This window comes from Cordyceps militaris (genome assembly GCF_000225605.1).
Source record: "Cordyceps militaris CM01 unplaced genomic scaffold CCM_S00002, whole genome shotgun sequence".
NCBI lineage: Eukaryota > Fungi > Ascomycota > Sordariomycetes > Hypocreales > Cordycipitaceae > Cordyceps > Cordyceps militaris.
In genome coordinates, this window is record NW_006271970.1 from 4,456,698 (window position 1) to 4,526,284 (window position 69,587).

At 47.4% G+C, this 69,587-nt stretch overlaps 14 protein-coding genes across 14 annotated transcripts; 7 read left to right on the forward strand and 7 right to left on the reverse strand.

The window, feature by feature from the left end:
• Positions 1-3,752: 3,752 nt before the first annotated feature.
• CCM_03328 (phospholipase C) lies at positions 3,753-6,869 on the reverse strand (the record flags this gene model as incomplete). The annotated part of the gene is made up of 6 exons (XM_006668479.1): positions 3,753-3,930; positions 3,991-5,441; positions 5,515-6,030; positions 6,091-6,138; positions 6,400-6,428; positions 6,569-6,869. 6 exons carry the CDS (start codon positions 6,867-6,869, stop codon positions 3,753-3,755), a joined length of 2,523 nt encoding a protein of 840 aa, XP_006668542.1.
• Positions 6,870-9,687: 2,818 nt separating this feature from the next.
• CCM_03329 (uncharacterized protein) lies at positions 9,688-12,405 on the forward strand (the record flags this gene model as incomplete). Its single annotated transcript, XM_006668480.1, has 1 exon — positions 9,688-12,405. One exon carries the CDS (start codon positions 9,688-9,690, stop codon positions 12,403-12,405), a length of 2,718 nt encoding a protein of 905 aa, XP_006668543.1.
• A 210-nt stretch (positions 12,406-12,615) lies between these two features.
• On the reverse strand, positions 12,616-16,247 carry CCM_03330 (beta-galactosidase, putative; the record flags this gene model as incomplete). Its single annotated transcript, XM_006668481.1, has 9 exons — positions 12,616-13,976; positions 14,032-14,623; positions 14,680-14,748; positions 14,795-14,929; positions 14,988-15,083; positions 15,132-15,164; positions 15,220-15,466; positions 15,525-16,049; positions 16,174-16,247. 9 exons carry the CDS (start codon positions 16,245-16,247, stop codon positions 12,616-12,618), a joined length of 3,132 nt encoding a protein of 1,043 aa, XP_006668544.1.
• Positions 16,248-17,019: 772 nt separating this feature from the next.
• CCM_03331 (amidohydrolase domain protein) lies at positions 17,020-18,349 on the reverse strand (the record flags this gene model as incomplete). Its single annotated transcript, XM_006668482.1, has 3 exons — positions 17,020-17,496; positions 17,749-18,056; positions 18,160-18,349. 3 exons carry the CDS (start codon positions 18,347-18,349, stop codon positions 17,020-17,022), a joined length of 975 nt encoding a protein of 324 aa, XP_006668545.1.
• A 1,730-nt stretch (positions 18,350-20,079) lies between these two features.
• On the forward strand, positions 20,080-20,871 carry CCM_03332 (uncharacterized protein; the record flags this gene model as incomplete). The annotated part of the gene is made up of 1 exon (XM_006668483.1): positions 20,080-20,871. One exon carries the CDS (start codon positions 20,080-20,082, stop codon positions 20,869-20,871), a length of 792 nt encoding a protein of 263 aa, XP_006668546.1.
• A 1,617-nt stretch (positions 20,872-22,488) lies between these two features.
• Positions 22,489-30,093, forward strand: CCM_03333 (myosin class II heavy chain (MHC), putative; the record flags this gene model as incomplete). The annotated part of the gene is made up of 4 exons (XM_006668484.1): positions 22,489-22,581; positions 23,059-23,117; positions 23,211-27,300; positions 27,361-30,093. 4 exons carry the CDS (start codon positions 22,489-22,491, stop codon positions 30,091-30,093), a joined length of 6,975 nt encoding a protein of 2,324 aa, XP_006668547.1.
• A 303-nt stretch (positions 30,094-30,396) lies between these two features.
• CCM_03334 (signal sequence receptor alpha subunit) lies at positions 30,397-32,451 on the reverse strand (the record flags this gene model as incomplete). Its single annotated transcript, XM_006668485.1, has 3 exons — positions 30,397-31,156; positions 31,221-32,161; positions 32,218-32,451. 3 exons carry the CDS (start codon positions 32,449-32,451, stop codon positions 30,397-30,399), a joined length of 1,935 nt encoding a protein of 644 aa, XP_006668548.1.
• Positions 32,452-33,302: 851 nt separating this feature from the next.
• On the forward strand, positions 33,303-34,424 carry CCM_03335 (ER to Golgi transport protein Yif1; the record flags this gene model as incomplete). Its single annotated transcript, XM_006668486.1, has 4 exons — positions 33,303-33,575; positions 33,636-33,837; positions 33,888-34,213; positions 34,263-34,424. 4 exons carry the CDS (start codon positions 33,303-33,305, stop codon positions 34,422-34,424), a joined length of 963 nt encoding a protein of 320 aa, XP_006668549.1.
• Positions 34,425-34,886: 462 nt separating this feature from the next.
• CCM_03336 (integral membrane protein, Mpv17/PMP22 family) lies at positions 34,887-35,681 on the forward strand (the record flags this gene model as incomplete). Its single annotated transcript, XM_006668487.1, has 3 exons — positions 34,887-34,982; positions 35,056-35,135; positions 35,216-35,681. 3 exons carry the CDS (start codon positions 34,887-34,889, stop codon positions 35,679-35,681), a joined length of 642 nt encoding a protein of 213 aa, XP_006668550.1.
• A 2,111-nt stretch (positions 35,682-37,792) lies between these two features.
• On the forward strand, positions 37,793-38,221 carry CCM_03337 (stress responsive A/B barrel domain protein; the record flags this gene model as incomplete). Its single annotated transcript, XM_006668488.1, has 2 exons — positions 37,793-37,897; positions 37,973-38,221. The coding sequence occupies 2 exons, from the start codon at positions 37,793-37,795 to the stop codon at positions 38,219-38,221; spliced, it is 354 nt and encodes a 117-aa protein (XP_006668551.1).
• A 184-nt stretch (positions 38,222-38,405) lies between these two features.
• On the reverse strand, positions 38,406-40,443 carry CCM_03338 (MFS multidrug transporter, putative; the record flags this gene model as incomplete). Its single annotated transcript, XM_006668489.1, has 6 exons — positions 38,406-39,171; positions 39,236-39,577; positions 39,626-39,832; positions 39,947-40,010; positions 40,072-40,178; positions 40,277-40,443. 6 exons carry the CDS (start codon positions 40,441-40,443, stop codon positions 38,406-38,408), a joined length of 1,653 nt encoding a protein of 550 aa, XP_006668552.1.
• Positions 40,444-45,535: 5,092 nt separating this feature from the next.
• CCM_03339 (Beta-ketoacyl synthase) lies at positions 45,536-50,672 on the forward strand (the record flags this gene model as incomplete). Its single annotated transcript, XM_006668490.1, has 2 exons — positions 45,536-49,115; positions 49,162-50,672. The coding sequence occupies 2 exons, from the start codon at positions 45,536-45,538 to the stop codon at positions 50,670-50,672; spliced, it is 5,091 nt and encodes a 1,696-aa protein (XP_006668553.1).
• Positions 50,673-51,131: 459 nt separating this feature from the next.
• On the reverse strand, positions 51,132-53,087 carry CCM_03340 (O-methyltransferase, putative; the record flags this gene model as incomplete). Its single annotated transcript, XM_006668491.1, has 6 exons — positions 51,132-51,233; positions 51,286-51,551; positions 51,617-52,288; positions 52,343-52,364; positions 52,444-52,929; positions 53,025-53,087. 6 exons carry the CDS (start codon positions 53,085-53,087, stop codon positions 51,132-51,134), a joined length of 1,611 nt encoding a protein of 536 aa, XP_006668554.1.
• A 2,406-nt stretch (positions 53,088-55,493) lies between these two features.
• CCM_03341 (Methyltransferase type 12) lies at positions 55,494-57,170 on the reverse strand (the record flags this gene model as incomplete). Its single annotated transcript, XM_006668492.1, has 3 exons — positions 55,494-55,965; positions 56,022-56,226; positions 56,288-57,170. The coding sequence occupies 3 exons, from the start codon at positions 57,168-57,170 to the stop codon at positions 55,494-55,496; spliced, it is 1,560 nt and encodes a 519-aa protein (XP_006668555.1).
• Between the last annotated feature and the right edge of the window lie 12,417 nt (positions 57,171-69,587).

The following is a 69,587-nucleotide window of genomic DNA, read 5'->3' on the forward strand; positions in this document are numbered from 1 at the left end:
CTTTGAAAAAGCAATTGCGAGAGCTGGACACTTGGAAAGTATTTTCTAATCAATCTGGGCGAATTGATGCTGGTGAAGATGGGAGTCTCAGGATTCTGAACAACTTCATCCGTCCAGGCATGCTCATCCGACGTTAGTCGTATTGTCACATCCCGAACACACCCCGTTACCCCTGCGCGCCGAAACTATTCGGCTCGGTGATCAAAGTGGCTTGCATGTCTGTGTGCGGCAACAGCTCCGAGCAATCCTTCCTGCGTTGCCCATACCCGCCAAGCTTCAATAGCTTTTGCTTGGATCAGCCACCTCATCGGTCGATGCCACAATTGTATGTACACACGGGCTTCTCAGGATTGCTGATCGGATCCCCGTGGGTGTTGTAGTCTGCGTGTTTCTGCTTTTGAGACAGCATCCCGACTGCCAAATCACACTCGAAAATGGTGAAGAGTCCTCTCCGAGAGGCCAAATCAACTTTGAAGATTCAATCCGTTTTGTGGCAATAACGCGAGTATTATTAGCGCACCAATCGCTTCGACTGCGAGCATCTTTGCTCGACAACAGCCAGCTTGGCACATGTTAACTAGCCAATTGGCGACATGGCTCTGTTGCTTGATATTTTTAGCGTTTTCCATGTTTCGCCTAGTGGCGGCCCAGGTCCGTGTCGTCGGTTCTTGTCAGATCGGCGAGCCTCCAAGAGCCGCCTCCACCACAACGGCGGTCAAATTACCATGGTATGGTCCAAATTGGTGGAACTCACTCAGACGTTTTTGGCAATCGAGAAGGGCGGTGAGGCCATACCCACCCGAGCCTCTTCGGTGTCGCATTACCCTATTCTGCACTTCCTCCGTCAGTCCAATGAAGGGCATGGAAAACTGTCTTGAGCTGCTTTCACGATGATAGGCTCGGTGTGATGCCGTGTGAGACGGCCGCGGTTTCTGCGAGAGTAGCAAGTGATCTGAACGAGCGGAGACCACATACTACGGGCTTGTCAGCTGAGTTGCAACAGCGCCCCCACGGAGCCCGCGGGTCAGGAAAGAGGTTACTGCCAACTCAAATCTAGACCAATACTTAGGTACTACAGCTAATCGGCGTAAGAATTCGTACACAGATCTACTAGTTATTCTCAGTTGGGCAGGCAGTATGTTGTTCCTGTACAAATTAGTGCGCCACCATACAATCACGCATTGGTCCGAAGCTTGTTCACGAGCCATGCATGTCATGTAAGAGCCTGAATTGTTGGTGACGTTTTTGCAGACCCGTCAAGTGAAACGCCCATGGTGCTCGAGATGAACTACGCAAGGGAATCCACGCGCCAGTCGGCATCCAACCATTCAGAAGGCTCGTCTACAGCATCCGTATGGAGAACCGGTACTGCCGCGGAGAAGAGCACTTATTAGTTTTGTCTTGTCAACCAGTTGTATGCGTTTCACTTAGTTACTCCGTCCGTAATTAACCTAGCACTACGGCTGTGATTTTCGTCTGAACCAATAGACAGCCCTCGGCCCTGGTGCTTCGAACCGCTAGCAAGACACGGCAGGAAAAGAAACAGCCGTAGTGGCCACAAGGCTGGGGCTGCACACTAAAACTGTCTCAGTTTTCTTTCCAAGAGCAGAAAGTGCGAAGAGAAGAAAAGAAGCAAGTTCTCTCTCGGAGTACTCGCACCAAAATAGCAAGCCAATGTTTCAGGGCCTTGTCACTGGCACATTCGACCTAATCTCGCGGATGACTTTCCGTCTTGCGCGGCGGACTTGGCCTTTGCCATGTATGGAGTATATGGTTCATGTTTTGCTCTACAGTCCACCAGATTATCCACAGCGTGATTTGATGCGCAAAGAGGCAACAGACAATAGAGAGAGCAAGGGCCCGGCGATTCGGAAGCAGATGCACAGGGGGGGTGCGAAACAAAGAAGCAGGCTGGACCCCTGCGGCTTGAGAGGGGACCCCCTTATTAATTCGCGGAAAACGAACGTTTGTTGAAAAATGGGCGCAACACTTTACTTTGAAAGCGGAGATATTGTGAAATGAACTGGGGGATGGGAAAAAAGCAAGGGTACACGATACTTGATCCCGAGGGGCGTGTAGCCAGCTAGCCAGGGGAGGGGCAGAAGGGGAAGAGAGAAGGGATGGGAAAGTTGAGAATCAACATGATCTTTTTCCATCGTCATTACTGGTTGTATGCCGGCAGACCCCTGCTCGGGGAAACGAAGCGACTCCTCCCCGAGCTGAAGGCCGTTTCGCGGAACATCTTGTCCATCATCAGCTGTCCATCAGCATCGGAGCATATTAACTTTGCTTTTTGGTCTTCCCCATTCTTTTTTTTTTCAGCGTCCCAGAGTTATTAGGGTGGTGGACCAGAACCAATGGATGAGATTACCACGGCTCGGCCCTCTGGCGTCCCGGGCGATTGGCATTGACCTACCCTGTGGACTACATTGGACTAAAACAATGACTTTTGCTTTTTTCTTTCTTTTTCTTCTTCTTCTCTTTCTGCTGTTTGAACTCGCACTAGGCTATCGAAGGGCCCCCGGCTATCAAACATGCTTCTTTGTGGGTAGATATAGCACATGCTCCATGTTCAAAACCGAGCTGCATCCAACTTGCAGTTTCATGCTTGCGCCACGAAGATGCTGAGGAGGAGATGGAAAAAGAGACAAGAAACGGGCTGGCAATGAACTTTTTTTTTCTGCCGTGGTGAGTGACGGAACCGGGCCGGTTCCTTCCAGCCGGCGGATAACTCGGAACCCAGGGTTTCCGAACGAGGCTTCATTGGGCAGGTAAAAGATTTCTCTTTGCCCGTCCTAGAAAAGAAGAGACAAAGAGGGTACGACATGGGAATCCTTGATCCGCGGATTCTTTTTCTCTTGTTCATTTTCGTGGCAAAAACGCCGAGGATGAACTAGTAGAAAATGACAAGACACAAATTGCCCCGATGTTGTGTATGCGCCTCTGAACTCTCAACGCCATCGGGAATTCAAGACATCGAGACTAGAGTGCGCCATCACACATTGCAGACACACACTTTAGAGTTTTTGAAAGGATTTCCCATCGGGCGAGTTGTCCTCTTTTGGAATGCTATTCAATATTCGTCGAATCTCGGCTCGTCATACTTTTTTTTCCCTCATTCTCTTCCTCCGGCCCCCATCTTCGCTCAAATCATGCCGTTGACGGAGACGAAGTCAACATCGGGAGTCCGGGTATGAAGAAGCCGGGCTGCTCACCTCCCCCCTGGTCACGATGGGTGAGCCGTCGTGACGTGCGGCACGGATCGGCCGGGGGGGGGGGGGGGCGGGATGTGGGCAGACGACAGCTGAAGGCAGAAAATTGGAGAACAAGGGCCTCTTGGTCAATGGCTGTAAACAAAGTCTATTTAATGGATAGCTTCGGCTGTCGAGACGGGAGATAGCTTGGATGCTTCGGCATTTGGTTCATTGGCAAGATGCATTCGCGCAAGGGGAATTAAGCTTTGATGATAATGTGCCCATGGCTTGCAATGGTCCAACTATAGATGACAGCCAAGTAGATGGCAGAAACGTTGCATCTGGCCCCAATAAACGGGTTGCCGAAAAAATACAAAACAAGACAAATGCTTGTGGGTTCATACTTGAGGACCCCTGCGCTCCCGGATATCTGCCCGGTACAAAATGATATGATAATGGTACAATATAATGTGGCGATGTTGAGTCTGTCCGCTCGCCCAGCCAACGGAATGAAATCCTCCAAATGAACAGTTCGCCACCAAGCGACAAGCCTACGTCTCATCGAAGCTTCTTGGTGACCTTGACAAACAGCCGGCCTTCTGGCACAGCATGACCAGTCATGTCCATCAATTGTATGAAACGATAGCCTGGCTGAAGACGATCGAGCCGTATGCACGCCCACGCCCGGGTTGGCCAGTTGATCACACCCGTGACCCCTACCTCGTCGATTTTGATGCTGTATCCACCGTGTTAGTCTTCTCATACGTGGAGACTATAATGATTTCGATTGACTTACAGCAGGAAGCTGAGCTCCTCGACGACATTGGGGATATCTTTGAATGTCAGCGTTTCGCCGGCTCGACCATAGTATGGGTGATCCGATTTATAGACATGAGTCTTCTTGGCATGGGTGTCATCGGCGAGAGTGCTGTCCTTTTTGAAATCAATAAACCGTCCCGTACGAATCTCGGCCCTGGTAAAGGTGTGCAGGGTAGACCCGTGGTGTTCAGCTTCCTCTCCATGGCCCTTCACAGGTATGTGCTGCGCCTTGAAAATGGTCAAGGTCATATCCATCGTGTGCACCGTGGCCGCTTCGTGCTGTGTCTGGCTCGACGTATCAGAGTTTCGGTAGCCAGGCGGCTTGAGAGCCCAACCCATCTCGTCAGCAAACATGCCATAGTTGAGCATCATGCCATCATCAGGGTATTGCCAATTCATCGTGACCATTTGCACTCCCTTGCGCCAAAAGTAGGCGGGGTTGTAGTTTGAACTATTGACCCTCTTGATGCCATCCGGATAGCTCCGCATGAAGAAGCTTTTGTTGTGCAAGAACAAAGCGCGGTGCTGTTTTTGGTCGAGTGCGAAAATGTCGTCCTCACTGATGGAGAAGATGTGATTGGGCTGCTTTGCTTGCTTGGTATCGAGGCCTTCAAATTTCACGCCTCGAGTGTAGATGGCAAGATTTTTGAGCTTTTCATGGATGAGTACTTTTGAATTGGAGTCATGGAGCGGAGTGCATGCCGCAGAGGCAGACACTGACTTGCCCAACTTGGCGACTTGCTGTGACAGCTCGGTGTCATGGCCGAGTTCCGTCTGTGTTGTAGGCGCAGAGAGGGATATAACGGGCTGTGAAGATATTTCGTGTGCTCTCTTTGCTTTGACGAGGATCTTGCCGCGCAGTTGCTCGAGTCGCGGTACTTGGGAGCGGGGATCACACTCGTCGTGGGGGACGACGAGGAGCATGTCTTGCCATACTTCTTCCATGATCTTGACCATGACTTCCTGTTGGTCCAGATCGGCATGCATCTCGTAACTAATGATTACGGGCAGGTCACTGGCGACAAAGGCAGTGTCTCTGATGGCCTCGGCAACCTCGCGAAAGCCACAGTAGTAGGTCAACAGGGGCCCATGGCGAACCCATGGCTCTCCCTTGGCAATAGGGCTGCGACCTCTGGTGGCAGATGGATGTGGCAGATGTAAAAGTTCGTTTTTATCTGTGGTAGCTGGAAATGCGTGGATGCTCGATTTAGGTGAATCTTCAACTAGAGTCGCACTGTTGCAGCTGACGCTTCTCGAGTGTGAAGTGCTGCCAAGGTATTTTCTCGTAGTTTCGCGAAATTCGTCATAGGCATGCGTCAATGAAGCAGATGATGTGTGGCGGTCATGGTGGATGGCGGGAGACTTTGAACTTGACCTTGGTGTTGCTGAGTCCCCGTTCCAAACATCGATTTCTATACAACGACCTCCCTTTAACAGCACCTTTTTCATACGTGGTTAGTACAATGCTCCGTTCCAGCCGTCCGAGGAGCGGTTCACTCACATTTTTGTAGGCTTGGGGTGAGCTCTTGGAGAGGACTTGATGTCCTTCGAGATACGTATTGTGGCTGCTACTTATGAAGTAGTCTGTTATTGGCCGTGTGAGGTCCTTTTTAGGCAACGGCGCAGCAGCATCCCATGAGTAGTTGAAATACCATGTCGCTTGGAAGTCGCCGACCGTGTAGGATTTGTCCGGCAAGGCCACTCTTTTCTCGCCCTGGGTATGGCGCAAGAAGTGTTCAAACTTACTCCTAGACAGGAATTTGTCGTCGCCTCGCAGCTGGTCGTAAACGTCGTTGAGAACACTGGTAATATCGGCGGGCAGATGTACGGTGCCGGTGCGGCTGTCTGCCGGGAACTGGCCTTCCAGCGGAGGGGCTTTGGGGGAGGCAAAGGCTGTAAATTTGACCATTTTATGCAACGCGCCGGTTGCCTGGCCATGAGTGTTGCCAAAAATCGACATGGTTCGCATGCGGCCGCGCTTGTCTTTGGAGCTAGACTGACGGGACTTGGAGCGTGGCTAAGGAGAGTTGGTCAATGGCTGGTGAGGAGAGGAACAGGTGTGAGGACATATTCGTACCCAAAGGCCACAAGAGAGCGACATGGTGGCCTGTGCCGCCTGTGCCGCCTGTGGTAGGGAGGAAGAGCCGTCGGCAATTGACGGTTGAAGGGACAGTGACGCAGGTCAACGATCGCCGTAGCGCAGCCTGGTCGAGAGAGGTCTTGGGAAGCAAGACATGCAGCGTTTTTCAGAGATGTGCGGGACAGAAGAGCAGCGGCAGGCGGGTTTTGTGTAAAGAGGATAATAAATGAGAGGAAGCATCACTCACGAAGCTGACGGGGCTTCATGGCGATTGCAAGGCGGGTGTCCCTGAATGGATATGGATACGGGAAGCCAGGACGCTTGGCTTGGCGAGGCTGAAGAGGCTGTACCTTTTAGAGGACGGGACGGCACTTGCCAGGCCTAGTGGGCAGCGCCAGTGGCATCGGGGGGGCGGTGCTGACCACCAAAAAACGTTCAGCTGAGTCGCGTGCTAACGTTATTCGTTATGCCCTACTAGGGTTGACGTCCCATATTGTGGATAAAAAGGTGCTGACGAGGCGTGAGTCGTGTGGTGGACGATGCAATTGATGATTGGAGGAGGGAGAGTGAGGCGGTCGGTGGTCGTTGCTCTGTCTGGGAGCTGGGGCAAAGTGAGGAAGCAAGGAGCGAGGAGCGAGGGAGGGAGGATCGTGAAGCAGCCAGCCGCCAGAGCGTTGCACGGATGGACAGTGATGGAGGTTAGCAATATGCACGATGGCCGATGTTGCTGCAGTGCACAGGTACGGACAACTTGAAAGCAGCGAGATAAATGCCATGAAGGGTAATTTCTGGCAGAGGCATGGAATATAGTGCGTGTGGATCCTCCATCATGTTACCACGAGTACCTACCTTGGTGGGTGGCGACGAATAACTACTCAACTGCATCTTCGTAAGTGGCGGGTTGGTAAATATTAATGTCCGAATATAAACAGCAATTTCAAAAGAAATTCATCAAGTTCAATGTAGCATTTAGTCAACTGCCCATTCGTACAGCAGTCCAGGGAATACCTCGTATCTACCTAGGTACCTAGTACCGCTCCCTGCCCTTGCCACGCAATAGCTGCAATAGCGACTTCGCCCTGTTTTGCTTGTAATAGTCTGCACCGTGGCGGGGCACAGCAGTTATCAAACTACCCGAAATGGTAATCAGCCTCGTTGGTGATTTTTTCATTGTCATTGTATTGTAAACGCTTTGAATGCTGCTTTTTGACTCATTACAGCCACCGTTGTCTGTCAAAAGTTCCAGCGCATCGCGGGCCTACCCGGCGGCGAGGCGAGACACCACTGAAACCACTGTCCATGACAAGAGCTTTTGATACGTCTGCTCTAATTACCTCGTACCCAGGTACTTAGGTACCTACTACCTCTTGGGGTCAATCGCCTCACTGACAAGCCCTCACACAGCTGTGCCGTCATCCACCTAACCTACCTGTAGTTACCAATACCCTCACCGACGCTGAAGTAGCATCCTGAAACACAATCTGCTCTTTCATCATCTCACCATTTCACCATGTCTAACCTGCGAAGCTGAGGCCAAGGTAAAATCATGGGGCCTTCGCCACGTCTTTACATGGACTGATGGGCCGTGAGTACACACGCACCGTCCTGCACAACCACTAACCTGAAGTCGCGTGCCAGAAACGCCGACTTCCCGCCACACTCGCATCCCGGCCTTACCACGCACCTTATCACTCAAGAAGACATGACCTTGTGATACCCCAAAGATGAATCTCCGGACAAACGCATCTTTACCGTAGGCGCGCGAGTAGACATCGACGCTGGCCGCATCCACAACGTACAAGTTGGCACCCACGGTTGTACCTATGTCATCGGAGAATAGTCTCACGTACCGGTCAAGAGAAGGAGCACAACACAGAACCAGGCGTCAATGTCGGCCAAGGAAACCATAACCACAATGGCCTGCTCTCATGCGCGGGAGATGGCCAATCCATCAGTTTCCTGTATTATATGCATGCACGTGGAATGGCCAATGGCTGACCAATACTTGCTCAGGCCAAGACAATAGCATGGCGAGATATATCTCCCAGGTCCCAATTGTTTATCCTGCGACGATACCATTACCAAAGTAGGGCGCGGGGATCGTCGGCCATTATAGCAGTACGTTTTATATGGTTGGGCCAATCGTGGGGGTTGGATCGAAGCACTCTAGCTGGCCACGGAAGACAATGTTGACCATTGAACTGATCACAATGATAGTTATGCTTTAAACTTTTCCCATCATACCCCGCCTCACGTAATAACTGATGAGCTATAATTTGCGGGAATAAAATACATCCGCAGCCCAAAGGTACCTTTCAATTTGTCTGACTGGAGGGCAAGGCCTCAGTGATGCGCCCAACTAACATTCGGAAACGCAAGGGCTATTATTCCGCGGCCCTGAGGACCTACAAGAGAGGTTTCTCCAAGCTGCAATACTATTTTATAGAGTAAGAATAATATCACGGGCAGTGTTGTCGGCGAGTGTTGGAGGCATGGTCAGTTATGACGGCCACCTTGGCTGCTATGATAGTTAGGTTCGAGCCTGGACATTTCCATCTTGAAAGACATAACTATAAGTTTTGACTTTGACGTCATGTTGGTCCCATCAGTACATATATGCTACCCTTGACTGGCCAAGAAGACGGTGGGATTAGGCAAGTTGCAATGCCTCAACGAGTATGCCAAGAATGATAATGTGTGCGGCTGGATCCAGCTCCCAGCCGATTCGCTGGAATATCGCCAGGCGACTGAAATCAAGATCCGTTACAAACTCTCAGCTACCGAGTCAGCAAGGTATCCGCCGCGCGTGAACTGCATAATGACCTCGCACGCGTTGAGCGCAATAACGCGGCGATTGTGAGTTGGCGATGGTCTGGTACTAATTGGTTCATGGACAAAGTTCGGTATAGAATTGGAAAGAACCGCCATCCCGAAAGCTTATTTTTTTCCTTTTTCCATCCCCCCCCCCTAAAGTGCACAATCGGTCGTGATGGCTCGCGTCGAAGCACAGGATGAAACACTGGCGAGCTTGGATGGTCCCTTTGGATCCCTTTGGGTTGAAAGGCTTACCAGCAGTAAGAGGAGCGTCGAGAGGTGGGCTTGTCTTGTCACGTCGAGTTTGATGAAGCTACAGTCTTGGCTCCGGCCAGGGTTTTAAACGCAATTCAAACCGGAAGTTCAAAATAGCCAAGTCGATTGCTCGGACGATTACGCTCCGCGGTGCTCTCACATGGGCGATTCTGCAACACTGGGTCCAACACGGGGGCCGAGCATTAGAACCTTGAAAAGGGCATCCATCGCATAGGATGCATCCATGTTTCCCCTCAAATTGCCGTTTCGCGGTTTAGCTTGTTTCATACGTTCGTCAACGTTCACCATGTCTTTTCCTGCTCGTTTGTGTAAATGGCTGTATGCTGCCACTTTTTTCTTGTTGATTCATTTCTTTTTTGCTTGGCTGGCTGTTTGGCAGTGAATTGTTTGGACTCGTGTTTTTTTTTTCCATTTTTCCGCATCGCTGCTGCTGCGCGCATCAAAGCAACCACGTCGGGCCTGGCTCCCTGTTGTCGAGCAAGCCACACATCCATCCTGAGAAAGATGGGAAATGCACCCTCATCCGACGAGGGAGAAAATCCATACCGAAGGCGGCTCTCCAAGCATCAAGCCACGAGCAACTGGGTGCACAGTGCTGCGCACGACGACTACTATGGGGTGCCGACGACGCCTCGGAGCAAACGCGCCCCCCACGGCGGCAGCCTGGATGATGCTATTCCGACCATACCAAGTTTCGCATTTCTGCAGGCGCAGAGTATGTCGACAAACCCCCCTGCTTCGTCTCCCGGCCATTCGCCCTCAGCCGCAGCAACGGGCTGGTACAAAAGTCGCCCCAGCCGCCACAGCACGGTCGCATTCCACCCACTTCGGAGCGCTCCCGTGTCAGGGCACGCTCGGGCGGTGGCAAGCATGAAGCAAGATGACGCGCCGGGAAATGACGCGCAAAATAATCCTACCCAGCAGCAGCAACAGCAGCAACAGCAGCAACAGCTCGACGATTGCTGTTTTTCCTCCCCGCCTGACCTAAGCAGCTCCTCGTCGACGGAATCCTGGCGCACCTTGTCATCGGTGTCGGACGCGAGCCGCGAGCTGCCTCTCTACATTCGGCGCCGCTCCCTGCAGCGGATACCGGGTCTGGCCACCCGCCCCGGGAAAGGAGAAGATATTCATCGGCCAAGCTTGCGGACAAGCTTGCCCACGTCGCCGCCGTTACACCACCCTTGCTCTCCTGCACAAGACCACCCTGCTGCTCCCTCTCTCCCCACCCCTGTCCTGGACAGCGACGCCAATGACCTCGGCAACTCTTCCGAGGTGGGCTACAAGCAGCTTGGAAGTATAAAATTTGGCTCCCTCCGGATCACGAATGGCTCGCCCCTTTCAATGCGGCGAGGTGAAGGCAACATGGATCAATTGGCGGGGCTCGAGGGCGAGATCAAGGACAACAAAACGTCGTCTGATGATGCCGCCGACTCGCAGCAAATCTCTTCAGCAGACCCTCTTCTCCCAGAGGAGCCAAGCGATCTGATAGAAAAACTTCCTACTGCGACCGACCCAGACTGTCCTGTCCCAGAGCAGCCTCTCAACGACATGCACGTCAGTGAAACTATCCGACCATGGCAGGGCCGTTTTTCGAGCGAGACGCCACGGCCATCAATTGAAACCCTACGCCACAGAATATCCTCCGTCATTGAAGTCATTGACGATGAGCAACTTCGCATGGTCAGACGCCCACGAAGCGCACTCGTAACCGCCGACGACAGCTCCAGTATCTACTCTGAGAACATCATTCCTGTCATGATCTCGGCAGACATTGCTGCCGAGTACAACCATCTCCACAACGACAACAGCAACGGACCGCATTTATCCTTTCTGTCTTTCCGGAATCTTATTCGACAAAACAGAGTCAAGAGCTATCTGCAGGCAAATAACAAACCGCCGGTCCCTGTCCCTGAGACGCCCTCTCATCAAAGGTCATCGTCCAAAGACGATGCCTCCATCATATCGACGGCAAGAACTCTTAGCAAATCGCGTCGCAAGTTGGCCAAGAAGAATCTTGAAGCCGCATTGCCGCCTGAGCTCTTATCGTCCAACACTGACACGCTCCATGTCGAGGCTCCCAAGCCTAGGCCTCCACCACCGCCCGCATCAAATGATCAACCCTCTCGCGAGCGGGTGAAAAGTCATACCCCAAGCAATTCCGACGGTCAATTACCTCGTATAAGCTCTTCCAAGTACGAGAAACGCCCTGTATCACGCATGTCACGGCAGAAGGAGCATGCACTGCCCAATCACTCTAATGCCTACCAAACAAGCTCGGATCATGTGCCCGGCCTTCTTGATAGAACAAGATCTACACCGCGAGCACAGGTCAGTTTCGAGGGCTACCCGCCAAAGAAGAAGCGTGAAGCGACCAAAGCCCAGCAGCTGGAGAAGCTACGGCGGTCGCAGACCACAGAGTTCAAACCCCTTCCTAACCCCCCAAAACCTGAACTGCCCCAGAGGAGAAAACCAGTCAGAGTTCCTGTGCCAATTCCTGGTAGCTTCGCCCCCCGAAACCACTATGAGAGCTCCATGGAGCCGCAACATAACCCGCTTCGACCCATGCCCTCGCACGTCCGGCCTCACACGATACCCCTGGTGGCGCCCGCGTACATGCCCCATGATGATGACAACGACGACACCGAGCTGCGAGGGCTTTTTCCTGCTAATGACAACCCATACGTGTCGCCACTGAGCGACGAGGACGATGACTTTTGGTCTCTCACAGCAGACGCATCTCTCAACCAGAGAGCGACAAACCCGCGGTCCGCTTTCCGGCCCCGCGAAGTCTCGCCGATTCGCCACGCAAAGTCCATGTCCAACATCCTGAGCAACGACGACAACGAGCGCCATACCAGCACGGTGGCTCCCAGTACCCATCTTAGCCGCGCGCAGGAACTGGCCGAGAGGTGGCGGCAGCAGCAGAAGAAGAAGCTTCAGCCGCTTCAGCAGCCTCGCAAGCCGTTGCTAGAGCAAGATCGAGTGTCGGCCTTTTACGAGCCTATTCCCCCTTCTCGTCCGACGACGGCGAGCGCCATCGACGACTATTATAGCCCCCCCGTGTTATTTGAGGAAGAACGAGACGGCAGTCTACCCCCAATGGTGTATCGAAACGGAACACGCCGGGGCTCCGAGATTGCTCCCGCGATGTGGCGACCGCCATTTCGCGTTTTACATAGCTACTATTCGCCAGCGTATAGAAATGCGCCGATATGGGGATAAAGACTGCGTGTTGTATAAAAAATAAACGCGATGGAATATGGAAGGGAAATTTGACCACTCCCCATGACCACTCCTCTTCTAGTTGGTTGGGGAGGTGTGGGTTCTGGTCACACTTCATGCGAAAATGTGTATAAATAACCTCATATATATAGAACATAAAAAGCAGAACAGGTGGAACGAAGGGAAGAAGAATGCAAAATAGTATGGGAATCAAAATGCATCGTCACGCTTGCTGTATGTAGGCCCATCAACAAGTTGGACCCTGTCTCGACTGGTCAAGACTGGCGCACGGGACGTGAGGGAAAGCCCGGGAATCCTGGCGCCGTTGCCATCCAGAGCCCAGACAGAGACGCCAGGCCAGTTCTCCCCATTGTAGTTGAGGATGCCCTCCGGCACCGGAAACTCTGTCTGCGGGCCAATATTGCTAATGTACTTGCCGTACTGGAAGCCGTTGACGTAGAGCAGTGTGCGGTACGCGGGAGAGGCGGCGTCGCTGCTGTTATCGAAGCGGAACGCAATGGGGATATCGTATTGGTCGGCAGGGAGGTCCAGATCCAGTCTGGCCGTGTAGTAGGTGATGCCCTCCTTGGTGGTGCCCGCAAACGGCGAGGCCTTGGTGAAGAGGCCGAGTGGCGGCGACGGCTGGTGGTAGCCGTTGCGCTCGAAGAAGAGGCCGCCCTCGTTAAGCGGGCCGCGGAAGCGATCCTTGTAGTCCTCCCCGCCGAGGTTGCCGGCAATCTTCCAGTCGGTAATGGGCGTGGGTGCGCGGCTGCTACTGTTGCGGGCGGCGGCTTTGTGCAGCCTGTAGTCGAGGATGCCGCGCGGGGCCTTCATGTCGTCGTTGCCGGGCGTCAGGTTCTCGTTGAAGCCGGTGCTGTCCATGACGACGGTGAGCACGTGGCGGCTGCCGGCGGGCAGCCGTGGGACGGCGTGTGTGACGACGACGGTGTCCCAGTTCCTGGCGCCGTCAAAGGAGCCGATGAAGGTGTCGTCGATCCAGGCGGACGCGGCGTAGGCCTCGCCGCCGGACGTGGTGAGCACGAGCTGGTCCTCGTCGCCGGCGGCGGTGAAGATGCCTCGGAAGAGCATGGTGCCCGTGTTGAAGCCGTAGTCTGAGCCGTACAGGGAGACGGGCGTCTTGAGGGGCGTGCCTCGCGGGTTGGTCGTGGTGCTGTGGTTGGCCTTCGTCCAAAGGGCATCGTCGTATCCGGGTTGGATCTCGGGGAGGGAGTCAATGGCGTGCCAGTCGAGGGAGTGTAGAGAGGGCAGGTTGACGGCGGGGAAACGAATGGCGGGCTTGGACAGCCAAGTGCCGTCGGCGGTCTTTTTGAAGCATGTGGGTTGGCCGTTGATAGAAAGCTTGGAGGCGTGCCTGGGGGCGCCGATGATCTCGAGGAACGTTGTCTGGTTGAAGTCGGCTTGGATGGAGACGGTATCGCCGTTGATGGAGGCGGATCGTACGAGGTATCCGCCGTTGACAATGATGGTCTCTGGATTCATCACGGAGCTGCCGTATGCAGAACCACCCTTGGGAAGCACTGGGACCCAATAGTTGTAGGCGCTGTTGCGGTCTGGACTGTGTTTAGTGGCTGGGTTGGCCGTGGTTCGGAAAGCGGCGCAACGTACCGAGCATGAAGATGGTGAGGTCGCCGAAGCAAATGACCTGGCGCTCTGGTGTAGGAGTGAACTGGACAATGACGGAGCTGTTTCTCTGTTTGTAGTCCATCTGGCTGCCGTAAGCATTGTCGACGCCAATAGCGTTTTTCAAGGCAAATTCGTGCAGCTCGCCAAGCCCGCCGTACAAGATGACGAGGGTCCGGTTATCAGACTTCTTCCAGGTCATAATCTCGGCGGTGGAGTAGAGAAGTGTGTGGTCGCCGACGGCGTAGTCGGTGACGTGGAATTTGGAGTCGCGCCCGGATAGGGTCAGCTTGCCGCCCAACTGTGGGATGTAGAGCGTTCCCTGAGAGGTGGGGAGCTTGAAGGTATAGGATGTCGAATCTCGGCTTTGGTAGTCTGCGTGGCGAGCGAGGAAGTAGCTGCCCGTCTTGTTTGAGAGCATGGGCGTGATGGCAATGTCTTTGCTGTCGCTGTATACGCCGGTCGTGACATTGCCTGGTGTAGCCTGCAGGATGGAGGGAGACACACGCATGAATTGTGCTTCAAGCTTCATTTCCGAGTATTTCTCACGGCCAATATAGCGGTCTTCTCTGATGCTCTGATGCGGAATTAGTTTACCAGTCCCTCGAGTTAGTATGCGAGGTTGTGATTTACAGCGCCATAGTCGTACGACGTGTACCCATTCGGATGGCCCAAGTTTCCCCAGTTGGTGCCGCCAAAAATCTGCTCTCATTAAACGCCGCGCTACTTTGAGTGGTCATGTACTTACCATGTAAATGTTGAAGATGTTGACACCCGCAGCAAGGTTGTTCTTGTCAAAGACGCGAGAGAATTCGTGGTTGAGAAGCTTGTAGCACTGATCAAAACCAAAGCCACCAAAAGGGTCATAAGATCCGCCTTGAAACTATAGTCGCGAGCAAGTCAGCCCTCGTCCCATCAAGAAGATATTGGGGACAACTGACCTCGACGATGGAGAAGGGAGTGCTTGGGCTAAGTCGCATATGTGTCTCGTGTAGGTCGGTAGGCAGGTTCCCGGCTGGCCACAAGTCGGGATGACCCTACCATGGGTTAATCAACGAGTCGAAGATCCTCGAAAGTCGTCTTACGCAGTCAAACCCTAGAGGATATGAATCGAAACCCTGGATTCAGTTAGCAAAAGTCTCTGGAATGCGACTCCTGGAGGTTTGCACGTACATAGATGTCGACCTCTCCTTCACCAGTGCCAGGCGCGCCAGTACCGCCAGGATAAGAATCGTTGTCGATGAGCGGCACCACAATGCCAGATTTACGAGCTTGATCTATGACATACTGCATGTACTTCTTGTTCGGAAATGGGGACACAGAGGCGCCGCTGTATTCATTCTCTGGCTGGAATAGAATGACGGGGCCACCATTTGTGATTTGAGCTTTGGCAATGATGGCGCCAATGTTGGCCATGTAGCTGCAAAAGAATCAGGTACTATGCCGCACAAGGTACGTATACGTCACTGTGAACTCACTTGTTGGTTGCCTCGAGGTAGTCGGGAGCGTCAGTGCGCAAGACGCCCTTGATGCGCTGTATCCAACCAGGATAGCCTCCGCCCGAGACTTCGGCGTTGATGTAAGGGCCCGGCCGGGCAAGAAGATAGACGCCCGCCTTGGTGGCGGCCTCGAAAAAGGGCTCAAGGGAAAAGATGCCGTGGGCGCGAAACTCGCCCGGCTTGCCTTCGAGCAGCGCCCAGTCTACGTAGAAGGAGACCATGTTGAAGCCCATGGCCTTGATCTTTTGAAACACATCCAGGTACAGTGACGGGACGGGAAGCCGGAACGGGTGGAACTCGCCGGAGAACATGAGGGCACGTTCGCCCCGGATGAAGAGCGACTTGTCGTCCCATGTGATGAGATCTTGCAGCAGTTCTCTTTTGGCGGGCTCATGAATGATACTGTAGGCTTGGTTGCGGCCACCGAGCACCAGACTTTGAACCACTGGCATGGCTAAGGCCGCGAGCAGGGAAAGAGACAACTTCATGGCTGGGTAAAGAAGGCTTGCCGGCTTCATTGAATGTGTAGCAGATCATTCCGGATAAGACGGTCGGGGCATAGAACTTATTTTTAAATGACAATCGAGTCCCGTTCAATTTCTGGGTTTATAGTAATAACACTACATACATCCAATACTGTTCAAATAAGGCAAGGAGCACGTTCTCGGCATTGAAGGCGCTCACACCCCTGACACTGCCCATTTCGGCAAGTTCAATGTACGGATATTAAAAGTGAGACACATGGGTTTTGATGGCCTGCCGCGAGGAATGATAAAATTGCGTCCCCGTGACGCGGAGCACGAGGAGTACGCAAACTCTCTCAGTACTTCGTGGTGCCGTCTAAAAAATACCAGGGGAAGGTGATTTCAGTCACGATGGGCCCAAGGATTCTAGCAAAAGCCGGTATAGCTGATGGAGAATTTGATAAACATGTTGTGGTGGTCAAGTTGCAAAGAGGGGTCTTCTGGAATGATGGCGAGGCTGGGGAAGCGAGAAGGCGCATCTCGCCAGGATCGAATTTGCCATCTCTGGTCTGATGAGTGGATGCGTTGCTATACATTTTCGCCGACGTCTTGTTTGAATTACGGATCGCCTTTGGGGGGGTGGGTTGCGTCGACGGTGTCGTAGTCTGGCAAGAACTGATGCAGGTCGGGTGCTCATTTGGGCCTGCATCTGCAGCGTTTCATTCGGCGCAATACGACTGTCCACTCCGCTCGAGACTTGACATACTGACCAGTTTCTCTCTCATTACCGTAGATCGCGTGACTATTGGGATGAGTTTTTAAAAAGAAAAGGGACAGTGTTTGATGCCCTGCGCAGGCAATACTTTTAAATAACATGTGCAGGCAAGCCCAAGATAGGCTCTGCGGATGTCTAGCACAGGCAATCCTTTTCAGTACTATGTGTAGGCAAGCCCAAGATGGGCGCTGTCTTATCTCGGCTCCGTGAGGGACCAGTTACACGAGGTCCCAACTCAGAGTGAGCAGACTTCCTCCACGACGCGGTCAATGAAGCTGACGGGAACGCCGTTTTGTTTCCAGACGTGCGCATCCTTCATGACAAAGCTGACCTTGCGGAGCGCCTTTTTGTCGACGCGCGGGTCGGTGTGGAGGGCGATGATGTCGGCGCGGTTTCCCTTTTTGAGCCAGCCAAACCGATAACCGCACGCGTCCTTGCCACAGGACGCCCAACCGCCGAGCATGCACGCTTCCAGCACGTCGTGCACCGGGATGCCAGCGTCCATCAGGAGCTCCATCTCTCGCGCGCCTTGGCCGTGGTTGAACGCGCCTGTGTCGCCGCCGGCCGCGAGGCGCACGCGACGGCATGGGCCGCCTTTCTGGCGACGGATTGAGCTTGGGGAAGGAGGCTGCGGCGTCGGATTCGAGGACGGCGAGAGTCGGGACGTAGATGCATCCGTGGTCAGCCATGGCTTGGATGGCGTCGTCGGTGGCTAAGGTTCCGTGCTCGATGGTTGTCACGCTGGCTTTGGCTGCCATGGTGACGCCTCGCGCAGTGCCAGCGTGGCAGGCAACCGGTAGACCCGCCGGCCTGGCCTCGTCAACAATGGCGTTCATTACCTCCGGGGTGAACATGACGGTGGAGGGATTCCGGTTGGCGGGCGAGAACAGGATCGCGTCGCCCGAGGGAGTCGTGCAGGGTGTTGCGCCTGTAGTCGGCGTAAAAGTTGATAAAGTCGGCGCACGCCATCGACGTCGTCGCAGGAGTCGCAGATGGGCGGCGGCATCATGCCATTGGCATAGTTTTCTGTGCGGATCGCGTAGGAGCCGGTCGTGGCCAGGCAGCTCGTCGCGACGAAGAGGCGCGGGCCGGGCGGGAGACCGCGATTGACCGCGTCCCGGAGGCTGGCGTCGTGGGAAGCGAGGCCTTCGGTGCCCAGGTCGCGATATGTGGTGTATCCCGAGAGCAACGAAAGGCGCATGTGGTTGACGGCTCGGACGGTGCGCTCTACGATGCTTTCGTCCCGCATCTGGTCGGGTTGATGAGGGAACGCTGCACTCATCAGCAACGCTTGTCCTTTTGCGGGTGTGAGAGCGTTGACTTGTGCGTACCTATAAGCATGCAAAAAAAGCATGGGTATATGCATCTACAAAACCAGACATGGCGACCTTGCGCCGCAAGTCAATGTCGCCGTGCTTTATTTCAGCCGCAATGGTGTCTCGCTGGATGACATATGCCCAATGGCACCGGTGGCGGGGTTGACAACGACGGAGATGTTCTTTTTGAATTGCTGAGGTTGGGTCGAACAGGTTCGAGGTATGAACGGTAAACGTAGGGGCTTCCATGACGGCAAGATTCGAGATGAATCCTACACTGTGCTGTGTCTACAGAAAAGAAGACTGTGAAGACGAGTTGGCTTGGGGGGGACGTCATTTGTCTGGCATTCAGGCGGCTTGCTAGCTCAAGCCCGAATTGGCCAGATGGGCCGCTCAGTACATACTACTACCTACCGCCCTACATTGATAACATGCAGAAATTGACGTCGCCATTGTCATCATGAATGCTTGTGGCTACCTTGTACAGTGGTACCCAATGGTTAGTGCAAAGACGGGGGCATGTGCATGAGGGCGCCAACGGCAATCTTGCGCCAAGACGCCAGCGCTGGATCTGCATTGTTCTGCCCATGGTTTATGGCATTGGGATGGATGTAAAGCAGTCATCTCCGTGTAACTTGTAAGCCAGTCGTGAAACTGGGGTAAGTCGCTTTGTCCTGTTGCGAACGCTGACCAAAAGGGCTGCTACGCTCAGCCTACCTACGGTGGAGGTAGGTAGTACATAGATACCTACCTAGGTACCTCGCAAGATTGAAACCATTACTGTAATAACGAACACTGATGGCGAACCGAGAGCTTCTGGCTGCATGGTGGCTGGTTCTCGGCCTGTATTTGCAGAGCCTAGGCGTCAAAAGATATATTTTGGGACGAAGCTAACCACTGGTGCTCAGCATTTCTACAGCCGCCCTTGGAAAGGTGTTCATCAATCTGCCGGTTTCTGATATGCATTGACGTGAGCACAATCGGCAAAAACACCAAGAGGCTGACCCCATACCTAGGTAGTAGTTACATAACTAATAATACTGTACATGAGTGACACACCGGAGTCATGTGGCGGGGCCGTCATTGATCACGAAGTACTCTGTAATCTGGTATTGAGACAAGTCAAGGCTGCGGTCAGCCTAGCCTCCTGCTTCTGGCTGCTTCTGGCTGCTTCTGGCTGCTTCCAAAATCGTCGACGTCGGCGCCAAAGTAGTGCTACGTGATGCTCGGTTGGAAGTTCAAACAACATTAACTAGTCGCCTTTCAACGTAGACATATCATGGCCAGTTTTGTTCCTTTTGGTCCGCCACGTCACAGAAGCCTTGGCGGTTCCGCGCAGTGCGACAAGGTGAAACGCCACGGGTCGCCAGTTCCTTACTTAGGTACCTGCCTAGTACCTGACTCGCTTGGCCGAAGGGCCCTGGAAGAGGCACGACCCACCCCGGATATCTTGGTACCTGAAAGGTACCGATATGTACCAGAGTGGCGCCCGCCGTCTGCCTGAATACGAGCACAACTCCTTTCCAGGGCCGCCTGCAAACCCTGGTTCATGGCTTCTTCAAATAAGAATATCCAGTGTATCACTTGATCCCTTCATTTATTGTTTTCTCATTTTCTCCACCGTTTGCTCCTCTCTTGCGCTGTTCATCGCCATCTTTTCGCCCACAACATCAAGACACGCGACGTCTTGCTAATCATTCCTTCTTGTTTCTTTTGGTTTGAACCAGCCCGAATAACAGCTGCCTGCCTACCTACCTACCTGGTAGACGACTTTTTATCACACCCAACTGCCGCCGTTCCGTTTGTTGGACCCCCGTTTGAGCGGCCAACCACCTCCAACGCCACACTTCCACCCAGCTTCAGCGACGACCACAAAACTGCACGGCATTTTGGCCGCAGCCGATTGTTTGTCGCTTCACACATCTTCACTTACAGCAAACACGGAGGACTTATAGTGCAATACAGTCGGGTCTGTTACCATGTATTCGCCTCGCTTCCTGCTAGTCCTTGTCGCAGCACTCTGCGTAGCTGACGCGGCCTTTCTGCAAAACTTCCTTGGACGTCGGGCAGATGCTTCAGTCAGCGTAACCGGCAGTGAGAGCAAGGCCTCGTCTACTGGAGGCGCGGCAAGCTCGACTTCAACGCCCTCGACTTCTTCTCCCAGCTCGGCCTCTACCACGCCGCCTGCAAGCTCCAGCACCACCGAGCCTCCGTCATCATCCGCAACTCCCACCTCAACTCCAGCCCCGACCTCGACCCCGTCCTCTTCCACGCAAGCTGCGCCGACGAGCACCCCCGCGGCATCCACGTCGCAACAGCCTACGTCGCAGCAGCAGCAGCCTACAGAGCAGCCGACCTCGCAGGAGGAGACAACCCCTAAGTCTACCTACACCAGCTTCGTTACATCGACGAGCACTCAGTTCCCAGCCAGCACCACCAAGTCTACGCCGACACCAGGCCTGAACTCGGACAAGGATGGCGCTACCTCTGGTATGCCCGTCAAGACGCGCAACACAGTCATTGGCGTGGTTGTCGGCATTGGCGGTGCTATTCTGTTGGGTGCCGCGGGCATGGTTGCATACCGCATCTGGGGCCGCAAGAAGCAGTCGGAAGAGAGCGACGGTCTGATGAGCTACGACCTGAGCACCAACGGCTACGAAAAGCACGAACCGTCCAATTCGATTACCAGCAACACTCAGCGAACGCCGTTTCAGTCGACGTTGGACAACTACCACCAGCCGAGCAACGTCAATCCTTCGTCCAACTTTTAAGCTTAGCGTCTACTCTCGTGACGATCGTAGACCCTACAACATGGAAGAGGACTGGCAGAAGGTGAAATGCGACGAGGTGAGAAGAGATGTCTCAAACTCGCAGAGCAGCAAAAACAGGCAGTGCGCTGGACAACTTATTTCAGAGGCAACGGCTATCTTCGTGTGTCGACATGAAGCGAGGCACGCACGTACGCAGTAGAGCGCCGCAGTGCAGGTACAGCGTCTTGTATATTGCATTTGTTAAATTTTTTTTTCAATTTTTGCGCTGCATAGCGAGTACTGCTGTCCCTTATCCTACTCGATAGACCCGTTTAATAATATATCGCTTGTATGTTGTTAGCATGGACTGTATCGGAAATGCAGTTATGCATACAAATGCGTGGATCAAGTGTTGTTTGTATTACTGCACAGAGCAATTCTGATGTAATAGATGAGGTTTGATCAACGTCGTACGCGAGGTGACGAGATAGACTATGCGGCAACCTGCAAGCCATGGCCATCATTGCGTAGTTTAGGCTCCGTGTGCGATTACCCCCATGCCGGAAATAACTAGATTGCACTTTCGGGGTATTCGCCTCGGTAATAAAGGGTTGGTACGTGGAGGTTGTGGCTAGGAGAAAGCTGTGGGATGTGAGATGGTCAAGCATACGTGCAGGTTGGTTGCCGAGGCAGATATCTGCTCAATCATGAAAATCGCGACCCTAGATATTCACAACTACGCCAGGTCAACTTATCAGTGGCTATTAGATGGAAGGCTCTTGATCCCGCATGCAGAACAATACACACACACTCTCTCTCTCTCTTCATGTTTGTCTGCATAGTTTTTCCTTCCACCCGAAATCACGGCCCGCCTCCAAAAGCAGAAATTTTTGTTTGGGCCTTGGGCGGGAGGCTCCCGTCTGGTCCCCTGGGACTAACTGTTTCTGGGATGTCGTGGTTTCTGTTCTCTCAAAGTGTCTGTCTTCCCTTCCCCCACTTGTGGTGTCAACACTTGGGCAGAAAGTGGGCGTCATTAAACTACCTACTAAACTAGGTGCTTTTCGGATGGCAGCCCAGTTCTTTATTTGCCTAACTATTCCTTTCGGCCTTGGTATCACTGTAAGCGTGGCTCGCCGTCTGCATTGAGACCAGTATATATAGTTATGGATGAAGAGACTTTGGCAGCCTCATTTGAGTGCAAGCTAGAAAGAAAACTCAATAAATGACCTGAGAACTGAATTTTCTCGTCCTGCCCGGCCATGTGCTACCACTGAGCCAAAAAGAGTCAGACTCTGCTGGGCTCGTGCTCTCAACTCAGTCTCCTCCCTCCGCTGTACATTAGCGACCCAGTCACGAACCCTCCGCAATCGTTAGAGGATACATGCTTCGAGTTGGGCATACCAGCAGTTTGTCACTCAAAATAAAGTGGCCGAATGTACAGCTCATCAGGTGAAACCACTCAAGCCGGCCGAGGACCCCTGCCCTAAAACGGCAGTAAACCTATGTATTTCTGGGGGAGAATGAATTGAGTTTGCAAGAGAAACACTTCAGCCCTTTAAACGGTACCAAACGAGAAAGAGGCTGCTACTGTTAGTGACGCTACTGTTCATTAGTATTCTAAATTACATACTTTTACTTATGTGCATTACATGCCATTTGGCTCCCACCTCATGTAGCCCCAGGTTCTCCATTGGCGGTGGCTGGGCTCCATACCTACCTGCCTGGTACCTGGTAGGTAGAGGTAACTAGGGTGGTGGTTGGTAAGGTTGTAGCCCGCCTACTTTGCAACCAAAGTAAATTTCTCCAACCTCGAAAGGTCAGTACAGGCTTGCAAACTCTCTTCCAACATCCTTCGCAGTCTTTGCCTCGATCGCATATATCAACCATGTCTCCCCCCGTCCTCACCTTCTGATTTCGTTTCGCCATTGATTTCTTGATACCCTCACCACCTATACCCCCAAATCGCTGTGTGTAGCCGCCCCCTTTTAATTGCCAAAACGAGCCCATCATACAATCGACGCGACGCGTACCCACCTGAACACCGCAACTCCCTTTTCGATCTTCTGATTCGGGATTTCGAAAAGACAGACCCTCCACGAGAGTGGCCTTTTATACGCCAGATTTGAGAGAATTAGCGACAGGCGACACGTCCTTCGTCTGCGCTGATCTCAGTCGGTAAGTGGCAGAGCCCAATTCGTCCGTGTAAAGGGACTGGCCTGGCTTGACGCGGTGTCACCAACCGGCAACTGCGGGCTGTCCCGATTTACGTGACTTTTCGGTGTTCTCGTCGCCAACTAAACAGCCTTTTTGTTGAATAGACCCTTCGTTACGACGTCGTCCCCGAAGTCGTCAACTACCAGCCCTCCACGTGCGCAGGCACTGGATGGTTCTGGACACCCTCGCTCGCAGGAGCAGCCACCGACGTCCCCGGCCCTCTCCACGGCCTCAACCGCCGACGGAGACGACGACGCAGACCCCGAGTCCTCGCCCCCGGCCCCGGCACTCCCAGCACCAAAGCTGTCTGATCGAGTTTCGGCCCTACTCCGATCCCCAACTAGAGCCAACGACGATCTCTTTGAGACGGCCAGTTGGGGCTCTCCCTACCCCCCCGACGACCGCAACGTACGTCGCCAGAGCTTCAGCAGCGACCTGTCTGAAGAATCGCCAATTCACAATCTGGACATCGACACCCCCTTTCTCCGTACAATTCCTCAATTCCCTCAACAGCCCGACGCGGAGACCCGCGAGCCACTGAGCGCCGCCGCCGCCGTTCTCGCCAACCGAGTCAGGCGCAGCAACAGAGGACTTACCGAAGACTGGATCCGCGCCCACACAGCCGCCGACCAAGGAAACATAGAGCCTCGCCTTTGGCTCAGTGACGGAAGCGATAGCGAGCACTCTTCGCTGAGCGGCTCCGAATTAGCTTGGCTGGGCGAACTTACTCCCAGAGCTGTCAAGGCTGCCAGAGCTGCTAAGAAGCAGACGCGACAACCCCGGTTGAGCGCCAGCATTGAAACCTTGAAACCTACGGAAGGAAAAGACATCAAACTGGGTAACTCAGCAAGCATGGCCTCAGAACCCGAGCGTGTGCTTGAGCCGGCTGTCAAGGTCCCTCCCCAGCACGACGAGCCTATCGGCCAGTCTGTTGAGGAGGGAAGTTACACGTCGCCTACAGAACAGATGAACGACGCAGCATCGAACCCTTCTTCGAACCATTCAGGTGCATTGAGGGACGCGCCTGTCAAGCCATCTGCGGAGACTCTTACTCCGACCCCTATCCCCTCGACACCAAAGAGACTGAAGGAAAAGTCTTTGCCAAAGGAACCTCTCATGACGCCCCGAATTAAGAAGAAGGTACCGTGGAGGGGGAAGAACATCATGATTTTAGTTCCTCGCGATGAAGATCGAGGCAAACCTGGCAAGGCCCCCGTGCCTTTACGCCCTGCTGAAACCACGCGCATGTTTGCTTCATGGAAGGAACTCGGCTATAACGTGGACGGCTTCGATCTGTTTGTCAAAGACTACCAACCCATAGGGACTGATGACTCCCAGAGTCGAGACTGTTGGCCCTCGGCCGATGAGCTTACCCAGGAGCGGTCAACAGGCCATTATCAAGTCACACTGCCAGACCTGAATGCGTGGAAGAACTATGTCCAAGAGCTTCAAGAAGCCAAGCTCAGAGCGCTTGGTGTTTCTGATGCTACGGATGAGCCTCCTGCTCCATCAATTTCACCGACCCTTACCATTCCTTCTCGACAAGCTTCTGCCCAATACCCCCCGCTGCCTTTCTCGCCACCGATCCCTACTTCGTCGGCATCCAGCAACAATGGCTTCAATTTTCAGTCGCAGCTGCTTTCAGGCACCACGACGACAACTCAGAGCCCTGGGATCGCTTCTCCAATTCCTTTTGGACAGATCCAGGGCAAGTTCAACACTCGCCAGTCCATCTCGCTTCCGGCTGGCAACTCGCCGTTTCAGATGTCACATGTCCAGGGATGGCAGCACCAGGCGGGCATTTTGCAAAGTCTCGCTCGCATTGATTCGCCACTTCTCAGCCTGAATGGCCTCATCTCACCCCATTCGCCGTATGATATGGACGGTTTCCCTATTTCGGGAAGCCCCGCCTTCAACGCCCACCAAAGGCACCAGTCGTTGCAGTACTTCCCGCAACAGATGCCTAGAGCATCACCTCATCTACAGCAAGTGCGCGAGGATGAAGAAGAAGAAGTCGAAGATCACGCCAAGAGTCCTTCCAAGACACCAGAGCCCACCAAGCAGCAGCAGGTGTCGATGCATGCCGAGATGCAAGATGCTCAATATCACCTCGAGGAGCAGCTCCGCAATCAGCTCGAGCATGAGGACTACAATCCCCAAGCTCGAGGCAGCGCTGCTGTTCACCACGAGAACCTTGCTTCAGCTCATAATCGTCAGGCGTCTGGGAATCTGGCTGTTTCCGAGCACTTTGCTCACGACCAAGTCAAGCCCGTTGTTCTTCATCATCCCCGCCCACACAGTCGTGGCCAGTCCCAAACTTTCTTCCGCGAGCACGATACGCCAGCGGATGAATCTACCTTTGGCCGTCTCAACGGCATCCCCGAAGCTAACAAACCTGAAGCCGATGAGGCCTACGAGATAGAGACAAATCCGAGCAACCTGGGCACTCCTGTGCAAAGCTTTGACTTCCCTGCCATGACTCACCCGCATCAAAAGACAATGTCAACTGCTAGCAACCCTTGGAACACTGTCAACGAGTCTGTAGAAGTGCCGGATCACGAGAGGAAGATATCAAGCTCGAAACTCAATGTGAAGGCGCCTGAGTTCAAGTTTAACCCTACGAGCAACTTCACTCCTGGCATGTTCAACTTCTCTTCTGCTCCCATTTTTCGGCCTGGAGCAGCAGCTTTCGAGCCTGCGATCTTTCAGGCTGGCGCAGCAGCGTTTGAGCCTGCAGTCTTTCAGGCTGCAGTCCACGATTACGCTGAGCCTGCCGCTCCTGTTGCCGAGTTTGGTAGCAGCCGGTTTGGCGTGAAGGCTGGCTCTCCGTCATTTACTCCAGGCAAGAGCGAATTCAGCTTCTCGACGTCGGGGCCCAAGTTCCGCCCCGACGCGCCCGCATTCACCCCATTCCAATCCCTGGCTAAACCGCTCGACAATTCTCGCAAAGGTCATCAAGGGCGCACTGACTCTATTTTTGGAGACATCAACATTGTCGCGACTGAAATCGCCCGCTCCAGCCGCAAATCCAACGCCATTCCCATCATCCGACCTTCTAGCAGATCGTCGGCCAAGTCGCCCTTGTTGGGTGTTGCTGAAGATTCTGGTGAAGATCAGATGGATAGTGATGGCCGTCCCATCCAGGACGAATCAAGAGCTAAGCGTGCCAAGAGCCTCGCACCAGAAAATGAAGAGGTTGCTTCATTCGCCCAGATGCCTCTTGCTAGCATCTCGGAGAGTACCAACGATAATGCTCTATTTATTGACACGTCAATGTCGTCTGCTGGTACCGGAGATATGTTAGAGACGAAGCAGACCACGGCTGTGCCTTCAGAGATTTCACCGGCTACCAAGGAGGAATGGCGCCCCTTGCAAACCGCCAAGGATGCTGTCATCAACAGCCACAAGGCTCAACATTCTGCCGAACTCAAGTCGAAAAAGCAAGCCCACAAGAGAAACTCGCTCTCTGCTACAGCTATAGTGTTCTCACCTGGAGCCATGTCTTATGGAGACGAGTCGCCGGTGACACTGACCCGCGCAGAGCCAAGCCCTGTCAAAATGACGCACTCTGTATCCATCTCCGAAATCCAGAGAATTTCTCCGCATGTCTCGGACGAGTCTCAATTCTCATCCGCAATGCCCTCTGCCAGACCGAAGGGTCTCAAAGCCTCTCGCTTTGCTCGAGCCGCGCCCGCCTCTGTTACTCCTCCCGCGGCCACCCCTGTACCCATTCTTACTTCCGCGCCGGAGCCCCAGTACGAACAGGAGACTCTCCAGAACACTTCTGCAGACATTATCCCGTCAATCGAGGCTCAAAATACATTGGTTGGTCTCAGCGAAGAGCCAGTCAAGACCGACGCGAAAACAGATGAGCCAACTTTCGAGGAGATTGACGCTGTCATGCAACAAATGAAGATTGATCCGAACATGGGCGTTAAGAAGAAGCCCCTGGAGAAATCTATGTGGAACCAGCCGACGCCCGTCGCCAGCCGACAGCCCTCCTATACGTTGCGCCCCGTTGCACACGAGTTTGTTCCTGAATTTAGCCAACCAGTTCCTCCATACCCGAAAGACCCTCTCCTGGAAGACCCGTTTATTGACCCGCCCGATGCATGGGCCAATGGACAGCAGCAGGACGATATGCCTGCCAGCGACTGGGAAGGTGCCTTCTCAGAGGATGAGCACTCCAAACTTGAGAGCAGGACACAATTCTTCGACGGCCGGGTCAACGAGATTGTTGGTAGCTTACTAGCGTCTCGCCTTGAGCCCATAGAGAAGACTTTGCTATCGATCCAGTCCGCTCTCGGTAACAAGAGCCGTCGTGCCCCATCATCTCGCCGCGATATCAGAAGCACGACTAGTGAAAATCAGGAAAGTGACGCCGACGACGAGGATGACGAGTTGATCCTTAACCGGTCCATGAGCCCGCGCAGAGATCGCCGCATGGACCAAATCCGAGTCGTCGTAACCGAGGCTTTGGCTGCGCAACTCCAGAATGTTCATACCCCGACTGAGGTACCAGTCGTCGATCACTCGGCTGTTTTGGCTGCTCTGGAGGAAGTGAAAGAGCAGATGAGCACATTCAAGAGCATGCCGCGTCTTGACCGTGAAATTGAGCACGGCCATGATGAGGACATCAGACCAAGCACATCCAAATCCGACGATGCTATCCTCGCTAAGCTGGATCAACTGCAAACAAAGAACATTGACCTGGAGCAGCGTCTACAATTCGAACAGCACAAAATTGAGAAGGAAGTCCAAGAGCGTCGTGAGGCGGAGGATGCTGCCGCCGAACTTAATCGCAAGCTCAATGCTGCCGAAACTCGTGTCGAAGTCGAAATTATCAACAAGAGTGTATATGATCAGCGTGTGGGAGATCTTGAAGAGCGCCTCAGACTGCAAGAGGATAGGACCGAAGAGGAGCTCAAGCAACGCCGCCTTCTCGAGGACAAGCTTTGTGATGTCCAGCGCCAACTCAAGCATGCTTCCGAGGAGGAAACTCGTCTTACGGAAACCCTCGAAGAACGCGACCGCAGAATCAAAGAGCTGGAGCAGCTTGCTGGCAAGAAGGCTATGCGCATGACTTTACTGGAGGCTGCTTCCAGCAACGCAAGCCAGTCACAGAGTGAAATGACCAACAAGCTCAACACCCTCGAGGGCGACCTGAAGGAGATCCGTCAAGATAACACGCACTGGCGCAACGAGGCCGAGCGAGCCGACGAGAGCGCTCGCCGCAACGCTGGTGAGCTCGCCGTTGTCCGCGACGAGAACAAGGGCTTCCAAAACACCATCCAAATTCTCGCGGCTCAGCTGCAAGAGAACGAACGCCTCCGTGAATCTTGGCGTGGCAAGTTCATGTCCCTCCAAGAGGACATGGCTAATGCTGCTCGCGAGGTCGCCGAGGAGAGCGCCAGACGCATCAAGAAGGACCAAGCTATGCTAGCCCGCCAAGAAGTGCTAGACGCTAGGTTGCAGGCCGAAGCCAGAACTCGTGAGCGCCTCGAAGTTGAGATGGAACGCTTGCAGACCAACGAAAGAAGTGGCATGCGTGCCCTCAAGGAATGCACACGTCTCGAGGGGATCATGGGTGAGCTCCGTACCGAAAAGGATCAGCTCCAGCAGTCCGCTTCTCGCTACCTGCGCGAATTCGAAGAAGCCAGAGAGTCTGGCGCCAGCGAAGTCAACCGTACCAGAATGTCTATGCAAACGGAAATTGACGCTGCCAACCACCAGGTCAACGTTGTCCGCCAAGAGCTTGAAGACCAAAACAACAAGCTCCGTGCTGAAATCGACAACATCAGGCTCGAGACCGACACTGCCAAGGAGCGCAACGAGATGCTTTTAGAGGAAGAGCAAACTACCAAGGTCAAGTTGATAGAGGAGCTTGAGCGTAAGCATCAGAACGAAATTGAGGATATGCAGACCCGCTTCGAGCGCCAGATCAACAATACTGTCGAGGATAGCCAACGATCTGAAGAGGCTCTTCTAGAACGTCTTAGCCTGTCCTCATCCAAGATGGAACACCTCAAGGATCGAATTCTGCACCTCGAAGACAAGCTCGAAATTTCTAAGCAGGCTGCTGCCGCTGCCGCTCAGGCCGCCAAGGCCGCCGCTACCGAGCCCACCCGTGCTCCTTCTCCTGCTCCTGCTACTACCACTCGCGTCGCAGTTTCTTCCAACTTGCCTGAGAAGATCTCCCCTCAGGCCCTTCGTGAATCCATCATGGTTCTCCAAGAGCAGCTTCAAGCTCGCGAACAGCGTATCGAAGAGCTTGAGCAGGACGTCTCCAACCTGGACCCCGAAGCACCTTCCAAGATTTCGAAGCGCGATGATGAAATCAGCTGGTTGCGTGAGCTCCTTGCAGTAAGACATGGTGATCTGCAGGACATCATCGCAGCCTTGGCCGTGGACTCGTTTGACCGCGAGAGAGTCAAGGATGCTGCCATCAGACTCAAGGCCAACCTACAGATGGAGGAACAGGAGCGCGAGCGAGCTATAAATGGTGGCTCGTCTATCACCTTGCCCAACATTGCGCAGAGCATCCAAGCCGCTACTCCGCGAGTCGCGCAGACCATTGGCTCTGGCTTCAACGCATTTGATCGATGGAGAAAATCCAGCCAGCCCTCTTCGTTCTTCTCTGGCGTGCTTAACTCGCCTTCAGCAGCCACGCCATCCCGCAGCAAAGGTCCCAGCGCACAACAATCTAGGCTTCTAAGTGGCCTGTTGACGCCTCCGGCGTCTAGCCTACGTCAAACACCTGCGGCTGACAACAAGCCTCAGCCTACGGCCTTTGGGAGCACTGGTCGGCGGTTCCCGTCTCACGGCAGCGTCCAGAACCGAACACGCGGAGAGTCAAAACCATCGGCGCTGGCGGAAGATGAGGAAGCGGCGGCCACGAAAGACACCACACCACCGCGTCGCCAGGAGCAGCCAGCGGATCCTGTCACGCCGCTCATGATTCGTCAGAGTGGATACGATTCTGACGCCCAGCCTGGCGACTTTGATGATCATGACTTCTTTGAGGATTAAAGTGTAGGGAGGAGGCACGGCATAACTAACGGTCGACGCGGCCATTATACCTGATTGTTAACATAACCATTTTCTTTGTCACGCATTTTCTGTTTTATATATTAGACTGGGAGCAGGCACGCAAAACTTTGCGTATATTAATTATATAGTGTAATACGATTTCTTACTCAAAACACAAGACAGACGCATGACACGATGTAAGACACAAAATTTGTAGTTGATATTATTAGTGCGAGAATTAAGATCTATTGATGAATAAGCTTGCGCACTATTCGTTATCCAATAATTTGTAGATTACATATTCTAGTTACTGCTGAGAAGCTTCTCGACAGCCCATTTGACGGAAAAGTTGCGCAGGTCCGAGTAATGCTGGCCGACGCCGACAAAGACGACGGGTACGTTGGTGGCGTGGACCAGGCTGACGAGGGTGCCGACCATGTCGCCGACAGTGTCGCACTTGGAGATGATGAAGCCGTCGAGGGAGCGGACAGCGCCGAAGGCGGCGTTAAAGTTGCGTGCCTGGGCGACGGAGTCGGTGCCGACTAGGGCCTCGCCGACCATGAGGATCTTGTCGGGTTGGGCAAACTTAGCAAATTTCTCGAGCGACGACATGAGGCGCTGATCGTTGTGCCGGCGGCCGGCAGTGTCGATAAGAACAACGTCGTAGCCCTGCTGCGCGGCGTGGGTGACGGCATCCTTGGCCACGGTGGCGGCATCCTTGCCGTAGCCCTTTTGGTAAAGTTCGACCTGGCCGCCCTCGCGCGCCGTCAGCTCCGTGAGGTTACGGACGTGGACGGCGAGCTGCTCGACAGCGCCAGAACGGAACGTGTCGCCGGCGGCGATGAGCACCTTGTACTTGTTTTGCAGCAAGAAGAAACAAATCTTGGACAGGTTGGTCGATTTGCCCACACCATTGACGCCAACAATGGACATGACGTAGGGACGGCGCTGTCGGAGAGATGTAACAGGTGGTGATGTGATAGAGTCAATGTCGCGAAGAAGGTCGAGGGACGACGTCGGTGTGAGCATTTTGGTGAGAGATGCTTCCATCGCTGTCTGAATCCTGGCGTTGATGCCTGTCGAAGCGGGTTAGTATGAATGGTGATGGGCAGATCATGGTCGTGAACTTGCCTTCAAATGTTCCGGTCTTGGTGCCTACCAGCTCCTTTTCAACGCCTTCGCAGAGTCGTACGGCAGCTTCTCTGGCCACATTCTTGCGAAGCAGATGATCTTCCATGCCCTTCATGGCATTTGCGAGATCCTCAGTTGTCAGGGTCTTGCCGCCAACGACGTTGCGAAAGAGTCCACTGATGGCGTTTACGCCGGAGCCCACGAGACCAGTCTTGGCTGACGCTGCACGTGAGGCAGCCGCCCTTTTCGCCTCTGCAGAGGCAAGGATACCTTGTACCTCGTCGCCCAGGTCTCGCAGCACAAATTTGCCCTTGGTCGATGTGCCCCAGGTGGAGGAGTCGACGGACTCTACTGCACTGGACTTGCCCACGCCATCACCGCCATCCTGCGCAGAGTAGTCAAGCTGCACATCGTCATCCTCGTCTGCGAAGCCGTCTGCGTCCCACTTTCTACCCTTTTTGCCGCTTGCGACCTTTTTCGGGCGAGTTGCTTCATCCCCGGACGAGGCAGGGGCCGAGTTGTGCTTGGCCTTGCGCGCACGCCTTGACATTTTGGATACGGGACCAGCTTTCGCAACAACTAGATTGCTGCTCGCAGGTGTCGTTGGCCGCGATGTAGTGGGTGTAGAATCGGCCGATGCCGCCTCTTTGCTAACACTATTGGAGACAGTGCGACCCCGGTATGTCAAACCAGGCGCAGAAAGCGTATTGCTATCGGGAGAGCTGTTCGCATCGTCAATGGCTTCCGTAGGGTCGGCTGTACTGGACTCGTCGAGTTCTCGAATCTGTTGATCAAAGTATTCGTCGAACCCATGACACTCGACCAGGGTTGTGTGCGGCTTCTTGACCTGTTCGCCATAGAGACTGACAAAGATGGTTCGAATATTGTCGACGAGTTTATCCACCCAGCTCAGGTGAAGAAGGGATCGATATACAACCTAGCTTCTCGTCAGTATTTTATGTAAGATTGCATGTTGGGAGGCCATCGGCTTACGACAAAGATAACTCCGAGCTCCTTTACCATAGCCCACTTGAGAGTGTGGTGGTCGGTCTTGTAGGCGGGATTGGCGGCGGCCGATTGAGCACTTTGGACAACATTGCCGGAATGCTTCTCCTCAATAAATGTATCAATAATGAAATTGTTAATTATCGATGGGTTGACAGGGGCGTATGTGCGCGACCAAAGCACAACGCCTGAGGTCGTAATAATTTCGAATGTGTCCAGCATTGCGAACAAGCGTGGTGGGGGGAATGACGAAAGGCGAGATTGATAACGAAGGGAGAGGAGAGAGCTGAAAGAGCGGAAAGAGCGGCGATGAGAATAAGAAGAAGAAATACAATCTCCAGCGCCGAAGCAAAACTTCACTAGCTGTCTGAGAGAAGTCGGTTCTGTGCTGTTGCAAGTGGCGAGCTGGGATCTTGAAGGTTGGCGGCGTCGCAGTGATAACTTAACATAGCGCTGGCCTTTATTTTATTCGCCAGCGGCCCACTCTGTTGTCTTTCTGGCGGTTTAGTGGTGCTTTCCGGGAGTCTGGCCCGGACCTAACTAGGTAGGTAAGGTACCTCCTACCTACCTACAGTGGGTGTAGGTAGCTAGGAGGTAGGTACTACTTAGGCTAGGTACATACCTACCTACCTATCACGTGCGGGACTTTTCTTGAGCCACCGTTACTACGTGTCAAAGAGGTAGCGTTGTGCACCGGTCGCACGAATTGGAGCTGTCTAGAATAAAAAATAAATTTCCTTGTCTATTACGTTTGAAATATTTTACAAAATACATTGATTTCTTTTTTCTAAAAAGAGTTAGACAAGAGGAATTTGTCGATTTGCCCCATCTGAAATCTGAAAACAGGTGGGTTACGTCAGTTCAGGGGCGTTGCGCCAGCCTTCTGTGGGTTCATCAGTGGGTGTAACTAGCTCCAAGCAGCTCTCAGTGGCAGAGGTTTGTACAGGGCAGAAAAGTGGCCAGCGCAACCACATGTCCTCCGTCCTCCACGCCCGACTCTGGCCACGGTCGCAGCCATCTCGACTCGATTTCCGTTCACCATCTCCATCCGCACGCCGCAGAAAACTTGCGCCATGCAGCGAGCCAACTACGGGCAGTCACCCCCTCTGCACCATCCCGTGCCCCAGCACGTATCGACGGTGCCGCAGCTTCGGTCACCTCCCCCTCCACCGGGCTCCGCGCAGTCGCAACAAGGCTACGGCGGCAATCCGTACCAGCAGCAAGGCGGCGGTACGGGCAACGTCTTTGGCGCCTATGGCCAGTTCATGAACGATCCGACGGCCCAGGTCGCCGCCCAGTTTGGCCAGACGGCTTTCAAGCACGGTCAAGAATATGTCGAGCAAAACGTGCGCCGTCACCTGCCCTTCCCTTGCGCATCCCTCAACGACGACTAACCAGCTCGCCAGATCGGTCGCTATGTCAACGTCTCGGCCCTCAAGCACTACTTCAACGTTTCCAACTCCTATGTCATCAATAAGCTCTTCGTCGTGCTCTTCCCTTGGCGACACAAGCCGTGGGCGCGAAAGCAGGGCACGGCAACCAATGGCCAGGAAGGCTGGTACCTACCGCCGCGCGACGACATCAACAGCCCCGACATGTATATCCCGGGTTAGTCTGTCTGGCCTGTCGCCTCTGTCCCTCTACTGATTCAAGTCTAGTCATGGCTATCGTAACCTTTATCCTCCTCTCGACTCTCATTGCCGGCCTTCGAGGCGATTTCCAGCCTGAGCTTCTCGGTTACACCGCAACAAAGGGATTCGTCGTTGTTGTTGTCGAAATTATCGCTCTGAAACTGGGATGCTACCTTCTTAGCATCTCAAGTCAATCTCAGCTTTTCGACTTGATTGCCTACTCTGGCTACAAGTTTGTTGGCATTATTACCACTATCGCTGTGGCCGAAATCGTCAACGGTGGCAAGGGGACTGGCGGTTGGGTTGGCTGGACCATTTTCCTGTACACTTTCCTTGCCAACTCCCTCTTCCTGGTACGCAACGATGTAGAGTGTTGGCAAAGCTTCACTAACAATGCTGCAGATGCGATCTTTGAAATATGTCCTGCTACCTGAAAACGCTGGCAGCAATGGTGCACCTATGCAAACCGACTCAAGAGCGAAGCGCAACCAGCGAACCCAATTCCTCTTCTTTTACTCATACATTGTGCAGTTTTTCTTCATGTGGGTGCTGACGCGAGCATAAAGCACAACTGAGGAACGGAGTCAATGGACGAGCTACGTGGCAGTAGCCATGACGGGACAAGAACCAACTCACTAAATAGCGTCAGATGAAGTGAACGATTCTCACATCCTCTTCCCTAGACACTAAATTAGAATAATATCTACGAGAAATGTAATGAAACAAGCGTGATTCATACTTATTCAATCAACGTGGATGTCAGGTCTTTATCACATCAACCCTACGGATACTGAGATGGCCAATACAACCGCAGGACACAGATGCTACGTCTCATCGGATATGAATCGGCAATCGATCTCAAAGGTGCCCCACATACACATACGATAGCCAGCACAAGTGCAGCATTTCTCAACCTTACACCCCCCTTATTCCACATCACCCAAATAATATCCTCCTAATCAAAGCTTTTCCTGCATACATAACTACCTTTGTTTCGAAATTTGCTTGAATTCTGACGTTGGCCTCATGCCTTCCCCAATTGTGGCGGCGACGATACAGTCGGCCGGTCTCGGAGTTCTCAGCAGCATTCTGGCACAGTGCATCACAGCGTACCGAGAAGAGGTACAGACCGTTGCCGAATTGAAGCACCTCGCGTGTTTGTTTCTAATTCCCAGTCTTCTAACATATTTTTTAGGGACCGTTCTCGGTTGACTGGATCCCGGTATTTCAGTACCTGCTCTTCATCATAGTCAATACGCCGCCCAACTTTTTATGGTTCGTCTGCCGCCAAGTCGCCTCCGTCGGCAAGCTGCGCCATTCGAAGCTTTCTAACACTTCATTTTACGTACGAACAGGCAAGAATTAATCGAGGCTGCTTTCCCCTCGCACCCGGAGCCTCAAGCTCGTCCCGAAAAGGCTGGTGGCGCGGGATCGCCGCCCCCCCTGTCCACTCGCAATACGGTCATCAAGTTCCTTCTGGACCAAACTGTCGGCGCCGCCGTCAACACACTGCTCTTCAGCAGCTTTACGCGTTCCCTCAGGATGGCCAGCGGGCATGCGCCGCGCGTCACCAGCGTGTCCAAGGCCGTCAGCTACTGGGTCAGCCCCGACGCCGTCGACTTCGCCCAAGTGGACTTTGGCGTGGTGTGGGCAGAGGCCAAGCGGGAGTTTTGGCCCCTGATCTTGGCGGGATACAAGCTTTGGCCGTTTGTGTCGCTCGTCAACTTTACGCTCATCAAGTCTGTGCAAGGGCGGAACTTGCTCGGCGCGCTGGCTGGGGTCGTCTGGGGCGTCTATATCTGTTTGGTTTCCGCAACATGAGTCCGTATCGTATGTGTTGCGTTGTTTGAGAGTTGTCTGTATGCCAATCCAGCCTTTGGGGTCATGCTGTGAGTGCTAGGGAAACCACATGAGTAGGCGTCAGGAATATGATTATGTTTAAGTTCCGCTAAATTCCTGGCTACTTATTTCGCTAAAGGGAGCACACTAATGAATACCAATGATGTAAGTATTATAACGAAGTTGTTAAAACAAATCAGCGCTCTTTTCACTCCGAAGTGTGGTTGGGTTTCTCTGTCATGCATGCACGCCCCGTACGTACTACGGCCAAGACTCCGGCAGCGGGACGAACTCGCTCAAGTCTAGCTCCTGGGCTACTCGTCTGCCAATGGTAGGCGCGTTATTCGAGCGATAGGATGGAGGATAGATCCACGAGTGAATTCAAAAGCTTCCGGTGATAGCACGTGGTGCACAACCGTTCCATCAGAACCGGTCGAATCATCATCCCCTTGGGCACCCGTAAACCATTCAGGATCGGGGGTTGATAAATCAAAATCCAAGGCAAAGAATAGTCCTTGGGCGATAGAATACCAGTGATCCAACCAAGCTCGCATCTCCCACATATAGTCTTGCGTGTTGTCCGGTCGCAGCATTTCACTGGCGAAATTGAAGATGGTCGCTGCCAACCATCTACACGGTTTAGGAAGATCGGGGATGGATTGAAGCCTGCACGACCAAAATCTCGCAGTTCTGTAAACGTTTCGGTCGTCGGCCGCCTCCCACTGATGGAGAGCGTCAAAGAAGCCCAACTGCCGTTCGTCGGAGATGCAGGGTTGGAGGGCCAGAGCGCCCTGAAATGTTCTGAATTGACATAGTTTCACGCCCAAGCTTGACCTGCTTGGTATTAATCTTCCGTCGATGGCAGTGTAGGTTGGGTCTGTATAGGGCAGTTCGGCGAAAACATTGTCGGCCAAATCTTGCGGGTACAGAAGATTAATCTCGAGCGGGGCCACTCGGACGCCGCCTTGGGGTTCTTGTCGAGAATCGCTAGAAGCTGGAAAGTCTGAGTAGATGTCTCTGTCCTCGGCCAAGATTCCTATCATGTCCGCAATGGCTTCCTCCACAACAGCGTTGCCGTTTGTCATGCGAGCGATGTTGTCTTCAGTGTGCTGCTAGACCGCTGCAGGTGATCTGTGGTAAAATATCACGGCACATTCGCCGCACAAGGGGTTGGCTGCTTTGTGTTTGAAGAATATTGCATGATATACTCTATGCAGAGGACAAAAATACTATGTGGTCCCGCGGTGTGAGCTTGCGCCATGGTCAACGTGTCGCCACTGGCCAGCAGGCAAGGAATAGCATCGTCCGCGGCAAGACATGATGAGATGATGAGAGAGAGTAAGATGGAATCTTGGTTTCGTTTTTGATAAGCAAAGTAAAACGTAGACTAACGATAGCGCAGTTTTGATAATGAGTGTAGATATGTGATGCATGCTCCAAGGTTGCATAAGTAGTAGTAAGAATGCGGAGATGATGGTCCGACCAAATATCCCATCCGCGTCACTACAGATCGCGCTCCAATGCTCCTGCCTTCCGACTCAGACCAACCCATACTTCCGCTGGTACCGATTTTTTTAGTGACGCCGACAAATTTCCCATAACAACAAATTTTCTTTCCAACCAAAACATAATAGCACCCCGCACCTGGCACTCCCTCCTCCTCGCCCGTATGAACACGAGCCCTGCGGTAGTAGAGAGCGCACTCAGGCAGCTTTTCGGTTTTTGCTGTAACTACGAATCGCGACAAGAGCGATTTTTTTTTCTGATATGTAGCTTTAGAGGCGGCGCGATTGGTCGGCAGAATCCCCCGGTATGCTTCATGGCTTCATGGATAATAGCGGGGTAAACGGAATTGTCGGAACATGGAATGAAAGCCGTGCCCCTCTCCCACCATAACTGACATCCGACTCAAGCCGCCGCCGCCGCCGTCTCCTACCAATACCTATCCCGTTTCCGAAAAAATCGTAGCTTGCAACATATACTTTTCCAGCCGCGTAATTTGTTTATATATATAAGCTAGAAGAGCTTCTGTTCCTCGTTGGAGTCTGCATCCTTTCCCAATTTTGCGCTGCAATCATACCAACAATCACACAATGGCCGACCATGTGCACCGCGTTACGCTGTTCAAGCTGCCCAAGCCTGAAGATGTCAACACATTGATTGAGCAGTACAAAGTCCTTGAGGCTACCCACCAAAAGGTCCGTTGTATATCAAAGAACATAGGCGGTGTCTCTTCTCTCTCGACAGACATGCTGATGAACACTCGACTTTAGAACGGCAAGCCATACTTAAAGTCCGTCGTCATTGGTAAACCCGAGGCCGACCCTCGAGCTCAAGGCTACACCTTGTGTGCCAAGACCGAATTTGCCAGCGCCGATGATATGAAGTATTACGACGAGGAATGTGAGGCCCACAAGACGCTCAAGGGGGTCGCCAAATCTCTCGCGCTGGAAGGCGCGATGAGCGTTTACTTCAAGCCTACCGTCTACCACCCTACCGTCGGCGCCGGATCCTCGCAATAGAGAGCTGAAACTGGCTGTATTTTTCAATTCAATGATTGATTATAAATATCTATATCCAACTTGGGAACTTGTCTCCTCGAATCATAGCGCTTCAATTGCCGTATATCGCCTGCCAATCTTTCCTCGACAGTCTCACACTTCCCACCAGCACCAGTCGTCGACGTGCACCCACACTCGACCGTACCTAGACATTCTGTCGAATCCTTGTGAGCTCGTCAAGCTCTGTGGTCGAATCGCTGTTTCTATTGGACGATAGCTTGTCTTGGGGCAAAGATGTCAAGATTTCCAGCGATGGGGGATGTCTTTCAAGAGTGAAAAGCGCGGCTATCACCATGACTGCACACACGACGATCATGACCCTCGTCTCTTCTGTAAAGGCACCAGAGTATACAGACCTCACAATTTCTTGCATAGCAGCCGGAAACTGCAGGCTTGCTACCGGTGATCGGTGGATTTGCGCGAGCTGCTCCGGCGAAAGCTGCGACCTCAACGACTCATTCACGTGGCCGTTGAATACCACGGTACAAACCGACAATCCAATGGCGCCCCCAAGTACCCTAGCTTGTGACACCGCTCCTTGAGCAGCCGCTCTAGTCTTTTGTTCGGGAGCTATCAAGTTTGTCATGATGGTCGCTGCCGAGAAACACAGCCCAACTCCTAGACCGAAAGTAACTTGGAATATATACTGTGTTGCTTTGACCTCTGGCGTAATGATGGACATGAGAGTTACTCCAAGAAGCTGAAGACAAGCGGCCGCAACAAGAGTATATGCAGTATTGTTCTTCTTGCTTGAGATAGCCCCGCCCAAGAAAGAGCCAGTGGCACATGCCCCGAGTAGAGGCAAGATATGAACACTCGCCATCAAAACTGACTGGCGGTCGACAATTTGATAGCTTTGGGGGAGGTTAACTGCCAAGGAAATATAAGGAAATCCTGTCAAAAGAGTGACACTGACAATCGTATACTGTCAGTATCAAACGATATGCATTTGGGGGTGGACTTTGAACCACTCACAGGAGTGCAGCAGAATACACTCGCCGCTGCATGAGCCTGATTGGAAAGATTGGCTCGATTCCATAATACGCGTTGCTTTCCAAAAGAATTTGCCAGAGAACAAACAAAATCCAACATGTTGCCGAGATCGTCAGGGTCGTGATGATCTCCGGGCTGCTCCAGGCATAAGTCTGTGATCCAGCCTGCTGAACGGCAAACACCAAAAGGCCGGAACTGAATAGCAGTGTGACGCCGCCAATAAAATCAATCGTTGTAAATGCTTCCCATGAAAGCATATTGGCAGCATTTTCCGGTGGCCAGAAATTCGTGATGGCCAGCATTGCAACTAGTCCAAAGGGGATGCTGTGGAATATCAGTGGCAATTCACAGGCGAGCAGCCTCTCTACTTACTTCATGTTGAAGAGCCACCTCCAGTCCGAAAACTGCACCACCACACCGCCAATAATCGGTCCCAGTACAAATGCAATAGTCAAGGTAGCTCCTACCATTGCCCCAATCAAACTCGGTCGATGCGAAGGGCCAACTTCGACCAGGCCAATCTGAGCCAGGCTGTAAAGCCCGGATGCTCCAATGCCTTGAAACCCACGACAAACTATTCTGTAATCAAGTTAGTAGAGATTTATCCTTTTCGCAGGGGTATTTTGTGCTGACAAGGCTACCATGCTCTTGGACGAGGCACACCCAAGAGAGAATGCCGTGAAGAGCACCCACGACAGCACGAGCACGTTTCTTCGTCCGTATATGTCGCTCAATTTTGAAATGACGACGGCAAATCCTTCAAAAAGCATTAGAAATGGTTTCATTTTTTCGGGTGTGATTTCTTTGTGTTGACATACCCATATATGTCAGGAGGTACGCCAGCACGACCCAAGGTGCATTTCCAAAATCCTGTAGTTCTCGCGAGATGGTAACTAATGAGGTGGAAGCGATGGATGTATCCAGGCTAGAGAATAGTAGCCCTGCCAGAAGACTGTGCCACAATCAGAATCACCTTCGTCGGTCGCGCAGGCTCTTGCGACCTACCATGTGACAAGGACGCACTGGCTAAGCCGGCTCGTGGCGTGCCTTGTAAGGACGGGTTCTTCCTTATTCGTCAAAGGCTGCTCGTCGCTTTTCCTTGTTTCAACTATTGCATTGTTGGTCAGGCAGAGGGATGGGTTCGGATATGTCAACGAGAGCCGGAAGGTGTTATCTATGGCGTTTGTCATGTTGGCGTGCGTGCAATTATAGATTGCTTCCAGCGGACAGTTGTTGTGTGCAATTCGGGAGGTCTAGATCGTTGATTATTGCTCTGGTGATATCGTGGGTCGAGTTGACGGTGTAGGTCCTCCGAATAAAAGAACATGGGTGATGGTGTTTGATGTGGGAGGAGCGCGAGTGGCTTTTTACCTAGTTTTCATCGGTCCTCGGATGTGCTTCCTGGCCGAGTTGATTCGGACGTCTCGCGCATTCTTTAGTCAAGTATATCAAGCCTACATCTGTGTTACTGGCTCTAGCCTTTCCAAACCTACGCCTCCCGTGTCCCCTCCGTGTCGCACGGTGGCGTGGGTAGTGGCAAAAGTCACCCCGACGGGCGAAATACGGACAGCAAGCATCGCCTGCAATTGATCTCTATCCTTTGCAAAGACGTTTCAGTAGTATAGACTTTTGTGCCCTAACAGTGAGAAGGTACGCTGGTCAATGCTATCCTCTGAATCTTGTAGCTCTTCATGAATTTGAATACTGTTGTCTACCACCCTCTTTTTATCCTGTCTTTCCTATTCCTCTATTTTCTTTCTCATCCTTTTTATTGGGAAAGGTTAGATGTTCCCGGTCAGCCCACTGTAGTAATATCCTGTGCATTGCGGTTTACTGTGGCTTGTATATGTGTACGCGGGCACAGCTTCAGGGGTGCAGTGCAGAAAAGCACACGGAGGATTCCACAGGAATGCGCTACCGTAGTATAAAACGTACCCTAGAATCTCACTGATCCATTCGAGGTTGAATTAAATAGCAATTGTATTTCGTTGATGATATCCCAGTCATTTGCGTCATGTCTAACACACCGATTCACTGGCTCGGATACCAGCCCCAAGATCCGACTCAGCGCGTACGGAGTGGAGGCCATGTCTTTCATATATAACTCTTCTACCAGATTATAGGCTTGGCTATAACTTCTCCCTATGCGTTTATTATATTCCTCTCGCAAACAATTACGGTTTTCAGCGTAGCTCGGTTGTTGTTTGGCTCGGGACTCAGGCTCATGTTGCATGTTACCGTGTTCCAGTTCCCGTCGCTTATTCATTACCAAGTGGCACCGCCAAGGCGAGGTGGATAGATCGCTTGCGGAAGACCTAGTGTGACGAAACTGTCGATCTGGAACCATACCAAAGACAATGAATCCATCCGTTCCTGAGTAGAAGGCACACCTCGGATCGTTCCACCTCCTGATTCGTCCCCCCTTCTCTGTGTATTACATTGTACTACTATGACCTGTTTGCACCGTTTCCCGTCCAGTTCACGGATGAGACAATGGCAGTCATCACCTCGAAATTGTTTGCATGCCCGTTGTACGCCTCGCGGGGCCTCACCCTCAGCTCCATTCAGTACTGGTACGAGCCTCTGGTGCGCTGAAGCACACAAGTCTTCTTCGCAGCAAAAACTCTGTGGGGGGGTTTTTTTTCCAATACATATATAGCACATAATAAAGATTTTTCTGCCGTTACTTACAACAATAGTTTTGTCCAACGTCTTGTGCGCTGGGGGTTGTTTGTTTGTCTTCCCGCAGCACTATGCAAGGTGTAGCATTCCCCAGCCATATGCACACCAGGCGGTTCCCCCGAACCGCCAGTCTCATTCACTTCTCAATCACGCGTCATCTGATTTTGTCATCCATCACATCTCACACCGTGCTCCACAGGGCAATATATGACCGGTGTGGCCGGAGGTGACCGGCCACGCAACGTGCAGCCGCTTTGATCAGGTTTCAAGTTCGGATTCGAGAGCTGAGAGAATACCCGTCTTTATCTTGTTTGCTCTTCAGTTTCAGTCATGTTAGCTCATAATGTACAGAACCAAAGTGACTCCAGAAAGTAGGCTTTCGTGTACGAGTTAACCGCCTCGGGGGAATGTTGCGAGAATGGAGGCCAAGTCGCGGGGCTGTTCTACTTGGACAGCTCGCCCGCAGGTTTGATGGTTCTGCAGAACATCGTTTTTGATGGGGCATCAGTTGTAGCTTGATGTCAATGCGTCTCTAAAATGACTATCGATGAGCGCAGAATGCCGCGTGGCCGAGATGACAGACAGGAGCTGTCAGTTCTATCCCCTTCTTGTTCTACGGCCCCTATTCTGCTGACTTTCTTCACACACATGATTCACCACAAACTATATCAAAATTGATAGAGGCATCTTGCGTGTCTTGGCTTGCAGTCTCAAACACACCAGACTACTCATAAGCAGCCCTCACGAAGGCGCTTCGAGCACATATCTGCAAGCGTGGCTGCATTGAGCGCAGCAACCAGCAACCCAAACGGGCAGTTTATGCAGACATAATACGCTCACCATCAAAAGTTCTGTGCTGATCACCCAATCAGCCGCTCGATCAACCAATTACTCTTGCAGGAGCTCCGCTCCCGGCTGAAGCTATATTTACTGCAGCCTCACAACCAAAGTCCCCCGGAGTAGACGAATGAAACCCTGAAAGAGAAGCGGCTGACGAATGCGTTTACTTCATTTTCCATAGTTTCTTTCTCATCTTCTGTCTTCTGGCTACGTTTTTACCCATCTTTGGTCTTCTGTTCGTTGTTGTGGTCCCAGGCATCATCATGGATGACATTGCCGTCATAGGTGTCGGGCTTCGATTTCCTGGTGATGCATCATCGCCAGAGTCGCTATGGAGCGTCCTAGAGCAGGGTGAATCGCAATGGTCCGAGATTCCCATGAACAGACTGAATATTGATGGTTATTATCATCCCAGTGGTGAACGCCAAGGATCTGTAAAGTAGATCCCTACTCTCCATTTGACTTCGCTAATACGCCGTCAGATATCATTCAGAGGAGCCCATTTCATCAGAGAAGACGTTGCGCGATTTGATGCACCAGTATGTATACATATACTCTACTAAGTCTTCTCGGCTAACTAGGTGCTTCAAGTTCTTCTCCGTCGCGGCTGCGGACGCAAAGGCCATTGACCCTCAGCAACGTCTGCTTCTAGAAGTCTGCTACGAAGCTCTTGAAAATGGTATGCGGCACATGATCAGCTGAAATGAATTTTACCAATAACGTTTTATGTTAGCTGGTTGCACAAAAGAAGCCATTGACGGCACCGATGTCTCTGTTTATGTTGGGTCTTTTGTCAAAGGTAGACTCCCCGTCGACACTACCATGATCAAATCCTAACTTAGATTTAGATTACGAGCAAATCTGCCTGCGCGACCCGGACTGGCAACCTCAGTATGCCGCAACTGGAAATGGCATTGCCATCATGTCAAACCGCATCTCTTATTACTTCAACCTTCACGGTCCAAGCATGACGATTGACACAGGCTGCAGCGGAAGCCTCGTGTCTGTTCATTTAGCTGCGCAGAGCTTGCGCTCTGGTGAATCATCTATGGTATGTATTTTCTGTCAAATTTTACCTGAAATGGTCCGCTTACTCTTCTAGGCTATTGCTGCCGGCGCTGGTTTGATCCTGACTCCAAACACAATCATGCCTATGACAGCACTTAATTTTCTAAGTCCAGATGGCAAGTGTTACACATTTGACTCTCGCGCAAATGGCTATGGACGAGGCGAGGGGATCGGTGTTGTAATCTTGAAGCGGCTTTCGGATGCTATTAGAGACAACGACACTATTCGGGCTGTGATTCGCGGCACCAATGTGAACCAAGATGGGCGAACTACCGGTGAGTTCACGATCAATACAAGGCACAGAAAGGTGTACTAATCGTGAGGAAGGCATTACTCTTCCCAGTAAAGAAGCACAGGTGGCAAATATTAAAGCCGTCTATATGGGTGCCGGGCTTTCTTTCTCTGACACTGCATACGTCGAGTGCCACGGAACAGGCACACAAGCTGGCGACTGGCGCGAGTTGAAGGCCATCTCCGAAACTCTCGGGGCATGCCGCACTTCTGAGAATCCTATATTCGTGGGATCCGTCAAGCCAAACATTGGGCACCTGGAAGGGGCTGCTGGCGTTGCCGGTTTAATTAAAGCCGTGCTCATGTTGGAGCGGGAGAGGATTCCCCCACATGTCAATTTTGAAACTCCAAATCCTGATATTGATTTCAAGGAATGGAAAGTACAGGTATTGTGCCTGGCCAAATACTTTTACCAGCCCATAGCTGACCCAGTCTCAGGTGTCCCGCGTTGCACAGGCCTGGCCGTCCAACTTGAAGAAACGAGTGAGCGTCAACTGCTTCGGTTTTGGGGGAACAAATGCCCATGTAAGTGCAATCTCTCAAAGAAACAATGACATGTATAAACAGCGACTAAAATATTCTTCAGGTCATCCTGGACGGAGCCGCCGAGTATCTTTCGACGAAACAGTGGGTTGCCCACCACAGCTCAGCAACATGCAAAGTCAATGGCTTGTCGCGGCAGAACGGATCACACCACTCAACCCAGAAAGAGCCGGATAACAGCTGGCAAGTTTTCTGCTTCTCTTCCAACGAGAGCTCCGGGATTAAGAGAATCGTGACTCGGCATGAATCCATGATTCGCGGCTCGCAAAATTTGGCAGCCGACTTCTTACCAAACTACGCTTACACAATGGGCTGCCGCCGCTCATGCCTTGAATGGAGAACATTCTTCGTCTCCAGTTCGATTTCGGATTTGGCTGACCAGATGAGCCATTCCAAGTACTCGGTAATACGGTCTTCTCCCCACGCATCGTCAAGACTTTGTTTCTTGTTTTGCGGCCAAGGGTCCCAGTGGGCGCGCATGGGCTTGGATTTGAAACCTTTTCCCGTCTTCTGGAACAGCATCAACTCTGCCAGTTGGTATCTCAGTACGATTTTGGAATCTCCTTTTGATCTCATGAAGGAACTGTCGATCGAGGCCGCAGAGTCTGCTCTCTCAAGCACTCATATCTCACAGCCAGCGACGACGGCGATTCAAATTGCAATTGTAGATTTGCTACATTCATTGGGCGTAGAGCCTGATTTCGTTGTCGGGCATTCATCGGGTGAGATTGCAGCTGCGTATGCGAGCGGCGCTATCTCTCGCGAGGATGCATGGGAGATAGCTTACTATCGTGGGCTCGCTGCATCTACATTGCGAACCAAGCTACCCGACTTTCGGGGGGGATGATCGTGGTTTCCATGAGCTTGAATGAGGCTACCTCTTACATCTGCACCTTTTTCGATCTCGAGATTGCCTGCGTCAACAGCCCGGGCTCTACTACGCTGTCCGGAGAACGGAAGATCATCGAGCACGCCTCCCAGGACCTTGCCGCCAAGAACATACGACATCGGGTCCTCTCAGTTGACATGGCATATCACTCGACTTATATGAAAAGTATTGAGGCCGAATACGTATACAATATCAGTTCCATCTCCCCATCAGTCAGTCGGAAAGCAGTGAGGATGTTTTCGTCCGTGTCTGGCAGCGAGCTACGATGCTCGAGTCTCGACGCTGGCTACTGGGGAAAGAATATGGTGTCCACTGTACAGTTTTCCTCAGCCATACAGTCTCTCATGGCTCTTCCAGAAGATCAGCAGCCATCAATTTTCATTGAGATGGGACCGTCAACAGTCTTGCGGACTCTGGTTTTAGATACGCTTGCGACCCGCGTAAAGCCTGAGCAATTTTGCAGCGCACTAGACAAACGTCATCCGGGGATGGCTTCTATTCTCGATATTGCGGGCAAACTATGGTCATCTGGCAAGAAGATTAAACTTCAGAGCGCTATTTCTCGTCGGTCTGCTCAGCAACGTCCCAAATGTCTCGCCAATTTACCATCCTATCCTTGGAATCATACCAAGTCGTACTGGCATGAATCCCATCTCAGTTTAGCCAACAGATTTCGTGAGTATGGTCGTTTGGACCTTATTGGAGCACCTACTCCTGATTCAGTATCTTTTGAGCCTCGCTGGCGCGGCTTCCTCAGGATTTCCGAAAATCCTTGGATTCAGGACCATCAGGTGCAGAAGACGGTCATTTACCCCGCTGCTGGCATGATATCCATGGTCCTTGAGGGAGCTAGGCAGTTGAAAAAAAACATCGGAGACTTGATAGGCTATGAGATACGGGATATGCGCTTCGAGAAAGCAATTGTTGTACCGACTACTACTCATGGTGTTGAGATCGCGCTGAATATGCGGGCAGAGCCTGATGCAGGAAATCAGCGTTGTCCACACGCCCACTACACGTTTTCGATCTATTCAAAGGCCCTTGAAAAGGGCTGGGAGAAGCATGCAACAGGACATTTGTACTTTTGCTCTCAGTCGCAGAATCTGGACGCTCGATTTGCGGCTTTCCGCGACCAGCAGGATGAAATCAGTGAGAGCTGCACGACGTCGGTAATTCCGAGACAACTATACGAGCACTTGGATAGTTCTGGAATCTCCTATGGTCCAATGTTTCGCAATATCATGGAGATTAAGAAAGGAACCGACCGTTGTATTGGCAAGATTCGTGTCCCTGACACTCGATCAAAAATGCCGGCCAACTTTGAACACCCGCATCTACTTCACCCCGCGACCTTGGATTCAATGTTCCAGACACTCTTTACCCTAGACTCAAGGCCCAAAATTCCTCATCTCGTTCAGAGCATATTCGTTTCCGACAGTGTCGACTTGAGCACCAGCCGGGAGTTCGTCGGCCATGCTACGGCCAAACGGCAGCGCAATGAGGCCGAGGCGCAGATCTGGATGTGCTGCACAGATAGGCCATTGGATCAGATAATCATAAAGGGGCTTTGCTTTAGCGGAGATCTCTTTATCTCTTCAGCTGGGCCCTCTTTTCTCCCCAACTACCGGAATTTGGCAACGGAAGTTGTATGGCGGGAAGACTCCGAGACTGCGAACTTCAAGTCCTTTAGGCACGCCATTTCACTTCTCTGTCACAAGTACCCCAAACTTTCAATTCTCCAAATTGGAGGTGGGTTTTTGCTTGCAAAATGTGCGTTATTGGCGGCTGCAGAAAATGCAGACCAGCCCGTGCGACTCGGAAGATATTCCTTCATCGATCAAAAGCAGCCCAACTTGGATTTCATCGACGTCAAAAAGACTCCATTCAGCAGTTACATAGAGCAACTACCAGATCTTGCCTCGGTTCAAACCAAATATGATCTCGTATTGGTCAATGGGCAAACCGATGAGGAACTCGCGCAGGCCCAGTACTTCCTCAAGCCCAGCGGGATGATACTCCAGTCAAATACAGCGGGTCTTCGGCTTGATAAACCAAGAGCAAGCAATCCTTGTTCGGAGTTCGAAATGGGCTGGAGCTTGAGCGAAGTCCAAGTCGAGTGGTGTAGGCGCACCGGGATGCCCTACACCGGCAAGGCGGATGACACCATGCCGCCCAGTATGTGCAAAGTTTCTGCTCGCAGCTCAGGGTTTTATATGCCACCTATTGTCGTGCTCCTTCTTCCCGATAGTATTGTTGAAGAGGTCTCACTCTTTGAGATTCACTTCCGGAAGCTTCTCGCAGTCAACAGTCCAACTACCAGTCTTGCTGCACTACAACTACAAGATGCAGTGCGCGATATCTCGGCCCATAATGGAGCGCTCTTTATCTCCCTTATCGACTTCTCTCCAGATACATCTCTGACGGGATTCATTTTCAAATGGAGCGAAGCAGACTTCAGGGCTTTCCACTTGCTTCAGAGCAAGGTAAACACAATTGTCTGGATCACGAGGGGAGCCAACATGATACCAACGGCCCCCCACGTTTCACCCATCATTGGTCTTGCTAGAACCCTCATGTCTGAAGATTTGCGAAAAACATTCGCTACCTTCGACTTGAGTCAAGAGTCATCGTTGTCGGAGCCGAGAATCCTTGACCTATTTGTCACCGTCTGCCGCGGCTTGATAGACCCTGCTCTTCGTGGTGACGCTCGTGAGGTGGACTTTGCAGAAAAAAACGGTGCTCTATTCATCCCTAGATTGGAGACCATGACTATCTTGAATGATATCATTGAGAGGGGCGATAGCTCCAGCAACATTGTGGAAAAGAGATTCCGAACTGAGGAAAGTGAAACCGGCAGCCAGGTCCTTCTCGAGTCCTTGCTTCATACGGATATCTCCCCATCGAGCCCTCTTCAGCATTCCCAATTTCAAGAAATTAATTTCGGTGAATTAGGCCCTCGAGATGTTGCCATCTCATTTGAGTCTGCTATTCTAAGCAGTGGTAGCAAAGGGATGCTGAGTCAAGGAGAAGGAGTTGGCAGATGGCAAAGTCACGAGGTTGTTGGCCATGTTTCTGCTACTGGAAGCGACGTCAATCATTACCAGAGGGGTGACAAGGTGACGGCTATACTTCCGAAAGGTAATGGTCTACGCAGCACGGCTTGCGTTGATTCTGCGCTGGTCATGCACCACAAGCCCGGTTTCACACCTAGTCGATTCTTATGTGCGTACTACGCGCTATTTGACGTCGGTAAACTATGTCGAGGCAAAGACGTGTTGATACATGCTGGCGCCAGTGGTTTCGGTCTTGCTGCCGTGGAACTTGCTCTTTTGTCCGGAGTCAAAGTACTCGTCACAGTTTTGGGGCCGCATACCGACAGGCAAAGGAATATTCTCAATCGACGTGGAATTGAACAGGATCACATCCTAGATGGAAACTCTGACAGCTACCCTTCTACTGTCAAGCTTCTCACGCAAGATAGAGGAGTCGACCTCGTGTACAATCCTACTCACAAGGACGTCCAGCTTTCGATCGCGTGCGTTCGGCGATGTAAGTTGAAGTGGCCGACGTATTGGACCCAAACTAACTGGCATAGATGGCACGGTCATTCATCTCGTCGATTCGTCGAAAGTTTCATCTTTTGTTAGCGCTCCTGGCATTCCTGTGACCATGGTTGGCTTTGATCTAGCCACGTTGCTCATCGACGACTTGGACCATGTCATTGAGATGGTTGATTCGATGAATGAACTCACTGCTAATACATCGTTTGAGTGGATGTCGGATTCTACGCTTCAGCAGAGATTCGACATCTCCCAATTGCAAGATGCAATGAAAGCCAACGATGGCTGTCCATACTTCGGCTCTGTTTCCATAACGTCGGAAATGGCTCAGGGAATTAGAATCCCGGTACAAGTACTGCAGAAAAAAATCTCCACGCCGCTGAAAGCATCCATATCCGAGGACGCCACCTACGCTCTAGTCGGCGGTCTAGGAGGGCTTGGAAAAAGCATTGCTAAGCTGCTGGTCGCCAATGGGGCAAAATATCTTGCATTTCTCAGCAGGTCCGGAGCAGCATCCTCTAGATCCGCACGATTCTTGCAAAACCTTTCTGAGCAAGGGGTGACTTGTAAAGCGTTCTCCATTGACATCTGCGACCAAGCTGCTCTCCAGGATCTTCTCCGGGCTGCCGTGACCGCGACCATGCCCCCAATTGTTGGCGTGTTTCACTGCGCAGCTGTTATCAAGGACGCTGTTTTTGAAAACATGACGTATGATAATTGGTCTTCAGCCTTCAACCCGAAAGCTTTGGGGGCAAGGAATCTTGTCGAGGCAGTGGAAGCAATCGGCCATGACCCTTTCTATGTCTTCCTATCAAGTTCAGCAGGCGTCATTGGCACCCGTGGACAGGCGAACTATGCAGCTGGCAATGCGTTCCTCGATGCTCTGGCCGGGAACTTACGAATTCGTGGAAGAAGGGCTATATCTCTTGGTTTAGGCCCGATTCTCGGGGCAGGCATGCTGGCGGAGGACGAAGTCCTCCTCGACATTTTGCGGGCCAGTGGCTTCTACGGCATTCGACATGACGATTTTCTCACCATAATCAAGCATGCTATAACCGGGGAGACAGTCACAGGCAGAAAATTACCGCCTCAAGTTGTTCTCGGTGTTGGCACCGGCGGATTGATCTTGCAGAACCAACCGGCGGACCCGTACTGGTCTCGAACAGCGTTGTATTCATACCTCGGCATCATCGACATGCCAGAACCGGACCTCAGTGTCCCTGCGCTCTCGGCCCTGCTAGGCATCAAAGCTGAATTGGCGAGCTGCAACGACGCTGAAATCGCCGCCAGTATTGTGTGTGCTGGTCTTTCGGGCATGCTCGCCAAGTCAATGAACATGACCGCTGAGGAAATCGACCCATCCCGACCCCCTAGCGTATATGGGGTCGATTCACTTGTTGCAGTTGGTGTTCGTAATTGGGTGTCCGGAAACTGCGGAGTAGACGTTTCCGTCTTCGAGATTCTGAGCGAGTTGACTGTTTTTGAGTTGTCCAGGTTGGTTGCGCAGAAGGGGAAGTTTGGGCTTCGTGCAAACAAGTCTTGTTAGTTAGATTATAATAGTTAGCAATCATATTGATTTGTGCAACTTGGGTTGGGTTTTCTACTGTGTTCGTCAGAACAATAAAAAAGTAATTTGTATTTACGTCAAATAAAATAATTCCATGTTGAGAAAGTAAAGGCTTCCTGACCGAAGCTGTAGCAAAAATGCGTGATCTGGGAATCGAACCCAGGGCTCCCCGACGTTGCTGATGGCAACGGAGAATTTTACCACTAAACCAATCACGCCTTCAAGCTATTTATACTGCAGCGGCCAGCTATTGAATTATATATTACTCCATCGGTGATGAAAATTTCACGGGATGCTTACTTATTACTAGAGTGAATGACAGGACGGAGCCTCGTCTGAGGCAGATTTAGGCTTTAGTGAGAGAACTGTCGGCTTCCGCCATATAATCACGACATTAACCCACAACTATCACTCTTTTTCGTACACTACTTGTCTTCCTTATAGCTCTAATTCCCTGACTTTTGAAGGTGTAGAATTCTGTTCTGGGTCCCATACAGCCTCGACGACACTCATGCGGCAGCCCTGCGCTCTGGTTACGCCCTGATTCAAGTCAGTGTTTATTCTGGAAGTGATTGCCGGCCAGTCGACTCACCTGGAATTTGAAACGAGGATCCGCGGCAGCAAATAAAGCCTTGAATTCAGCCTCATCGCGCTCCTGCGCATTCAACAGGGTGAGCATAATCATATCCATACCCCTCATCAGCTTCTCATCCCAAGGATTTTCTGCGCCAGGCTGCCGGAAGCAATGGTCATTGATTACAATTCGAGCGCCAGGTTTCAAGGACGGGATGAGCCTCTTGAGAATGCTGGTCGCATATGGCGTCGAATAGTTATGAATGATCCAACGGAAAAAGTATACTTTTGAACAGTGCATGTTAGCCAATTCAAGTCAAACTACGCTAGTGAGTTAACGATTCACTCACCGTCAGCTCCTTTGACTGGTTGCTCCTTGAAGAAATCATGGGCTTGAAGCGTTATTCTGCTGGCAACAGCGTCATCTTCCGAAATGGGGCTCGGCGCGCTTTCGACTGTTTTCGGTAAATCTTGGACGATGAATTTGATGTTCTTCCACTTCTTTGCCAGGTCCACGCAAACAAAGCCGTGGCTACCACCAATATCAACAAAGGTTCCGTTATTCTGATCAATGTCTGCAAGGTCGTAATTGTCAACAAAATGATGGACCTCATACCCCTCTCCTCCAGTCAGGCTGGCCATGGCTGCGCCCATTCTTTTTGCGGCTTTCGGGTTCTTTCCGAAAGTAACGAACATGGGTTCTTTGTTTACGGTGTCGAACGCAAAGTTGAAACCGGTTGTGGTCAAAGACGTTGCCTCAGGGTACGCTTGAAGAGACTTCAATACGTTGGCCGATGCCGGGAAAATGTCTTCCGAGTTGAAACCAATCCAATTTTGCAGGGCATCATCATCAGCGAGGCAGCGAGACAACGCAGTATGCGCAATAGTTCCTGGAGTTGGCTCGCAGAAAATGTGGTTTGTCATCGCATGGCGCATGATCCGAGCAAGGTTTATCGCGTCCAGTGAAGTCTTGGACTGTAGTTCGGCGAAAGATATGGTCCCCGTTGCAGGCACAAGAGCAGCTGCACGAAGTTAGACAATGTGCATTCCGTCGGTTGAAAGCGATGTAGACCTACCGATCCCGTAGTGATTGATGATCTGAAGAGTTAAAGAGTCCAAAAACTGCACTCTCATTTCAGTGTCCGTCGTATGAGTGGTAAAGGACTAGTCGACTTACACCCCAAACTCCCCATCTCACGCTCTCGCGTGGGCCACGGACTAGACTTGAAAGCTCATTGGCAGCGAAAATAATTTCACGGCGACTCTTCTGAATATCATCAGGAAGCTTTGGGAAATCTTGTGGGGCATCTGCGTCAAAGGACGGGGGTGCAAGTCCTTGACTCTTACAGTAGCTGTCAAGTTTGTTGGATTCCGTGCTGATAATTTTTGCAAGATGAATCAAGCGAGAGTCGACTAGCGTTTCCAATTTTGTCTCTGTTGCGACTTTGGATCCGATGTTCTGCTCTTCGGTGCCCAGGTGATTCTCAATCTCCCGCTTAGGTTTGAGTTGTGTTATTCCGGAGAATGATCGCCGGTTGAGTTTCTTTTCCTCCGTCGTAGCTGGCCGTGATGATCCAGCGCTTGAGCCCTGGATCCAGGACTTGAACTTGCCCATTCCCAATTTATACAGGAAATTAGATATATTGTTCAGGGGGAGACGGATCTAAGACTGTCGCAAGTTAGCAGTGCAGGCAGCAATATGGGAGTCAATTGCAACGCGGGTATTGATAAGGCCTTGGTTGACGAGCTGGCAATGACAGAAACGAAGTGAAAGTAGAGGATCAGGGCAGCTGCCACCAGGCCAGCAGGGAGGGTGGGCATTATGCACATAAGTGGCGTGCGGCATGGTTCCGTCGCATAGAATTGCAATCGAAGAGGCGCCCAAGCTTTGAGTTCTCGATTATCCTTGGTTTCCCTGTCGACAGACAGACGGGATAATTAGATGGCGCTTGCGGTGCACTCAGCAGCCGAGCCCTCCTGAATCGCCAGCGAGTAAGCACTGCATAATAGCAAGCTTCTGCTTCATGTGCATGGACGCCAGACTGTGCTCGTCGAAAGTGCTGTATAATTGCAGTACACCGATCTGCAAGAGGAAGGCAACCCAGACGTCGTGCAGCGCAGTGGCGGGGCCTAGCGAAAGAGGAAGGGTATATGGGCGTGAAGGGAGGGTGGGTGGCTTCATTTATTATGAGACGACGAGGGCCTACATTTTGCTACTACCAGCGCGTGCAGGTAGATGAAGCTTTGAGCTGGAATTGCGAGATGGCAGTCAAGCAAGTGATGCGGAAGATGCTCATAAAAAGCCTCGGAGGGGTGCGTGCTCGGACGTGAGGAAGCAGGACTCGGTCGCCGGCCACGTCTTGGTTTAGGGTTCAACCAAGGCAAGGCAGCAATCGGGAAGGGTAACGTCGTGTGTCGGCGATCTAGAGTATGGGAAATGCACCTTCTTCAGCCATATTATTATATTTGATGTGGCATAGTGGGTTTGCCGTACCAGGACGCCGGCAGGTAGCCAAAGCGACGGCTCAGGAGCAACTGCTGCATCCCAAGTGGCGCCAGCGCTCGCACCCGAGGCAGCGGGACAAGAAATGAACGCGAAGTGCTTATACAAGCACAAGTATATGAAGAGTGGCAGCTAGCTATACTTAGCGTCGTGTACGTAGTAACAATAGTGTTGTTCTCTGCTGGTGTAGATATAGGCAAATCCAGTTTTCTTTTTTAACTAGTTCGGTAGAGACGTGTCGCGTCTAGAAGAGCCACGGAGCCACTAAAAAGGCCGTCAAGCTGGCTCAGGTTGGCTGGCAATAGCTCCCAATACACCCTATTAATAATGATAATGCTGAACGTGATCCCCACCGCGTACGGAGTAAGGGCCGCCGTAATGCACACCAACCCTGTCGGATTGTCCTTCTTGCAAGGCTCACGTGCAGTAAAGGCAGAGTAAAGGGAGAGGCTGGCTGGCTTGTAGCCCAAAGCAGCTGCTCACCAACCAGTATCAGTGTCGGTAGCAGGCTGTAGGTTTCCCGGTTCTCCTGGGCATATGTAAGTACATAGATGCATGTTCCAGGGTCTCAGCGAAAACCGAACAGGCTGGCTCTTCAACAAATAGGCCAAACGACCACATGGGTCAATTATGACAGGTCAGATAGTCAGACAGCCAAGTCCACACTTCCACACTCCCAACCCCCGCGCGCGGCCCCGGCAGTTTCTGTCCCAATGGCGTGGGCGCTTTCGCGATTGGATACATGTGCGTGCCTTCTGGTGATTGGTGCAGAATGAGCCCTGCCACATTGCATCAGTATACGGATACATACACTCTATACAGCTACAGATTAATCCCTGAAAGATCGTGCATGACATGTTGCGGCGCACCACAAAGAGAATGAGTAACGGAGTTACCTGGGTGGGATGAATCGCACTAATGATATACTCGAAATTTTTATACAACTGGAGAGCTCAGTACAGACTTGTACATGTGCTGTCGAGCTATAAAGACGTGAGAAATGAGGTACCTAGACTCCATACATCGTTTTATGAAAACTGGGGCAAGTGCAATGTACGATCTTTCAGGGATTTGCTGGATTACATCCAAGTCATCCTGGAAACCGGGTTCGCAGCGTTCCGCGCATTTAGCGCTTTATTAACATTGGTAGCGTCGGAAAATACCCGTTCTCAACTTTTACCATCCCTAACTTGCATGAGCTCCCCACGGCCGCCTCCCCTCTCTAGCTTTCTTGCTACTGGTACTTCGTAATACCTTGTCAATGCCAATATTCTAGCCAGCTTCACACGAACCATGAATCAGCATCGAAACCATGCTTCTTTCGCTGCCTGCAGTCTTTGCACCTGTTCCTCTCGCATTCAGTAATACCAACGAATAAAGGTAATCGGATCACAATGATACTGTTGATATCAAAGAAAAGAAGAAAAAAGAAAAGAAAGTCCAAAAAATCAAGAACCGGCATCCAACATCCTGTACACCTCCGTAGTAGTCGCAGCATTCCGTGATTGCTCTCGTGGCCGAAGCAACATATTAATCATCCGCATCGTAAATGCTTCTAAACATGTTGTCCAGGCTCCCGCGCGCAACATCTCCCAATGCCCTATATACACAAAAAATACAGCGTGGTCCTTGTAGTCCGCAAGTTCTATTCAATAACCAGCCGAGCTCGATGCACTTTAGCTGCTCCACGATAGCCTCCCCGTTATAGCGTCTCCGTAAAAGCTTTACCCCATATTCTCCGGTTTTTGCGCGTATATGATGTGAAGAGGCATGTACATGAGCGCGGCATTGTCATGATATGCTGTCCGAACGCCAGTGAGAAAAACTTCCACCTCTTCGCGATTCCAGTTCAATCCCCGTACCATTGGCCCAAGCGCGATCGCCTGCAAGCCATCTAGAAGAATTGTGCGCCAATATAGTCCCACAGTTTTGAGGACTTTGTTCTTTGGCCAGGTTCCAACTGGTACATGGAAGACGCGCTCCGTAACATTTACGTAGCCGGCTTCTTGCAGCATCTTGGTCAACTGGCCGCCCGAGGAAATATTGAGGTCTACGCCTAGTTTTCCCAATCCTGCACTAACGTGAGACCAGAACTCAGCAACCGGGTGGGTTTCCGGTAAGTCTGCATCAGGGTTGGCACTTCGAGGCGAATGGTGAATCTCTTGCAGTTCTATCCAGCCGCCGGGTTTTAGATGCCTAGAATCAAACCATCAGCAAAATGAAAACGGATAGGTCCATGGCAGAACGCTCACTCTAATGCCCGCCTGAAGAGACGCATCCAGTCTTTCAAGGCCATGACGGTGTGTCTGGAGTGAATGTAGTCGAAGTGATTGCGGGGGTGTAGCCAGGGAGACTCGGCATCGTCAACGATGAATCTAACGTTAGGCGGTAGCCAATCAGGCTGGATTGGGGAAAGATCTATTCCGAGAACACTGGCGCTTGGAAATTGATCGCCCACTAAACAACATGGCCGATGTCAGCTTCGAGCGCTGCGTCTCCCAGGAATGAGTCGACTCACTTTCGATGACCCAGATGCCTGTTCCGGTGCCAATGTCTAGAATCTGCTGCGGATTGTCGCCAATAGGCGCAAAGAACAGTTTCTGACCGCAGAGAAGCTTCACCATCGCATGTTTCATGTCCTCTCTTTCTTGCTCCACGTCATCATTGGGGAAGTTGTAGGCTCCTTCACGGAAGCGATGGTAACGGCGACCATTTTCAAACATGTAGTCCCGAACCGATGATTCTGCAGAAGTACTGCCAGAGCTGAACCCTTCGCTTGCGTACCCTCCGTCAGACGCATCGTCCCGGAAGCCCTCTGATGCATCTTCAGCAACAATCGACTCCTCCGCCTGTGTAAAAGCCTCCCACGACATCTGCTCTTGCTCTGTTGCAGAGAGTGACGGAAACATGTTCATGCCATTTGGATGGGTCAGCGGAGACACCAACAGCGATTCCGTTCCGCCGCCAGTCTGCGACCATTCAGTCTCAGACACTGTGTCTGCGATAGCTGTTGTATTGCTCTCTGGTGCTGCATCTTGATTCAAGTCTGCATTTTTGCCTTTCTCTGGCACTTCAGGGTGTTGTCGTGTGTCACCGGATTCCTTGAGTGTTTGATGGCCAGCAGCGGTAGGATCAGCGTGGTCGGTAGCTTGAACACTTTCGACATTCGATGCATTTCTCAATGATATCTGCTCTGCGTCTTTGGTGGTGCTTTGCGCTATCTTACTGGCGCCGTGATTTGTTGTAGATTGATCCTCGGTCTTGTGCTCGGGGGATACGGTGGTAGTGCCCAGTGTAGGCGATCGACGGCTTTGGCTTTCAGCATTGCTATTGTCTTTGGCAGAATCCTTTGATGTCTGTTTCGATAAATCGACTTGTTGTATGTCATTGTTCGAAGCCATTGTCGTCAAGGATGCTATTGCAGCTGGTCGTTCCTGGCTACCGTATATTCTAGGCCATACACTGGACGGTGCGTGTGGTGACCGTCGTCTCGTCACAGTATCTGACTGTAGAAAAAGAATAATTTATTTGCATGGGCACCGGCGCCGCATCGCCTTCTGATTTGTCCTTGATTGTGGTGACGCAGCTATCGCGAAGCCTAGACTCCGTGGCAGGCCAGTACTATCGAAGACGGGAATGTAAAGACCAATCGGGCGGGCGCAACGGCTTTGTAGAGGAAATTCGAAAGCGCACACGTGCCCCAATACTGTGCAGTGCTGTCGTCAGAAATATGGCTTCTCTCGAGTCAACAGAAGCAGGAGAGTCGTTAGGGATAAATGGAAGAAGGGCTCGCGGCTTGTGTGAGGAATGTGGTCGGACATGTCAAGAGACGCTGCTCCATTCTCCCGAGAAGGTGAGCCTTGGAGTCTCGGCGCTGGTGGATCCTGCCGCGAGCCCCACCAACGCACCAAAATACACAGACTCTGTGCGTCACGACAAATACATCAGTACCGTTGACGGTACCAACGTTATTAGGTCAGTTTAGGATGCTTCATAGGTAGTTTACGAATATCTCCGGTTTCTCGTCGCATGTGTAGAATTCAATTGCAGTCCAGTAAGTCCATCATTGGTCGGATTTCGGTACCTACATGGGAAGTGCGTGCGCTAACCTACAGTCGGTCACCACTTCCAATTTCCCGCCAATGCTTATATAATTTAAGTCAAGATAATAAGTATATAGAGCAATAATAAATTATAAAAAATACTACTTAATAAATAGCTAATAAGTATAATAGTATTTATTTTACTTTTTTATTATTTATACCTACCTATATTAATAAGGTCTTAGATAAGTCTTATATTATTTAATTGTTAAGGACTAGCCCTAGGGTATCTGTAGATAGGCGTTATAATAGTATTAACTCTCTTATAGAGTAAGAGAGGAGGAAAAGCTAGTCTATCTATCTACTATAGCATATAAAGAGGGCGTGCTAAGGGCGTACCTATAGTAGCCTTAGGCCAAGCCTAGCCTAGAGTAAGCTTAAGCCTAACTCCTTTATATTTATTTATTTATTAAATTACCCTAATTAAACCTTATAGTTCTTCTAGTACCTTAATAAACTTATAAATACTAGAAAAACTATAGTAGCGGACTTATACTAGTACCTTACTATACTAGGTATAGACCTAGGGCTACCTAGGTAAAAACTAGCCTCTCCTATATACTAATTTACTATTATATAATAATTCTTAATAGGTTTAATAGTATTTAGTATTTCTTAGTAAGTAGGTTCTTAGGCTATTACTTTAATCTATATTTTTCTATATCTTCTATTAATTATTAACTATTTAAATATATTAATTTTACTTACCTCTATATATATATCTAAATAGTAGAATAGTTCTTTACTATTAGTACCTTTTATAAGGTTATATACTATAGTATTTATATAGTTTTTAGCCTTATTTTATATATTAAAAAGTTAAATAGTATAGTAGTTAATATATACCTTTAACTTTTTACCCTAGACCTACTCTATAGTTACCTTACCTATATTCCCTTATAAGTTAGTTATAAAGCTAGGCTATACTATTTAACTTTTAGAAAAATTATTTAGGGTACTTCTAGCTAGATTTAAACTAGTAATCTATATACTAACCTATATAGAACTCTATACTATAGAACTACTATACTATAGAGGTAACTTCTTTATATTAATATATAATTTTCTTATTATAATTAGGATATATATACCTAAAAAAGAACTAATAAAAACCCCTAAACCTAATATACTAAACTATCTCTATATATAATAAGTATATAAGTACTAATAAAAGTAAAGGGGTTTTTAAGATAAATAATAAGTATATTAATATTAAGGACTAGCCCTAGGGTATCTATAGATAGGCATTATAATAGTATTAACTCTCTTATAGAGTAAGAAAGGAGGAAAAGCTAGTCTATCTATCTACTATAATATATAAAGGGGGTATACTAAGGGTATGCCTATAGTGGCTTTAGGCTAAGTCTAGCTAAAATAGGCTTAAGCCTAACTCCTTTATATACCCCCTCTCTCTAGTAGCGCCCTAGTTATATTAGCTATAATTACCTAAGCTAATATAGGCTTACTATACCTTACTTACTTAAGCTAGTATATATTTAATATATACCCTATACCTATATTAGATTATTACTTAAGGTCTATACTCTTATAGCCTATATATATATTACTAAAGAATATTCTTATAGTAACCTTAGTTTACTTACTTTTTATTATAGCCTTTATACTTAGGAATTTCTTTTAAGTAGTCTATATATTATAATTACCCTTATTCTAGGTATAGCTATCTAGGTAGCTAGTATTTACTAGCCCTACTTTTACTTTACTTATAGCTAGTTATATTATATTTAACTTTCTAGTATTATTAGTTATTACTTAGGTATAGTAAATTATCTTTTTATTATTACTAAGTAAGGTATATTATATATATACTATATTATTAATATATTTAAAGTAAGGGGTATTTCCTAGCCTAGTTAGCCTTCTTTTCTATAGATAAATCCCTTACTCCTTTCCTTAACTTACTTTATTCTTTTACTTTTTATAACCTTTAATTAACTTTATACTCTTAAAATACTCCTTTTTAAACTATAAATAATTTTATAATAATATATAAATATAATAATAATAACCTATAATATTAGCTACTATTACTATACTACCCTTATTACTACTACCTAATAATAATAGAAGCCTAGAAGGGTATAAGAAGGGCTATTAAATAATTTATAGCTATACTCTATAAGGTAATTCTAATAATAAAGAGTACTAATCTAATAATAAGCTAGACTTCCTATATATTATATATTTTCTATATTTATACTAAATAATAGTATTAAATTATATTATAAATACTAATAGTAAGTATACTACCTATACTATAAGCTACTAGTCCTATATTTAGGAGCCTATTCTATTTATAAATAGTTCTAACCTATATTAGTATATATATACTTTAGTAATACTTATTAATAATAATAAGGCTATTATAATACTAGTAACTAGTACTATATATACTAAGAGGTATAAATATATAGTTCTAATAGCTATATAAATATATACTTAAGACTATTTTATTAGTACTCTAGCTAATACCTATATAAACCTAACTAGTACCCTACCCCTACCTAGCACCCTAGGTACTATACTAGTTATTACTCTAATTACTAATACTATAATAGTAATAATACTTTAAAGCTATTATACTAGTAGTAGCTTTAATAGCCTTACTTATATAGTATTAGGTTAAATTAACTAAAACTTTATTATACTTATAGTAAGTATATATACTTTCTTTCTAGTTTATTACTTATATCTTAATAAGGAATAATATAAGCCTAGGCTATATACTAAAAGGCTATTAATAATACTATCTTAGTAATATTATAGTACCTAACTACCCTTTTAATACCTAGCTATTAAGCTATTAAGTACTATAACTTAGATTATAGCTACTTCTTATACTACTAGTCTAGTAGTTATTATTACTATTATTATAGTAACTTATACTATTTTTATTTATACTATTATTACTCTTACTTCTATTTATACTTATACTATTACTATTCCCCTTCCTATTATTACTCTCCCTTACCTAATAATTACTTAATATTACCTATTTAGATATACCTACCCCCTTCTTTACTACTACCTTATAACCTAGCTAGTAGTAATACTACTCCTACCTCTTTTAATCTAGTAGCTATTATTAAAGATATTAATAATAGTAATAAAGAGCTTTAAGAATTTATATTATAAGTATAGATATATTATACTATCTTTTTTTTTCTTTACTTTATTATTATATAATTATACTTTTAAAATAATATAGTATTAGTATACCCTTAGTCTTATATTTTTATATCTTTTCTTTTTTTTTTTCTTTTTTTTTTTTACTATACCTAGCTAGTATACTATAGCCTTAATATAGTACTAATATATTTATAATTTATATTTTTAATATTACTTCTTTACCTTTATAATATAGTAGTTCTATAGTATAGAGTTCTATATAGGTTAGTATATAGATTATTAGTTTAAATCTAGCTAGAGGTACCTTAAATAATTTTTTTAAAAGTTAAGTAATATAGCTTAGCCTTATAACTAATTTATAAGGGAATATAGGTAAGGTAACTATAGAGTAAGTCTAAAGTAAAAAGTTAAAAGTATATACTAACTACTATACTACTTAGCTCTTTAATATATAGAATAAGGCTAAAAACTATATAAATATTATAGTATATAACCTTATAAAAGGTATTAATAGTAAAAGACTATTTTACTACTTAGATATATATATAAAGGTAAGTAAAATTAATATACCTAGATAATTAATAATTAATAAAAAATATAAAAGGATATAGATTAAAGTAATAGCCTAAGAACTATATATAATATTATATACCTAGAATTAGTATATACTTATAGTAAGCCTATAATATTAATAAAATTAATAAAAAGTAGGTAAGTAGTAAAATAATATTAGGCCTAGCTTAGAAATAATACTAGATAAAAGCTATACTATAGTTAAGGTAGGTAGTAGTAAAAAGACTACTAAAGATATATCTAAATATATTAAGACTAATAAGACTTAACTAACTAAACCTAAGGTAATACCTACTTAAAAGAAACCTAAAACCTAATTAACTATTATAAAAAAGCTCCTCTTTTTAGTAAATAAAGATAATAAGCCTTAGGTAGAAGCCCTCTTAGAATAGTTATAAGTATATACTAGCCTTAAGCTAGGACTACCTATAACTACTAAAGTAATTTAGAATATTATAAAGGAGATAATTATATAGCTAGGCTTTATATTAAAAAAGACCTATATAGATATAGTATAAAGAAGAACCTAAAAAGATACTTAGGTAAAGCTAGTCTTAGCCTAATATAATAGGGAATTAATTATTAATACTAAAGACTATTAGGCTAAGGTATAGGCTATAAAGCTAGTAAAGGTAGTTATAATAGTAAACTAATCTCTTTAGAAAGATACTATAGTAGTTACCTACTAGCTTCTATTTAGAAATATAGTACTCTTATTCTACTAAGATATAAAGGTATTTATAAATAATATATACTAGGTTAAGAATATATTTAAGCTAGAAGTATAGCTATCTTATTATATATACTTAATAGTAGTAAAAAGTATACCTCTAGCTAAAATACTAAATAATACTATTAACCTTATTACTATACTAATAGTATTTAATAAGGCTAATATAGTTATAGCTAAGATATACTACCTTTAGGTTAAATCTAATATAAAGGTATTATTAGTTATTAGTATTTATAATATAATTATAACTAACTAACTATATTAATAAGGTATTTACTTTAATTTATAGGTATTTAAGTATAAACCTTATATAGAATTAGTCTAGGCTACTTAGTATTATAAATACTATAGGTTTAGATATATTATATAGTTCTATATAGTAAAGATAGATAGGTATAGCTAGTATATAGGCTAAGCCTATATTAATATAGAAGTATACCTAGCTACTACTAATATATTAAAGGAATTATATATTAACTATAAAGAAAGGTACTTAGTATAGTTTAGGAACTACTTTATATAGTAGGAGTATTAGATCTAGGCTTAGGAAGCTTATTACCTCTAGCCTACTTAGTTTAAAACCTATTAGCTAATTAAGTATAGGCCTTAAAGCCTAAGGGCCTCTTTACTACTTAAGTAAGTTATTAGTAGCTTATAGCTATAAGGAAGACCCCTTAAGACTAGGTAAAGCCTAGTAAAGAGACTAAATATATTATAGTTAAATATAATATAGTTTCCTCTAATTAGGGGTAATAGTATACTACCCCCCCCTTTATTATTATAAACCTTAACTAGATAACCTATAATAGTAGTAATAATAATATTAGTCTTAATACTAACTACCTTTAAACTAGCCTAGCCTAGATAATAGAATAAAGATCCTTTTATAGAATATTTATAAAAATAATAATAATATCTAGGTAACTTTATACCTCTTTAATAGTCTAGATATTCTAGCCTTTTAGGAAGTAATACTAAGCTAGCCCCCCCCCCTACCTTAGCCTTAGTATTATATTAAAGGTTTTAAAAAAAAGGCTATATTATAACTTATATATATAAAAGATTACTAAAGGATTTTTAAAATACTACTTTATTAAAGAATACTTATTATATTTAATTCCTCTTTTTATTATTAGTTATTATAAATATCTATATTAAACCTAAGTTAAACCTAATTACTCTCCTACTTAAAGTAAAAGTAGGTAAGCCTATACTAAAAGCTATAATAAGAGATTTTAATATTTATTATTTAATATAGAATTTCTATAAATAAGAGTTTAATACTACTAAACCTATAATAAAGTATATAAATAAGCTTAAAGCTAGGCTAGTTATACCTTTTAAAATAAGTATATAATATAAAAAGAATAAATATTTAAATATAATTAACCTACTTTAAGCTTTTTTCTTTTTAAAAAGGTAATATAGTATTATATTATAAAGCCTAACTAAGTCTAACTATATCCCCTAATTATTAATACTAAATATATATAAGAAAGTAAAACCCTTATAGACTAGAAATTAGAAGAAGATAAATAAGGATATTATTACTATTAAGGTAGTAGCCTAGCTTTAGCCCTTAAATAGGGTAATACTTTATAACCCCTTTAAGATTAAAATAGTATATAGATAGTTAATAATAACTATTTAAAATATAGTTTAACTAGCTATTCCTATTATAACTTTAGCCTAGTTATAGTAACTACTATAGTAGAATTAGGAGGTAGTAAATACTATTAATAATATAAAGAGGGTATAATAAATAGTATAGTATATAGGAGTATTAGTAGATTAAGGATATATAGTTAAGGTAAAGATAGCCTAGGTAAGGACTTTATATAAGGTTAGGCTATAGAGCTAGAGGGAGTACCTAGATTCCTTAGGGGATATATCTAGGCTTTAAAGGCACTTTTACTAGGTAAAAGGATATATAGTTAGATATACTCCTAATATAATACTAGTCTTAACTAGACTAGATAGTAAGATAATTATTATATAAGAAGAAAAAGCTAATATACTTAGTTAGAAGTTCTTTTTAGATATTATACTACCTAACTAAGAATAGCCTAGGCCTAAGGTAGAGTTATAAGGGGTAAGCTAGGATATAACTAAGATTCTTAAGCTAATTACTAAGAAGGAGGTTATAATAATACTTAAGAAGTATATAACCTAGAATACTTTAAGGCTAGATAGGGTTCTTTATAAGTTCCTATAGGCCTTAAGACTATTACTTTATTAAGTCTTAGCTTTACTTTATAATACCTTACTTAAAGCTAGTTACTTTCTATCCTAATATAAGGCTAGTATTACTATAATCTTATAAAAGCTAGATAAGTAACTAGAGGACCTTTATATAGCTAGAGGATAGTAACCTATTACCTTTCTTAATACTATAAGTAAACTTCTTAAGAAGATTATAGTAGATAGGATTATAATTATAGTAAAGTTAAACTAGCTCCTACCTAATAGCTAGATAAAGAATAGATAAAGAAGGTTAATTAAGATTACTATTATTATAATTTTAGAAATAGTTAGATTAGTATAGGCCTAAGATAGTACTATATTATTACTATAGCTAGATATTATTAATACCTTTAATAATATTAATTATAACCTCTTTATCTAAATATTTTAATAATAGGGTTTTCTAGCTAAGGTACTAAGCCTAGTATAGTCTTTTTTAGCTAATAGGTTAGCTTAGTTAAGGCTTAATAGTAGCTTAATATAGGCTAAGTTAGTCTTTTAAGAGGTATTTTAGGGATTACTACTCTTACTAATTCTCTTTATCCTTTTTACTAGCTTATTATATACTACCCTTAAGATAGTACTAGGCTTAATAATAGTTAGGTTTATAAATAATACTAACCTACTTAGTATTAGACTAAATATAAATATAATAATCTTATAACTAGAATAAGGATAAGAGATATATAGAAAGTAGTTAAAGGTTAATAACTTATAGTTCTTTATATTAAAGTTTAATCTTATATACTTCTAATATAGTTAAGGCCTAGACCTAGGCCTAATCTAGCTTAATAATATATTAGTTTATTTAAAATAGGAAACTTAACTCTTTAAAGTCTAGCTAATATTAAGCCTAGGGTAGAAGAAATAACTCTAAGTAGTTAAGAACTAAGTAATAAAAGTAGCCTAGGCCTTAAGTATAACTATTAAAAAAGCCTAAAGGCTTAAGGTTAAAAATATATAAAAACTATACCTTTAAGGTATTAAGCCTATTATAATATTTAGTCTAACTAGTTAATATATATTAAAGAAGGATAAGGTAGTAAGCTTAGCCTAGACTCTATATAACCTCTAAGTATAATACCTATAACTAGTTATAAGGGTATTTAAAGCTACTTTAACTTACTATATTAAAAAAGCTCTAGAGGTCTTTCTAATTAACCTTTACTTAATAACTAGGAAATACTAAATACTAATAAAGTAGGAGGTAAATAGGGTAGTAGCCTAGCTCTAGTATATATCTACCTAGGTAGCTAGAGTAGTCTTAATAGTAATAAAGAGGCTAAGGTAATAGTAGTAATATAGGTAGTAATAACTATAATAATAAATAAGATTACTATTAGCTAACCTATATAAAGGCCTTTTAAGTAAGTTTAAGAGGGCTTTAAAGTAGGACTAGAAAATACTTAATAAGTAGTTATAAGATAGATTAGTAGTAAGGTAGGAGGTAGATAAGTTAGCTAAATAATACTATATTAAATAGGTTATAGTTTACCTTACCTATAAGCTACTATAGCTTTAGTACCTTACCTAGGTAATTTTATTCCTATTTATACCTAGGTATATTAGTTCTATTATTATATAGATATATATAAAGAAGATTAGGCTTAATACCTTCTTTTATAAATAATATATTCCTAGTTATAAGTTAAGCTTATACTATTATAAAGAGGGGTTAGAAGATATTTATTATATCTTATTAAGTTATATAATATACTAAACTAAGCCTAGGCTACTAAAGGGGTAGTTTTAAAATAGGTAGAATATACTATTAATACTAGACTATTTAAAAGATTTAGTAACTATTATTAAGTAGTTATACTTATAAGGTTAATTAATATATATTTAAACCTTACTTAGGTTAATACTAAACTAAGGTTAGATTAAGTATAGTATAGTAGTAATATAGGTATATAGTAAGATAGGAATAGACTAGGTATATATTAGTATTAGTCTAGTATAGGTATAGGAAGTAATTAACCTTTAATTTTAAAATTTAGTAAATTAGACTATTAGCCTACTTTTACCTTAATATAGCCTAGACTTAGTACTAGCCTAACTCTACCCCTTTTCCTAGGTATAAAATAGAAGTTTTAAAAAAAAATAAGTATAGTTTAGGCTAGGCTTAGTACTACTTTAACTTTATTACTTCTAGTAAGCTAAAAAAAAAAAATATATAAAAAACTAAAAATAATTTTAAATAGGTATAGCCTAAGCTAGGCTTAGTATTACCCTTCTTTACCTCTTCCTCCTCCTATTCCTCCTTCTCCTCCTTACCCTCCTTCTTTTTAGTTAAGATAGCTAAGTCTAGGCCTTTATCTAGCTTAGGCTTAGGTATAGTTACCCCCTAGGCCTTTAAGGTAGCTATAGTAACCTAGAGTAGGCTAGCTAAGGTATACTACTACTAGGTTAGCTAGTAAGCTATCTTAGCCTTAGCCTAGTCTAAATATATTAGTATTTTAATATTAATATAAATAACTATAGCTAAGGTTAGGTTATAATTAATAAAAGCTAGTATAATTATAACTTAAGTTAGACTAGTTATATTTTAAATATAATAGGTATTACTTTTAGTATTTATATTATTAGCCTAGTTATAAGTATAGTAAATAGCTATTATTAGGTAGCTAAACTTAGTATTACTTAGGCCTAAGGCTAGGCTATCCCTAGTATAAGCTAGGAGCTAATTCTAGATAGTAGTAGTTATAAGCTTAATATTATTAATAGGCTATTAATAGGTTAACTAAGATTAAACTTAATTAAGCTTTAGATTAGAATTAAAGAGACTTATTAATATATAAACTTTATTATTTTTTATATACTTAGTATATATAGATATATTAGGATTTAAGACTAGATTAGGATAGGGGCTATTTTAGTATAGTATTAAAATACTTATTAGTTTATTTAAAGTAAATAATAATATTAATATTACTTATATATTTAAAGTACTAGCTATAAAGGACTAATACTAGTTTACCTATAGTAATAACCTAGTATAGGTATTTAGTAGGGTAGTAAGGAGGTAAAGGGGGTAGCTAACTAGATTAATACTAAAGTAAGGGTAGATAATAGATAGGTAAAGGTTATTTATATTATTAATAATAGTAATAGTAGTATTAGACTAATAGGGTTAAAGATAAGATAGGGCTAGGTATATACTAGGGATAAGGTAACTTATTATAATAGTAGTAGTAATAATAGTTAAAATTTTTATTTTTCTAGGAAGTATTAGTAATATTAGAATAAGGCTAGGGGTAGCCTAGGTATAGCCTAGGGAGGTATATAAGAATAAGAAGAAAGGAAGTATATAAGTATAGTAATAGTAGTAATAAGAAACTAGTAAAGAGGAGAGTTAATATAGTTTAGTAGCTAGAGTAAGAATAACTTAGCCTAGGTAAGGGTAAGGGTAATAGTAGGGTATAGTATATATACTAAAGGTAAAGGAGATATATAATTATATATTATTAAGAAAGGAAGGAAAAAAGTAGGAATTAAAGAATTTAAGGCTTTTTAAATATTATAGTAAATAGGCTAGCTAGCTAAGTAGTAGACTAAAATAATAATAATTAAATATATATAGCTATAGCTTCTTTTTTACCTAGTATAGTAAATATAGTAAACTATATAAAGGCTAATATTAATCTAAAGGCTTTAAAGAGGTATAAGGATATAAATAAAGTAATTATAAAGTAAGAGTAGAGATAGGTATAAAAGTATATAAAAGTAGGAAAATAGTAAGGCTATCCTAACTAGTCTTAGTATAGGTAAAGCCCTATAGGGGGTAAGGTTCTTACCTATTTAGTATAAATATAATAATAGGCAGCTCTAAAGCTAGAAGAACAATCTCCTATTACCTAGTATATCTAGTACTTACCTATACTATACAACTAGATAGAAGTTATATAATATAATAACTTTACCTCTTACCCTATATATACCCTATTAGTTATAATAGGTTATAAGCCTAGTAGCGCTTATATTATAAAAGCTGCTAATAAAATAAAGGAAAGTGTTAATTTCTTACTAAATTTACTTACTATCTATATAAGCTAATATTTACTATAAAACTTAAGAAATTTATAACTCCTTATATATAGGAAGAGGAAAGACCTTAAACTCTAGCTAATCTAGAGTATATTTAATAAGTCTATCTACTATAAAAATTCTATATAAAGAAAAAGAAATTCTACTACTATACCTTACCTAGTAATTTATATATAGACTCTATATACTTATTTTATATATATTATAATATAAATTTACTTAGTATAGTTATAACCCCTAAATAGATATACCTATTAGATTACTTACTATAATCTATAGTCCTAGATATACTTATTAGATTACTTACTATAATCTATAGTCTTAACTATTATAAAAGGTATATAGTAACTACTTACTTAGTAAGAAGAATTCTTTATTACTTACTTAAATACTTCTTACCTTTAAATAAATATAAAGTATTTAGTTTAAAAAGAGAGACTATATACTTAGCTTATTATCCTCCTTATTATCTTAAAGTTCTACTCCTTTAGTAGGTAGTATTATTAGTAACTTAACTTTTATATATAAGCTAAGATCTTCTTATAGCCTTATTACCTACTCTATTATCTAGTACTATATTTTTAATACTAAAGGAGGTACTAAATATCCTAAAGCTTAAATCTAAAAGTAGTTAGGTTAAATAGAAGCTAAAGATAATTAATATACTAAGACTTAATAATCTTAGTAGATTACTATTAGAAGGCTAAGGAAATAGCTCTATCCTAACTAAGGCTTATAGTAGTAAGACTATAAAGGATCTTATCTAGGAATAGATATAAAACTAGGTTTATACTATTACTCTTATTAATATAAGCCTTAAAGAATATACTTATAGCTTTATTAAAGATAAAGTTATAATATTAGATATAATTATAGCCTTTAAGAAGTATTTTAAACTAAAAGGTATTACTATCTTTTAAACTATAGCTAACTATCTCTTAATATTAACCCTTACTTAATATAGATCT